The 71240-nt window shown below is 44.8% G+C and overlaps 3 protein-coding genes and 1 long non-coding RNA gene across 9 annotated transcripts; 1 reads left to right on the top strand and 3 right to left on the bottom strand.

Moving 5' to 3' along the window:
- Positions 1-6867: 6867 nt before the first annotated feature.
- On the bottom strand, positions 6868-11650 carry LOC309709723. 2 transcript variants are annotated; one of them, XR_014277586.1, is made up of 4 exons: positions 11596-11650; positions 10852-10935; positions 9961-10063; positions 6868-9019 (listed from the first exon to the last, which is right to left on the bottom strand). It is a non-coding gene; the product is annotated as an uncharacterized lncRNA (long non-coding RNA). The 2 variants fall into 2 exon arrangements; XR_014277587.1 differs by lacking the exon at positions 11596-11650 and having other exon boundaries at positions 10852-11135.
- A 10093-nt stretch (positions 11651-21743) lies between these two features.
- Positions 21744-28865, bottom strand: LOC309711905 (BTB/POZ domain-containing protein KCTD9-like). Of its 2 annotated transcripts, XM_082542449.1 has the most exons (12): positions 28683-28860; positions 28430-28551; positions 28077-28120; positions 26665-26758; positions 26235-26293; positions 26037-26165; positions 25896-25963; positions 25714-25809; positions 25296-25445; positions 24803-24908; positions 24567-24700; positions 21744-22872 (listed from the first exon to the last, which is right to left on the bottom strand). In XM_082542449.1, the coding sequence occupies exons 1-12, from the start codon at positions 28728-28730 to the stop codon at positions 22756-22758; spliced, it is 1167 nt and encodes a 388-aa protein (XP_082398575.1). In that variant the 5' UTR covers positions 28731-28860; the 3' UTR covers positions 21744-22755. The 2 variants fall into 2 exon arrangements, with proteins under 2 accessions (XP_082398575.1, XP_082398574.1); XM_082542448.1 differs by having other exon boundaries at positions 26037-26293; positions 28683-28865.
- A 3774-nt stretch (positions 28866-32639) lies between these two features.
- Positions 32640-37379, bottom strand: LOC309711908 (E3 ubiquitin-protein ligase MARCHF5-like). 4 transcript variants are annotated; one of them, XM_082542458.1, is made up of 7 exons: positions 37303-37379; positions 34918-34987; positions 34314-34513; positions 33998-34128; positions 33759-33930; positions 33180-33346; positions 32640-33067 (listed from the first exon to the last, which is right to left on the bottom strand). In XM_082542458.1, exons 2-7 carry the CDS (start codon positions 34953-34955, stop codon positions 32924-32926), a joined length of 852 nt encoding a protein of 283 aa, XP_082398584.1. In that variant the 5' UTR covers positions 34956-34987; positions 37303-37379; the 3' UTR covers positions 32640-32923. The 4 variants fall into 4 exon arrangements, with proteins under 4 accessions (XP_082398584.1, XP_082398581.1, XP_082398583.1 ...); XM_082542455.1 differs by having other exon boundaries at positions 37260-37354; XM_082542457.1 differs by lacking the exon at positions 37303-37379 and adding an exon at positions 35163-35898.
- A 449-nt stretch (positions 37380-37828) lies between these two features.
- On the top strand, positions 37829-44244 carry actr1b (actin related protein 1B). The gene is made up of 11 exons (XM_082542454.1): positions 37829-38042; positions 39648-39712; positions 39801-39876; positions 40582-40707; positions 40809-40933; positions 42206-42422; positions 42494-42586; positions 42668-42842; positions 42916-42977; positions 43279-43319; positions 43410-44244. Exons 1-11 carry the CDS (start codon positions 37995-37997, stop codon positions 43510-43512), a joined length of 1131 nt encoding a protein of 376 aa, XP_082398580.1. The 5' UTR covers positions 37829-37994; the 3' UTR covers positions 43513-44244.
- The last annotated feature ends 26996 nt before the right edge of the window (positions 44245-71240 follow it).

Below are 71240 nucleotides of genomic sequence, written 5' to 3'. Positions count from 1 at the left end.
CCCTCTCTTTCGTTCATTCTTTCTCCCTGTCCTATCCCCCAGTCATGTCTGTCCCGTTTGTAGCAACTGAAAATAAAATAAATTCATAATTATAATAAAGGTCAATCAAATGGACCAATATGGCAAGGCCATGATGATCCACTTGGTAAAATAAATCCGCTTGGCATCTTTCTTGGCCTTAAGACAACAATTCTGATGGCTAAAGATCGAAACGGGACACACAAAAAAAAAAAAAAAAAAAAAAAAACAAACAAACAAAAAAAAAAATCAGCATGATAATATCTTAAGTAATCCAAAGTATTCAGAATACGTTACTCTCATTGAGTAATGTAACGGAATACGTTACAAAATACATTTTGGGGCATGTATTCTGTAATCTGTAGAGGAATACATTTTAAAAAGTAACCTTCCCAACACTGTGGATAGGAGCTTTACATTTTGTCCCCGCAAAGTCACTGCAAACTGACTGTCCCCATAACACTGATAAACACCTACACTACACACACTCACACAGATGGTTTCCATTGTGAATTCATTGGCAGATTGGTATAATGTGTGTTTGAGAGTGTCAGGCTGTGAACAATGACTCTGACTGTGTGTGTGTGTGTGTGTGTGTGGGGGGGGGGGGGGGGGGGGGGGGGGGGACAGAGGCAGTATTGTGAGTCCATCCAGTCACACAAAGTAAGGTCAGAGTTATTAGAGGAGTGGGCAGGATGGATGCTCCACTGTCATAAACATTTGGGAACAGCTCATAAATCAGAGTATTCACCATAACAATGCACTTACGTCTTTTTAGATAAAAAGCCGTTAAAAAAAAACTACTTTGTGAAAGTACTCCTGTTCTAGTGTGGCTATAAGCATTTTACCAGAAAGTCTCCAGCCCAAAGTTAAAGATAAAGACTTACATTACCATTAGCATATATTAAATATTTACATATTTTAAATGATCTATTCTTTCCTCTCTGAGGGCTGCAGGCCCTCTTGTTGTTTTTATCTTATAATGATGATGATGATAATAATAATAATAATAATAATAATAATAATAATAATAATAAACTTTATTTATAAAGCACACTTAAAAACCAAGGGTATGCCAAGGTGCTTAACAAGTAACAGAGAACAGAAGTTAGATAATAGTACTTGTTTGGTCCTATTTCTAAGTATGCAAGCAGGTAGCTGTCACTGATACATAGGAAAGCAACAGGTACAGAGCAAACAAGTTAAATGAGCATAAAAGTGCATAATATAAAATCATAAAAGAAATATTAACTAGAGGGAAAGGCAAGATTGAATAAGTGGGTTTTTAGTCATGATTTGAACAGTGCAATGGAATCAGATGCGCGGAGGTCGAGAAGAAGGGTATTCCACAGTACCGGGGCAGCCAGAGCAAACACATGGTCACCCCGGGACTTCAGCCGAGATCTGGGTTGGGTCAGAAGTAGTTGAGTGGCAGATCTAAGTGTTCTCGCAGGAGTATGTGATTTGAGAAGTTCACTAAGATAACTTGGCGCTAATTTATTAATAGTTTTGAATGTAAGGAGTTATATTTTAAATTGAATACTGTACTTTATGGGCAGCCAATGCAAGCTAGCTAGAACAGGAGTAATAGGGCAAAATTTCCTGGTACCAGTCAAGAGGCAGGCTGCTGCATTTTGGACTGTTTGCAGTCTAAGAAGAAGAGAAGAGGGAAGACTGTAGTACAAGGAGTTACAATAATCCAACCTGGAGGTCACAAAAGCGTGAATAAGCTTCTCCAGGTCCTCATGCGGAACATAATGCCTAGCCTTAGAGATAAGGCGCAGTTGGTGGAAGCTAGATCTCACTACAGCAGACACTTGCTTATTGAGTTTGAGCAAGCTATCCAGCAGTGCAATGCGCCGCAGCGCGCGTGCACAAAAAGGTCCAAACGCAGACTCAAGCGCTAGCAGAAAATGACACTTTATTATAACAACAAAAGGCAACCCGGGAAAACCAGAGGAGCAAAACGAGGAACTAAAAAACCCGGGGAAACAATGACGCGAGGAAGCTGGAATCGGGACTGTGGGAGGCTGCAACAGAAAAGGAAGAAGATTACTAGGGAGCCGGGAAGCTCCAGGATCTTGGACAGGAACGAAAGTTTCTCTTATCTTTGGTTCATTTGCAGGAGCCAGCACAGGTGCTGATATCAGGTGCTTTCCAGGTGCTTCAGCCACTGTTTGTAGTCCCACTCACTGATTCCTGTCCTTATATGTTAGAAACGGCATCTCCTCCACCTCTCAGTACTCTCCACAGACTGTATATAAAGGACGCACATGTGCTTCATGTGGGATGGACTTGACTGCAGACAGATTGGCTAACCGTGCATGCTTTTAGCTACAAACATAAGGCCTGGGGCCAGAATTGGCCTGCCAAAGAATTCAGTCTGACTCAATGTATGGCTTTCAAAAATGTGAAGGTGGCCAGAAATTTTGGTCTTTGAACTGTTTTTATAAGTTTTACAGCTTTTCTCCTGACAGTAACCTCAATCATGGTCAAATACACCAAAACAACAAAGTAATAGATGTAAATGTTTAAAATTACTGTAATTTTAAACAGTTACTGAGCTCAGACATCAGCTGACAAGCAGGATCATTTACTCACAGACTACACAGTCAAACCACAGGAGTCACCCCCTGCTGTTGTTGTGCGGTATTTTCTGTTGTGTTGCATTCAGGGCCCATGGAAACCATACAACCTTGCAGCTCCAGTCTGACTTATGGTTGTGTCTTTTTAGATCAACACAGAGACGTTTTGGACTTAAAGTTCACTTCAGAAGGATTTAGGTTAAACATGTGGACCAATGAAGAAGAGCATCTCTGACCAGAGCTTTACTGACCCACAACACAGCATGTGCTAGTCTCTCAGTGAAGGCACTGAAAGTGTGATATGGCCACTGTCCTGTCAGCTGAGACAGTATGGTCAGCACTGTACTGAGAGACAGATGTTTGATTTTTCCTGTCCTAACTGTATAACTTTGCTGTGCTCATTCAGAAAAATCCTCTGAATAACCACAAAAAGCTCTGAAAGTGCTAAAAGCTGCTGACCTTGGATCGAAGCCAGCAGTGAGAAAATTCCTGTATTTATAATAGAAGCCACACAGGAGACGAGGGAAGTTTTCTCTGGATGGTGTCCATGCATTAATGCCCTGCAGGGTTGAGGCATCCTGAGGAGGATGTGGGTTTGATTCCTGTAAAGTGTGGTCACGGGGCTCTCAGTGGTTTCTCTGCACCTGCTTTACAAACATAGGACGGACTTTGGACTTCACAGCACTGGTTAATGTCTGACTGCTGGTTAATAAAAAGCTCCGCAGTCACAATATGCAAGGTTCATATCCTCTCTCTGTGCATTACTCTCTTCTTGCCTGAGCCAACTTGTTTTCTCAGCATTACTTATGTTCTTTTACCTGAAGAATCTGGATAAACTGAGCTTTTAGCCCAACTTTAGTTTTAAAAAAAAAAAAAAAAAAAAAAAAAGTCTGCAGTGGAGCCCTAAAGAATAATGTGTAAATATGTCTCCTTTAAACTGAATCCGGTCATGTTTATGTATCCCAGCTGTGTTCCTTTCATGGATAACATCAATGAATTGCTCTGCCAGCCTCTCTGAGTCAGCAGTCAGTCCCGCAGCCTGGCCACTTGGATCCAGTCATTATTCTGGACTTTGCCTTGAGAGCCAGAGCAGCCCCAGGCCCAGCCCGGCACTAACTACCGAGCCTGTCAAACCACACAGTCAGACCCACCCAAACCCAGAGCCAAACCAGAGCACACCAGAGCCAGGACGCACCAGGCCAAGAGGAAAACGAAAAAGGCACCAAAGCACAGGATGAGCGTGCACTCTGCTGCAGGTCTGCAACACTTTTCTGAGCAGGAAAAAGTGTTTGTGGATGATCAGGAAAACTCTGCAACACCCTAGTTCATGATCCAAGAAACTAAACATTATGAAACAGTACGTTTCCACACTTACAGTAAAGCAGTCAGAGGTGGAAGCAAAGTACACTTACCTGATTACTGTACTTCAACTGCATATTCTGGTATTTACTCGAGTATTTATTTTAGTCCCACCATTAAACGCAAACATCTCAATGTCCTCTCTTCTCATTTTTCCAACCAGGCTCATTACTTTAGTTTTAAGACACCGAAGGGGAGTTTTTATTTTCCCCTCCAAACTGTCACAGTATGGCTGTGTGCAGGCAAAAGTAGGACCCAAACGCAAACTCAGAGACAAAAGGTAAACTCAAAAAACACAGCTTTATTGCTGGCGTGGAGTGGGACACGAAAAACAATACAAAATAAACTAAACTGGGAAAACTAAAGCCCAAGGAGCCACAGGGAAAAATCACACAGCTATGATGGAGACTACGACACTGACAAAGAGAAACACAGGGCTTAAATACACAGAGGGATAACGAGGGAATGAGACACAGAAGGAGGGCACAGCTGGGAGAAATCAGGACTGGACGAGACAGAGACGCAAAACTAGAAACACTCACATGAGGCATGGACCTTCAAAGTAAAACAGGAAGTATCACACAGAGACGCGAACTAGACACAGTGGAGACAGCAACTAAGAAACAGAGACAAACCATAAGGCAGAGGTCTAAGAACCAAAATACACAGAGGGAAATACTCAGCTTTGAACACAAGAGACTAGACTAGAGGGAGTAACAAAAGACCAACCATGAGAACATAATGCACAATGCAGGGTGACAGAAAACAAGAAACTCAAACATGCAAAGACACACCATAAACAGAACAGAGGGGGCACAGAGAGACATGAAGGGCAGGGGAGACTTAACATGGGTTGAAACACAAGGGGGAACTAATAAGCAAATCAACATAGGAGGCCTAATGAGCTAAACATACTATAAACATCAAAATGAACTAAAACTCAAAACACTGGGTCCTAAGACCCAGGATCGTGACAGAGCCCCCCCTTCAAGGGCGGATTCCAGACGCCCAAAACCAGGAAAAACAAAACAAAACCAAAACAACCCACCCAGGGCGGGCGGCGGGGGTCCAGGACGGAGGGCCAGAAACAAAGCCACAAAAACACAATGTCCATCAAAAACACAGGAGCGCAGGGAACAGTTCACAACTCCTCAGGGGGCCGACCCGGAGGGTGACGGTCCAGAAGTCCATAGTTCATTTGATCAAGGGGCCGTCCGTGCGGACGGCAACGGCGGCGACACGGAAACGGTTCAGGGGGCCGACCTCGACGGCGGTGACGTGGAAACAGGTCAGGGGGCCGGCCGTGCGGAAGGCGACGGCGGCGACTCAGGCGATGGCGATCAGGGGGCCGGCCGTGCGGAAGGCGACGGCGGCGACTCAGGCGATGGCGATCAGGGGGCCGGCCGTGCGGAAGGCGACGGCGGCGACTCAGGCGTACCGGCCGAGGCTTTGAGGGCACAGGACCAGGCGATGCTGAAGCACAGGCAGGCCCAGGCGTAACAGAAGCACAGGCAGAGGCTGGACCAGGCGATGACGAAGACTCGGATGCAGCCGGACCAGGCGACGACGAGGCGGTCGCAGGTGGCGGCTGGACAGGCTCCTCGGGCCCTCCAGCTAATGCGGCGTGAGGCTGAACGGGCCCCTCGGACCCTCCAGCGGAGACAGGAGGCTGAACGGGCCCCTCGGACCCTCCAGCGGAGACAGGAGGCTGAACGGGCCCCTCGGGCCCTCCAGCGGAGACAGGAGGCTGAACGGGCCCCTCGGACCCTCCAGCGGACGAGGCGTGAGGCTGGACGGGCTCCTCGGGCCCTCCAGCGGACGAGGCGTGAGGCTGGACGGGCCCCTCGGGCCCTCCAGCGGACGAGGCGTGAGGCTGGACGGGCTCCTCGGGCCCTCCAGCGGACGAGGCGTGAGGCTGGTGTGGTTCTCCGGAACCACCAGCTGACGTGGCATGACCAGTAGGTGCAGAGACCACCGGCTGAACAGAAGGCTGAGTGGGTGACGGAACAGATGACTGAGCTGAACAATGGGGAGCTGGCTGAGCTGCACAGTGGGCTAAGGGCTGAGCTAACGGAAGCACGGGAAAGTGTACTATGGACTGGGTGGCTAACAGCGCTAATGACTGAGCTAAAGACTGAAAGGCATGCAGTAGTGATGGTGGTGTGGATTGCAGACCGAATTCTCCTGAGCCCTTAGTAGAAACAGGGACGGGCGCAGGCACATGCCGGACACTAGCCACTCCCACCCGAGGAGTAGGTACGGGTGCGGAGACGGGCTGTATCCTGGCTGACCTCACCCTGGGGACCGGAACAGGCACCGGCAACGGCTGGGCAACTGCCCTTCCCACCCGAGGAGCTGGTACGGGTGCAGAAAGGGACAGAGCCTCAGCCGGCCTGGAAACCAGAGCGGGGACCAACTGGGCCTCAGCCTCCCCCACCCGAGGAACTGGTACGGGTGCAGAGGTACGCTGGGCCCGAGCTGCCCCGGGAGGAGAAACACGAGCAGGAAAAGGAGCAGGCTCAGAAAAAACAGTCTTAGAAACAGCAGGCTCAGGGTCGACAAAAACAGATCTATCAAAAATGAACCCGCCGCCCACTTCATGTTTTGCAGTCTTAGTATTAGCAGTCCTTGTTTTAATAGTTTTTGAAATCCTTGGGTTGACAGTTGTAGAGTGAGCTGACTTGGGGATGACTGAACCGGACCTGACAAAACCCGAACAGACGGAACCGGAACTGAGTGTGTTTGACCTGGTAGAGTGGTTCACAGTTTTCCCTTTAACAGCTTTTACAGCCTTTGGCGAGTGCTTATTGTCTGTGATTTCTCCCTGTTCAGAGGGGCAAAATGAAAAAACTTCTCCCAGTCTATGTCATCGTCCATCAGGGACACATCGACAGGATCAGGAGTGTGTCTATTGTTCTTAATGTCCAGAGAAGCGGAAGAAGGATAATCAGTGTTACTCACCACCGGGAGTTGCTTAACATGGTCCATCTTATTGCGGCGTGTGCGCCGCTTCCTACGGGGAGGGGAAGCGGGCGGAGAGAATAGCCGAGCCTCCGGCGTGCAGAACGGCGACACGGAGGCTGGAGCGTGGGCAATTGAAGGGACGCGGAGAATTCCCACCTGAAGCGGCCGCGGCTTGGGTGCAGGTGAAGCGGCAGGTGGGGGCTTTCGGCAGCTCCGGGGACCACCGAGAGCCAGCCGCGTTCCTCGGAAAATCCGCCCGTAGTCAGGAGTGCGCCACGGCCTCAATCGGAGCTCCTCCTCTAGCTCAGCAAAGGCAGCATCCTGACGCTCACGCAGCTGAGAGCGGTTTGCTGGGTCCATGTAATGGTCGTAGTCTTCTGTCACAGTACGGCTGTGTGCAGGCAAAAGTAGGACCCAAACGCAAACTCACAGAGACAAAAGGTAAACTCAAAAAACACAGCTTTATTGCTGGCGTGGAGTGGGACACGAAAAACAATACAAAATAAACTAAACTGGGAAAACTAAAGCCCAAGGAGCCACAGGGAAAAATCACACAGCTATGATGGAGACTACGACACTGACAAAGAGAAACACAGGGCTTAAATACACAGAGGGATAACGAGGGAATGAGACACAGAAGGAGGGCACAGCTGGGAGAAATCAGGACTGGACGAGACAGAGACGCAAAACTAGAAACACTCACATGAGGCATGGACCTTCAAAGTAAAACAGGAAGTATCACACAGAGACGCGAACTAGACACAGTGGAGACAGCAACTAAGAAACAGAGACAAACCATAAGGCAGAGGTCTAAGAACCAAAATACACAGAGGGAAATACTCAGCTTTGAACACAAGAGACTAGACTAGAGGGAGTAACAAAAGACCAACCATGAGAACATAATGCACAATGCAGGGTGACAGAAAACAAGAAACTCAAACATGCAAAGACACACCATAAACAGAACAGAGGGGGCACAGAGAGACATGAAGGGCAGGGGAGACTTAACATGGGTTGAAACACAAGGGGGAACTAATAAGCAAATCAACATAGGAGGCCTAATGAGCTAAACATACTATAAACATCAAAATGAACTAAAACTCAAAACACTGGGTCCTAAGACCCAGGATCGTGACACAAACATTGTAAGTGACTCGCAGGAGGAACAAAAACACAGAAGATGATCTTGTTGGAACATCCATCACTGCTTTTCATACTGAAGCAGTCAGCAGAGTATACAGAGTATTTTTAACACAGGTACATGCATGCATAGTCTGTACAGCACAACTGACCACAGTGATTTAGAGGACCTAAAAACAGGCAAACAAAACACAAAGATAATTTTTTATTAGATTTACAGCCTCAAAGTGACAAAGTAGACAGAGTGCACATCACAGGAAACAACACAAGGATAAAAGAGCTGAAGTAAAAAACTGCAAACATTAAACAGAAGATTTAGGTTCCATCCCCGTCTGCTCCCGTCTGCATGACATATATCCTCGGACAAGACCAAAACCAAGCTGCATCCAACAGAGTCTGAATGTGTGAAAGAGGCCAAAGTTGTGTAAAGTGCTTTGAGTGCTCAGAGTAGAAAAGCACTGTATAAGAACCAGTCCCTAAACTCAAAGCAGCTCAATGTTCAGTTTATTTATGCAATAAAAATAAAATCCTGAGAGCGCCCATAAAAATTAAAAACAAAAAACAAAAACAAACAGAAAACTGTAAACACCTTACAATGAATCTGATGCAGTTAAATTCATACTCATTTAGAGTGCGTTATACTGTTATAAAGAAAGGCTGCACACGTTTCCTGCCATGTGTTTGTGGATGCAGATGTTTGACCCTAAATATGCTCACAGGTGTTGTTGAATAAAAGGTTTCTTTAAGATCGTGGTGAGTTTAATGTACGTGGACTTGCGTTTGTGGCCTGGAAAATATTTCACCTGTGGCTATGATTTTGAGTCTCTGTCCTGCTGGAACACTCAAACTTCATGTCAGAGTTTTCCTGCTGTGGTGTTTCTGCTCATCTTGCACAGCTGGATGTTTCATAGTGTGCTGCATGTTTGGGGTTGTTCTTTCCAGGTCCTCTTCAGCTGCGGGAAGCCAACAAACCATGTTATGCAAATTAGAGCTGAAGTGACCTTGAAGGCTGAGACAGACCGTCTGAGCAGCTCAGAGGTCATTTCACAGCCAGTGTAACAATTAAGTTTAACATCCAGGCATCCATGAAATCCGAATTTATGAAATTTAATGCCGTTAGAAGTTAGCAGGGAGTTAGCTTGCTAGCTTCCATCTAAATATAACACACCATGTTCTGACTGAGGGATTTCCGAAACAAATTAAGACGTACAGCTCTATCACTCCCGACATAAGAGATAAGATAAGATAAGATAACTCTAATGAAGACAGGAAAGTAAACAGCAGTGATGTTCTTAGGGTTACTGAAGTTGGGCTAGCTGGTATATAATGATGTGCTACACGATCGCTAGTGACACAGCTATGTTAGTATAATATAAACACTCAAGCTGGAGGGTGAATGCTAACTTTTTTCCACTCAATAAAAGTTAACGTGAGGGTTCCCGAAGGTTCGGGACAAATGCAATCGCATGGCAGGATGCTGTAAACGGACCAAACTTCAGCCAGGAGAACAACTGAGATAATCTATCCACAATACGAGGTTAGTCATTAATATATTGCTGCATGGGCTGTGCTGTAGTTAAATCGTAAGGTTTTAAAAATGGCGCTTTAAAATGAATAGCGATAATAATAAAAACCGTGAGAGGCTGACAGTGATCACTGACTGGTTTAGGGGCTTGTTGAGATTAAATAGAACAAGATACAAAGCATTAAAACATAAATACACAACAGCCTTATTAAACGCAGGGTAGTTTGGGCCCAGAAGCAGAATTCATCACGTCATCACTTAAAAACCGGATATAAAAGGTTACGTTTAAAAAAAAATTAATGAAAAAGTGTTAATCAACAGATGAGCACAGAGAGTACATCTCGTCCTCAGGTTCAGGCTCAGGCTCACCTTCACCGGCACAGTTATGATCCAGGTTCTGTACCATCATCTCCATCCAGCAGACTATTCAGATATGCATAAACCCAGCAATAACAGAGATGTTGAAAATCATCTGAGGTGGAAACAAAAACATGGAGTTTCAGTAAAACCTTCTGTCAGGACACTGCAGCAGCTCTGTAATATCACCAGACTGAGCATCAGCCAGTGTGAGCCACACAATGCACACAGGTGTTGGGTGAAAACACACGTACATTAAAGGCAGGTCTAGTTTAGACTTGTGTAATGCATTTGCTTCAAGTTAAAGCCATGGTTTTCAAAATAAAAGCACTGTAGAGACATTTATGTGGAGGTCTGATTTGAAAAAAGAATTTGCCATTGTTTGTGTGTCAGTGTGTTAGTGTGTGTGTGTATGTGTGCTAGTGTGCTAGTGTGTGTGCTGAAACTCTGGACCTGCCTGCAGGTTTTCTGGAGTTCAGCAGAGTCAGAGTGTAATTTTGGCTGCTCTGTAATCACAGAGCTCCTGCAGGGCGGCGTGATAACGCACCATAATGCTGCCTCAGTGTCATCCTCCCTGTGTGGGCTCTCATCGCATGTAATTCACCTCTGAGTGTGTGTGAGTGTTTTTGTGTGTGGTTCTTTCAGCGCATGTCCTGAGGTCACATGGGCTGCAGACTTGTCCTCAGACTGATTAAAGGTTAGTTTAAAGAACAGATTCAGTCTCAAAAGTCTCCAGAGTGCAGGAAGGGAGGCGTCTGAGGAACTGCTACACCCAGGAGTACAAGTACATTCTAAGTACTGTAAGGACTGCAGTGTATTTTATCAAAGTATCAGACAGTACTTCAGGAAAGATTAAATTCAAAGTGAACAGCAGGTTTGTCTGTGGGTGTGCAGATGAAGTACCTCAGGTTTGTACTGCAGTACTCGCAGTAGTGAATGTAGCTGCTGTAGTTTCCCAGATCTTCAGAGTTGTTCCAGTTGTTCAGTCTGCAGAGAGGACAAGGTCTAACTATCCCTGACCCTCCGCTTTCACTGCAGTCAGCACAAAGTGTGTGAACCTCACGCACACTCAAACACAAAAACACAGACACACACACACACACACACACACACACACACACACACACACACACACACACACACACACACACACATAGATAGCCTCCTCCCTCCATAAAGAAAGTCAGACGCACCGCAGAGTCAGGAATGTGGAGTTTACATGGGCAGCTTTATTTGGCCTGAAGAAAATGTTCCAGAAGCCACATCCCCCACACACACACACACACACACACACACACACACACACACACACACACACACACACACACACACACACACACACACACACACACACACACACACAATAAAAGCTCCATCTGCTATTAACATTTAATAATTCAGTTCATCGGCACAGAGCAAAAAGTTTGTGGGAGGAACTCAGCTGAAAACTCAAGTCAGGTTTCATGAAAGACACAAAACAGAGAAAGCCAGCCAACAAACACAGAGGATAGAAAACAACCATAAAGAGGAAAAAAGCTCCAACCAGAAACAAAGAAAAGCCCACAAAAAAACAGCAGACAGACAAGGACACAAGCCTCCACCCACACTGAGGCATCACGGCAACCAAACTAAGGAGAAGGGTCCTACCTGAACACTTGCAGACAGTGACTGAAGCAGTAAAAAGCTTAGTGCCAAACCCTGCAGTTCCTCTAGTTCCCAGGAGAGGCAGCAGTGAGTTCACTCCCATAGACTCCCATGTTAAAACTAATAAACATATGTACAGCTTGATACACAAACTGTTCTGATCTTTATTGATAATTTTCCCCTTCCTTCATAACATTTTCAGAACTCACATTAACACTTAAAGTTTGATGGAGAGGTGGATGGTGACACAGGTCGATGTAGCTGCTAGCTAGCTTCACCTGAACTAGACCCCTGGGCCGTGTTTGCGCTGTTGGACATCATGTGACCAATAATATGGCTGCTGTGAGGTTACTCTACTAGCAGACCGTCCAAGAAGGCTCCACTTCAGTAGTGAGTGAAATTTGAGTTTGATTGGATGTTACATGTTATGTTAGCAGGAAGGTGTGTCTGTGTGATGCTCCCACACAGTCTAGGATGCTAGACATACAAAATCCATCCACACAAAGTAGTCACATCCAGTGAACGACATCATGATAGTTGTGTCCATCTTTTATATACAGTGCAGGAAAGCACCTGCTCTGCTGGGATTTGGAAAACAAATATGAATCCAGTGGATTATTTTGTCTGTATGACATCACCATATTAATAACAACATTTTCTCTCATTTCTGAGGAGTGTTGTGGATTCTCCACATAACTGAGGTGTCCACAGACTTCTGAAGGTGGAGTTTCCTCTCTCAGAACTTTTGGCAGCGGTAAACGAACATATGCTGCTTGATTTGGAGTGCTTTTGTGAAGTTGACATTCACTTTGTTTTGGTCTTAGAAACACATCTGATTTGTAGGCATGTACCAGCCAATGTGACCAAAGAGATTCAAAGAGACACAAAACAGTCAAAAATCCACAAAAATTACAACAAACGGGTTTAAAACAGACACCAAAGAAGCAAACCAGATGAAAACAGCAAAGAAGAAGGAGGTAAGAAGGAACACTCTGACATGTTGTTGTTCCACTGATGTCATGGTAACACACGTGGCACTGACTCACGTCATATTGAGCACATGTCTGCGTGGGCTGCTGTCATCTCACACACACACACACACACACACACACACACACACACACACACACACACACACAGTGATGTAAATCGGGGATGTAGATGACATCACTCAGAATAACAAGCTGGGGAACTTTGGTATTGATCATGTTTTGAAGGATCACACAGAAAGGAAGTGATGCGTGAGGGCAGGTGGCAGATGTGCAGCATCTGCAGACCCTGAGCGACACCTGCAGCGAGCAGCCGTGAATGTTGTCGGTCTTTAACCCCAGCCCTGCTGAAAGCTCAGTGAGCAGTCAGTCACGTGATAACCACAGCCTCATCCAGGTCACAAACAGGACGTTGTTGACGGTCATGTGGCAGGAAGTTTTCGGCTCTTCCTGATGAAGACGGTGGACCTACATAAACGGGTCAGGAGCACATCGCTGTGCTCACAGCATTCAAACTCAAACACTTCCACCCACGCCGAGCATTTTCTCCCCTCCTCAGAGCTGACCGTCCAAACAGAAACCAGCTCTGTCTCCATGAAAACACCCACAGCTTCCTCTGCTGCATCGCCACAGGAGCGCATGGATCCAGATCATGACATCAGTCCACAGCCTTTACACTGTGAGTCTCTCTGCACTAATGGCTCCACCCACTCCAACCTTCTGACCCGGAGCTCCATGGTTAATTCAAAAACGACTCAAACAGGAAGAGGAAGCACTGTGTTTGTTTGTAACCTGTGGTTTACACATGTGCATTGAAGTCTGATTGGACACAATGCTCTTGTCTCTTAACCACAAACCACCAATCAAGCTCCTCCACCACCAGCCTAATTTCCCCATCTAAACATTGTCCGATATGTTTGGACGAGAATGAGGAGATGCAGCAACGCTGAGAAACGCCTCCTTCACCACCACCACCACCACCACCATCATCATCATCATATTCTGGCTCCAGCGGGCTCACACTGCTTTCTGAGGACCTCCTGTTTACAGGAACAGACCACAGACAGAAACCAGATCCTGAAACAGGCATCAACAGGACGCTGCTGGGTCGGGTCAGGAGACCTTTTTTAATATCTTAGATTATCTTGCTCAGCTTTAAGCAGTGACTTTTTCTACATTACTCACTAAAAGTGACATTCACTCAGTGATCTTAAACATTTCCCCTGAGTTGAGTTTGTGAAGAAGTCTGAGATGAGAAGACGAGGTCTGACAGCAGTACAGGAGGCCATCCACACCCATTGTGAGCAACCGTCGCTGAGCAGAACTGGTGGCCTATGAAACCAGCCGTCAGCAGTCCTGAAACCCCATCCCATGCAGTTCAATCCTGACTTATGATCAGAGACCTGCGAATACATACGAGTAACAACGACAGGTGAAACAAACAATCGTGGCACGAGCATCTACCAGCAGTGCTGAAGTCTACCGCTGACTGACAGGCGAGGTGGTGGTAGATCCATCTGAGGATTACCTACTTAAACCCGAGCCTGGAGTGGTGACCAGCCTTTAGCTTCAAAGTCCACAGTTTGAATGGACTGAGTGATTGACTCATCAGCTGTTTTAAAACAGATCACACCGAACTAAAAGGTGAAGAAAGCAATTGAAACAACTCAAATTCTCAAGTGAATAAACCTCATCCAAGGAGGTCATCAATCACGCCAACCCTGCGTCTCTGAGGCCGGGATGGGAACAACTGGGAACAGATCAGAGGGAAGACGTGATGGTGTCTGCAGATTGTGCTGCTGTTTGAAAGACTTCCCGTTGAAGAACTTCAAGGATTTCAGTGTGGTTACTGTGGTTTTCTGTAGCAACAGTACACACCTGCATTTTTACAAACTCACAGCTGCACTCTTATTACTCAGGAACAATCGTCTTGATACATGCTTAATCATCCAGGTGACTTCTTGAGTTTCAGCTGACTGCAGGGTTCCAACCTTATAAACAGTACATTTGCATAATGACTGAAACTAGCACCACTGATGAACAATGAGGTCAGTTTCCATCTGTGAATCGGGGAAACCTGTGAAATCTGCGAAACCTTACAAAGTGAAATATGTAAAATTTGTAAGGTTGGGGAAACCTGCAGTCAGCTGAAACTCAAGAAGTCACTTGATTGACGATGGAACATTTCTCCCACTTAATATCCAGATGACCAGAAACTTTTTTGATGACTCAGGAAAAATAATGTCTACAAATACATCTCACCAGGTTTATTTGTGGAGTTCATTTCAGGTTTTCCCTAAAGAAAATTGGCCACAAAAATATTGTTTCCATAAACTTTTCATAATTTCTTTTTCTTCTTCTGAGGAAATTGAATTCACTGTTTTTTACGACCTGCTGAAACCTTAAAAATGAACCGCGATGCAACAAACTGCTGCTCAGCTCATAATCATGTTCATGCAGGACAACAAGAACACCACCAACCTGTGACTCTTTAAATCTTTTACTCACAGTAAATCATCACTCAGGGTGGTGATGCTGCCCTCTGCAGGCAAACCCAGGTTTTACATCCAGCAGCACTTTTAAAAATGTCCAGTAATCATACGTCATCAGTTTGTTTTAAAACATATTTACATTTCCCAGGATATTAAAGGAGTACAAAACTATAAAGAAGAATTTACTCAAAAAAAAAAAAACACATTTGATTTCATTCAAACGTCTTACAAACTCAGAAGGTATGACACACTGAGACACACTAAACTGGTTTAAAGTAACTCCCCTCCCTTCATACATGGAGCAAAACACTGAGTTTCACCTGCTGAGAATGACAGTTGCCCCAACATTTTAAGGGTGAACATGAAGTTTTGGCTCTTCCTGAGCGCTGCAGCTCAAACCTGTAATCACCTCTGTTACCATCACAGGCCTGACTCGTGTTATCTATACCCAAAGATGTCTTTCATCTCACTGATTCATTGTTTAATATAAGATACACAAATACAAATGTAAACAGCATGATAGAAAATCTTCATCACCTCATTGTGATGAGAGCGGATCTGCTTCACGGAAGCTTCAACAAGTTTTGGTGTTTTGAAAGTCTGAGAGTCATAGTGAGGTTGGAGGTGTTTCTCACAGTAGGAGGCCCCACAGACCCTGGTGGCTTTACGTTTCCTTCCACTGCAAACATCACAGGCCACATCTTCAGGTCCAGCAGCGTGGAGCTCAGGCTTTCTCAGCTCCTCCACTAAAGCTGCTAGTCCAAGCACCCCCACAGGCTAGCCAGTACCGGTCAACCATACAGCCTCCATTGGAACAAAACCAATAGGAAACCCTACTAACTCCTCCTGGGACCCCTCAAGAGATCAGTCGCTGCCTGCAAGAAGAAAAATCCTTCCAGAATGGAAGAGTTAATAACACAGAACAATCCATTTATATCAATAATATCAGTGATGATAATGTAATTAGTACATTTTTATAAATCCAGTCAGTGATTAAAATATTCTCAGAAAGGAAAATTACTTGTGTCCAATTCAATCTCATGCAAAATCAAGATACTACAGTTACATCTAATGAGTTAATGAATAGAGACCATGGTTCGATAACAGAGGCAACAGAGCTCAATTAGGAGATTCAACCAATCATTAATGCTAAAGGATTGTTTATTTTGCTAATTAATAGGTATTATTTTCTCACCAATGGCTAGAGTGGTGAGTATGTGTTTAGCTTTTTTGGTTGGATGACTGAGGTTTTCTCAGTAAACACAAATGAGGAGATAATGGGACTCTGCAGCCAAACATGGAGGTATGTGTTTGAGTAATTTCACAACAAAAATGCCAAACAGGCGAGCAGATCCATAGTGCAAGAAATATGTGTCTGTGGTGTTTTGAGAACACTGAGTGCAAATATCAGAATCAGAGAAGCCCATTTTATTCACCCTGTGATGTGTGATATGAGTTCTGTGGAAGATTTGAACTGAAAGGGTTGTAAATTTGTTTTTTGTGATTACAATTGTATGTTTACAAATCTGTGTCCAAAAATCTGATTCTGAGGACTGCTGAGAGTATATTTGGAGATGGGTAAACTGATACAGTGAAATTAATCTATTCAGTTTGGAGAGTTTCTTGTTTTTTGGATGAATGACTTTCCAAAGAGCTGCAAAAAAAGGAAGGACCAGCTGACTTTGTCAAAGGCTTTTTCTACAATCACACTTGTGTGGGCTGGTGAGGCACAAGGGAAAGGTTCAGCAGGTGGAGACCACAGACTGCTGCTCTCTCCTGGCTCGTTCTTCTTTTAGCAGATACGATGATTTTCTAAGTTTGTGCTTGTTGAGTCTCTACTAAAAACTTTGCTCCTTTGCCACCTGACAGCCAATTAAGTCCACAGGGAACGGTTCTGGCTCCGTTCCTCTTCACCATCTACACGGCAGACTTCTCCCACAACTCCACCAAGTGCTTCCTGCAGAAGTTCTCTGATGACTCAGCAATAGTCGGCCTCATCACTGATGGGGACGACAAGGACTACAGAGGACTGACTCACGACTTTGTGGACTGGTGCCAGCTGAACTACCTCCAGATCAATGCCAGTAAAACCAAGGAGCTGGTGGTAGACTTCCGCAGGCACAAACAAATTCAAATTTTTTATTTGTCACGTACACAGTCATACACAGTACGATATTCAGTGAAATGCTTAGACAACTGCTCGTGACTTAAAGAAAAAAAAGGAAAGGGCTATGAATAATGTTAAGGAAAATGTTTTAAAACACTTCTTCAGTAAAGACTCAGAGAAGAGAAACACACAGAACTTCTTGCTAGCAAGGGCAGTCTCCAGACAGAGAGACTCGCGCTAAGAAACTGCCCCTGTCTTTATTTTATACTTCAGTGTGTGTGTGTGTGTGTGTGTGTGTGTGTGTGTGTCCTGCTGATCAAACGGTCATGAAAGCACAAAAGGTACATCCTTGGTCACAAAGAGGGTAGTCTCCCCCACCCTAGATGGTTCACCCTAGATAACACGGTGAGGAAGTCCAGCAGTTAAAACACTTAGACTAGAACAGACGTAGCTACGTTAATCCTACCATAAAACAATAAAACAAGGTACGACCTCTCCCATGCTTCTAGGATGTGGGGGTGAACACCCTAGAATGTTACAGACCTCCTAGGATGAGACATTCTTTCAATATGCCACCAACTATATACTTCTACACACAAGTGATTACATGCAGTATTCTACCATATGCAAACTTCTATCACTAAAAGATTATACTGACTACTAAATACAATTTTCCCTTGACAAATAAGATAGGAAATAAATATTGAAAAATTAAAAAGTGTAAATTTAACTAGGAAGGAATAAAATATAAGAATAAAAAATATAAAATATAAAAAATGAAATAACTGTACAACACAATTTAGAATGAAGGGTAAATTTAACTGGGAAAGAATAAGATAAAATATATAAATTAAAGTTGAAAATAAAATAACTGTACAACAAAATACACAATATAGAACTATATATGAATGTATGAAGAAATATAAATAAATAAATAAATATATACACAATAACAGCAGCTGTACAAGTATTAACTGGAAATGAAGAATATAGTGACCAGTGTTGTGCAATCCACATTATGTCTTGTGCAGTGCAAATATGCTTAAAGTGATTTAAGTGATGAAGTGAAAACAATGTCCAGAATGTCCAGTGTGTGTGTGTAAGAACCATATGTGTGGGTCAGTACTGTGTGGTGGTGTGATTAAGAGACCGTATCGCCTGCGGGAAGAAGCTCCTCCTCAGTCTCTCTGTGTTGGTCTTCAGGCAGCGGAATCGCTTTCTGACCTCAACAGAGAGAACAGTCTGTTGTTGGGATGGCTGAGGTCCTTCACGATCTTCCTGGCCTTGGTCCAGCACCGCCTGCTGTAGATTGAGTGCAGGTCAGGGAGCTTGGAGCAGACGGTGCGCTCAGCTGACCGCACAACCCTCTGTAGAGCTCGTCTGTCCTGCATGGTGCTGTTCCCGAACCAGGTTAAGATGTTTCCCGCCAGGATGCTCTCTATGGTGCACGAGTAAAAGTTCCTGAGCACCTTGGAGGGCAGTTGGAAGTCTCTCAAGCGTCTGAGGTGGTAGAGACGCTGACGGGCCTTTTTCACCACGGTGTTGATGTGACAGGACCATGACAGGTCCTGCGTGATGTGAACTCCAAGGTATTTGAAGCTGTCCACTCTCTCCACTGGGCACTCGTTGATGACGGGGGTCTGGTAGTTCCTCTCCTGCTTAGTGTTGAAGTCCACTATCAGCTCCTTTGTCTTACTGATGTTTAGGAGGTTGTTCCTCTGGCACCAGTTCTCCAGATTCCTAATCTCCTTCAGGTAGGCCGTCTCGTTGTTATCAGAGATCAGGCCCACCACGACGGTGTCGTCAGCAAACTTGATGGTGGTGGTGGAGCTGGTAGTGGCCACACAGTCATATGTGTACAAAGAGTACAGCAGGGGGCTCAGAACACACCCCTGGGGGGCTCCAGTGCTGAGAGTGGTGGAGGCTGAGACATGTCCGCCCATCCTTACTGCCTGTGGTCTGCCAGTTAGGAAGTTGGAGATCCACTGACACATAGATGAGCTGAGTCCCAGATGCTCCAGCTTGGTGGTGAGTGTGGAGGGAATTATGGTGTTAAATGCAGAGCTGTAGTCTATGAAGAGCATTTTAACATAATTCCCCCTTCTAGTGTCCAAGTGAGTGAGTGATGTGTGGAGGAGATGAGAGATGGCATCGTCTGTGGAACGATTTGGACGGTAAGCGAACTGTAGTGGGTCCAGTGTGTCTGGTAGTGAAGAAATGATGAAGTCTCTGACCAGGCGTTCAAAGCACTTCATCACTACTGAGGTGAGGGCTACAGGGCGATAGTCATTGAGAGAAGCAGGGTGGGGTTTCTTCGGGACAGGAACAATGATGGACTCTTTGAAGCATGTGGGGATCACCGACTGAGATAAAGAGATGTTGAATATCTCAGTGAACACAGGAGCTAGCTGGTATGCGCAGTCTCTTAGAATACGACCTGGGATGCCGTCTGGTCCTGCTGCTTTCCTGGTGTTCACTCTCTTGAAGGCTCTCCTTACTTCATGCTCGGAGATGACGAGCACGTTTCCGGTGCTGGCAGTATCTTCCTGTCTGCAGCTGTTAGCGCCGCTAGTACTAGCATTGTTGGAGTCCTTAGCTGCAGCCTCGAAGCGAGCATAGAAAGTGTTCAGCTCGTCTGCCAGAGTCACGGCCGCGTTCGTCATACCGGTTGTTGGTGCTTTATAGTCCGTTATTGTCCTTAGTCCCCGCCACAGGCTCCTAGAGTCACTCTGTTGGAGTTGTGACTCTAGTTTCCTCCCGTAGCGCTGCTTCGCTTCTTTCACCGCCCTCCACAAACATCCTCCACTGCAACCACTGAACATCCGAGGTATGGACATCGAGGCTGTGGACAGCTACAGGTACCTTGGTGTTCATCTGAACAACAAACTGGACTGGACTCATAACTCAGATGCCCTCTACAGGAAAGGGCAGAGCAGGCTGTACCTGCTGTGGAGACTCAGGTTGTTTGGAGTGGAGGGCCCACTCCTGAAGACCTATGACTCTGTGGTGGCCTCAGCCATCTTCTATGGTGTGGTCTGCTGGGGCGGCAGCATCTCTGCTGGGGACAGGAAGAGACTGAACAGGCTGATCAGAAGGGCCAGCTCTGTTCTAGGATGCCCTCTGGACCCAGTGGAGGTGGTGAGTGACAGCTGGTGGTTAAGCTGTCATCCCTCTTGGACAACATCTCCCACCCCATGCAAGAGACTGTGACAGCACTGAGCAGCTCCTTCAGTGGGAGACTGTGGCACCCACGGTGTGGGACGGAGAGATTTCGCAGGTCTTTCCTCCCCACTGCTGTCAGACTCCACAACAAAGACTTTTGCAGCTGATCAACAAACCCACATATGTGCAATAGACTGCTATATGTGCAATTCTTCTGATGAAGTTGTATTTTTGTATTGTCCTACTCCGTTGTATATAGTATTTGTATTTCTATTTTATTCTATTGTATATATTATTCTATTCTATTGTATATAGTATTTTATTCTATTGTATATAGTATTTTATTCTATTGTATTTTATTGCATTCCAGTGTTTTCTAATTTCTGCTACATAACTTTGCACTTTTGCTGTAACAAAAAAATTCCCCACCTGTGGGACTAATAAAGGTCATCTTATCTTAAGTCCTTTCCCACTGGGTTCACCCAAAAACAGCTATACTAGTTTTGATTTAATTACAACATGCTGAGGTCGCCTGCTGACATCAGTTTTCATGGATCATTTGTGTTGATATCAATATGGAAATCTAGTGTTGTATATAAATCTTTGTGAAGTCATAATGTTGCACTGAAAAAAATGTTTTAAAGCAGGGATGTACCCCAAGGACTAACACATTGTTGTGAAGTTGAGAGATGACTCAGTATAAACTAAAGCGTTTACTTAATCGCTGATTACATGCTAACCTGTGTATTTTATTATCTGTACACATATGACAGGAGCACATTGGCTGAAATCTTTGGTTCCTATAAGCTGTAAAAACACAGATTTTTAAAAAAAGAAATAAGGCGTGCTGTTCAGCTCTCTCAGTGTCCTTTCATATGATATATTACTCAGTGTGGTTTCTTGGAACTTTTTTCAAGGTGAACTTTGAAACAATGGTCAAATGCTTAGCCAACCTAATGAAAAATGAAATCAGCTGCAGCTCTTACCATGTCTGCCATGTGAAAATAATTACTGCAGACACCAGACTGCTAGCAAACAGAGCAGATTACATCCTGCATCCATTCAGGGAGAAAATGAAGAGTCATTTAAATCGTGTGGGGTTTTTTGTACGTGTGAATCCTGAATGTGCTCATCGATGTCAGATGGCACACTGATGAGGCACGAGCATCAGACAGGTCTGAGATTTATCCTCCATGCTTTCAGACTCTGCCAACGGCATTAAGGTGCAAACTTTCTGAGAAAAACCTACTAACATCAAAGTTAAAGAAAAACCAAAGAAAATAAGAATAAACTGAAATAAGAAAACAGGAACCTGTAATCACTGATTTGGTTCATGCAGATAGAAACATCCAATTCGGACATTTCAGTTCTGGTCCAATAAACACACAGAGGGTGATAAACTTAAGAAACAACAGATTTATTAAACATAATGAAGAGCAGAGGAGACACCCTGCCTCACTCCTGACAGTCACTAAAATCTCAGAAACACTGACGTTTATGTTTTATTACAACAACACCTGTTTCTGCTTCTTATTAAAGGCTCATTCCAGTTTATTTCAGCCTGCTGCACCTCCCACGCCGAGGGGAAATCAGCCGCTCAGAGGTGACATGAGGAAGGTAAAGCTGGTCCCAGCACCACACTGAAGGGGGTGATCAGGATTGCCTTCTCATTCATCCTCATTTTTCTTCCATGAAACTCTTTGACATGAAATTCTGTTTGCATCTACATGATACAGGGAAATGCTCACTGATTTGAAGCAGGTATAATGAAAAATAAGACCAAGAGTAGATCCTTGAGGAACATCACAGAGCTCAGGAGCTGCACTGAGGCCTAGTTTGTGATGAAGGTTTTTTTTTTTATGAACTGTCAGTGATGCAAAGAATAGGTCCCCTTTAAAATATACTATATACAATCCTCAACCACAAACCTGCGTTACATTTACAAAAAATAAATAAAATTAAGAAATACTGCACGCATCAGAACTTCAGACGTGTCTGAAAATGCTGAAATAAAGCTGACGTTATGAGCAGCCACAACATTAAAGCCTCTGCAAAACACCGAACATCTCACTGGGATCCAACGGGTCCTGGTGTTCAGGTGGACGTTTCTGACACGGTCCACTCGCCCAAGCATCACAGTAAGCCAAGCATGGCACGCCCCTGGTGGCAGCAGTTTCCCACAACAACATCAAACTGCTCAGCAGCAGCTAAGAGAACAAAGAGCCTAAACTGGGTTTATGGAGGTTAAAGCAGAACGAAGAGGAGCCACCGCCTGTGAAGAAGCTTCAGAGTAGGAACAGCAGGTTTTAATTTTGTGGCTCACCCACTTTTTTGGGTCGAGAGCAGAAAAAAAAAGTTTGGCATTTAATGGTTGGTGTGGCACTGTGAGTGTACATGGTTATGGAAAACGGGTTCACCGCACGCTCTGAGACATGTGTAGAGGCGTAAGCATCTCCTCAAAGATGGCACCCTTCACGTTGGAGCCCCGCAGGTTCGCCTCCTGAAGGTCGCAGCCGGACAGGTCGCAGTTCTGCAGGAACAAGAGAGAAAATGAACCTGAAAGCATCACGGACAGCCCGTGCATTTCTGGAGCTCATTGAAGTTTTTATGCATTTGTGTCTCCTCCACCTCCTGAAGATTTCTTAAGTTGAATAAATGGAGCCAATTAAATTATATTAGTCATGCTTCTCTCCAGGTACTCCGGCTTCCTCCCACAGTCCAACGGTGTGCAGTTAGTGGGGTTAGGTTAACTGTAGAGCTGGGCGATAGAACGATGATATGTATTGCAAAATAACTTTTTCTCGATAGAAAAATTAAACTATTGCGATAGACCTCACCGCTCGTCCTCTTAACAAAAAAAAAAAAAAAAAAAAAAAAGGAAGAACAGCCAATCCAAATAAACTAGCGCAGAGCCAAACCAATCACAGCCGCAGCGTCACATCAGGTGACTTGTTATGTACAGCACAAGTGCCAAGCCGCACATGTGTATTTATTTGGGAAGCAGCCAGCCGCCGTGCCGCCCGGGTAACTGAGGAAATGATTGTGCCGACTAGAGAAAAATCAACCGAGAGCGTGACCGAAGGTTACCGAAGAGAAAACATGATGGTTCCAAGGCCGGAGAGATTGTCGAACGGAAGAGCCATAGAAGTTCCATAGTGTGAAGGTATTTCGGCTATTTCAAGTCTGACAAAAAAAACCAGTAGCGTGCACTGTAAATTGTGCCAAAAGCAAGTCTGGAAATACAATAAACCGGTGCATGCTCAATCTCTGACTGGAAGCGCTAATTCGTCATTCGGCTTTTGTCAGACTAAAGTAACTGTTAAAACTGTTTGAAAAGCTCAGCTATACAACAAGGAGAGATTGAGAATTTCCTTTTAGTTCTCAGTTTATTTGATATTGACAAAAGTTAGTCAGTTTTGTCTGTTCTTCTGTAAAACAAACTAAGATTTATTTTTAGAATTAATATTTTGTTTCTAAGTGGAATTGACAATTTAGTCTGTTTCGTTTGTTCTATTTTGAAACTTAAACGCTTTAGCAGCTGCCTTTTGTGTAGTTTGCAATATTTGCCTTTATTTATCTGAAAAAGTCTCATGTTCCTTAAGTACATCTACCCTGTTGAACTTATTATGGGAAATAAATATTTAAATCAAAACAATACTCGTGAGCAACGGTACATTTAAATCTTACAAATATAGTTATTTGGCTGATATCGTGATAGATATCGTTATCGCCTGAAATGAAAAAAACATATCGTGATATGAAAAAACCTTATATCGCCCAGCTCTATTTAACTGGTGATTATAAATTGCCCATAGATGTGAATGGTTGTCTGTCTCTGTGTTAGACTGGCAACCTGTCCAGGGCATACCCCGCCTCTCTCTCCAAGACAGCTGGGATAGGCTGCCCCCCGTAACCCTCAGTGGGATCATTAGAAGAGAATGGAAGTGATCATGTCTGACTGAAGCTGCGTCATCAGCTTTTTAATGTTACAGGTCAGATTAAATCACATCTTTAGCATTTGGACCGAGCACGAGTCCATGGCTCAGTCAGTCTTCCCGCACAGAAAATACATCTGATTCAGCGTGGCACAGGCACTTGCACAGTGTGATGTGTTTAGGAAGCGAGACATTTATCAAGCTCATCAATGTGAACAGGACACACAGGTCAGATCTGTTTTGAACTCCAGCCTCACGTGTGAGTGTGCGTGTGCATGTCTGTACGGACCTCGAGGTCAGTCCCAGCCAGAGTCGCCCCCCGCAGGTTACAGTTCTTCAATTTGGCATTCTTTAGCGTGGCGACTCTCAGGTTGATGCCCGTCATCTGACTTCCCTCCATGTCCACACCCTTCAGGTTGGCCCCTGACCCAACACACACACAAAAATATAAATCTCTCTCTCTCTCTCCACGACAACCAGTGTCTGTGCGTTTATCTATAGATGGTTTGTGATTGGCTGCTTCACCCTCCAGGTTGGCCTTGACTCCTGCAGGATCCTCAAAGTTGCAGCCTCGCAACGATGCTCCTTCAGCGTTGGTGCACAGCATCTTCACGCCCTGCAGGTTGGCGCCCTGCACACACACACACACACACACACACACACACACACACACACACACACACACACACACACACACACACACACACACACACACACACACACACACACACGATTCTGACAGAGGAATCAAAGCCAGATACAGCAGACACCTGTCCCACCTGCCGATCTGAACCCAGAAGAGTGATCAGAAACAAGTGTCAAAGTGCTGCAGGTCATTCAGACTGTGACAGATGATCACCCAGGTGCTCAGACACCAGGTTGAATCATCAGATTGTGAAAATTAAACTGATCTGGGTTCAGTTTCTAACAGAGCTGTGGAGATCTCCTGGGCTGTTGAAACTTTGAGGGCTCAGAGTTATTGTACACGACAATTAGGTGATGGTGGGCGGCGACTCACGTCAAGGCAGGCCGCGGACAGGTCGGCTCGCTCCAGGTTGGCCCCGCTCAGGTTAGCGTGGGTCAGGTTGGCTCCTCTCAGGTTGGCCATCTTAAAGTTAATGTAACGCAAATCCAGACGAGAAAGGTCGGCACCGGTGAAGTTCAGACCCTGAAACAAAACCCACAGAGCGCCCACTGTTACTCAAGTTACCTGTGGTGTCTTCAAATGCCTGACCAAGCCAAGATAATCTGAGCACAGGTGATCACGCCCCCTCACCTGTCAGGTAGCTGCTGTGGGTAACCAGCAGGTAGGGAGTGTTAACTCGACCAAACACAGAATGGCCGATTCACAGAGGAACTGTTTGGTTCCCAGGGGTTAATCTCAGCTAATGCTGTTGTTACCATGACAACCAGGTACACAGACACACAGTGCTCACCTGACAGCGCAGCTCGGACTTTGTGGTCGTGGCCAACAGGAACCTGATGAACTCTTTCCGGGTCAAAGGTGAGTGATCGTCAGGAGGCTGAGAGGACTGAACACAAAATACCAATCACAGCAGAGTACGCGCACGCGCACACACGCACGCACGCACGCACGCACGCACGCACGCACACCCACCTTTATAAGGGCCTCCAGCTGTTCGGCAAGCTGCTCGATCCCAAAGAAGCGGGCTTCCTCCAGCACACCTGCACAGGTAAGAACACTGTTAGCAGGCTGTGTCTATGGGCTGAACGGGCGCTGTGAATTTATGTGGCGTACCGAGGGGGTTGATCCCCTCGTTGATGATGAGCTGTCCGTGCCGCAGGTAGTTCAGGATGGGCTCGAAGTAGTCCGGGCTGCGGTCGATCAGGTATGCGCCCTGGCGGTCACGCTTGTTCGCCCACACGTCTGAAACGTGCGCATGATTAAAGCACGCTGCACATGCACCACTTCCTGCTGAAGTGAAGCTGTGCTCACCTTTCTCTCTGAACATGTGGGCCAGCATACTCTCCGGCTCCTTACTGACTAACGTGCTCCTGAGCAAGCAAACACACACAAGATACAGATTAACAATGACCTTTAACCCTCCACGTCAGGGAGGTTCAGCTTCACAGAAACAAAATCATGAAATTTGTAATAAAGCTCAGGACAAGCTGATCAGCAGCCTCTGATCACCATCAGCAGCCTTCAGGTGAGTGACAGAATAATCTGGATATTCTGCATCGCTGTGGAACAACAGCGGCCCCAGCATGTCACTCTGCACATTACAGCACCTCCAACTCCACTTTTAAAGATTTTGACTTTGACAGCTGAGCGTCATTAAAGACTGATTATTAAGGTCATCACGAAAACAAAAACAGCCGATTTAAATCAGTGTAAAACCTGCCGTGACGACGGTTATGCTTACCGCGTCGTCGTAAAGCAGCGTCCACCGACGTTGAGAGTCAGCCAATCAGTGTGAGTCTGATCCTTATCAGGGCCTCTGGGGTCATCCTGAGGATCTGGACAGGTGAGCGCACAAGTAGCATTAGTGCAATAAACATGAGTCCAATCAGCTCTTTTACCAGCAGACACCAACAGGAAGTCTGCACAAAAGGTGGGTGGGGCTTATGTGTCAGATTAGGGACATCATTTGGATGTCAGAGTAGAAAAGAAAAAAAAAAAACAACAAACAAACAAAAAAAAAAACCCCAAAACAAAACAAATCAAATCAAATCAAATCACTTTTATTGTCACATCACATGTGCAGGCACACTGGCACAGCACATGCGAGTGAAATTCTTGTGTGCGAGCCCCACAAGCAACAGAGATGTGCAAACACAACAACACAAACGAGCAAAATACAAGAATGGCCAACCTGAAACTAATAAATATATGTACAATATATAATAGTGTATGCATTTCTGGATGTGTATACTAAATATTTTCCTACGTGTGTGTGTGTGTGTGTGTGTGTGTGTGTGTGTGTGTGTGTGTGTATACACATTTTTACAAATTAAATAGTAAAAAAAAAAAATTAAAAATTAAAAAAAAAAAAATATATATATATATATATATATATATATATATATATATATATATATATATATATATATATATATATATATATATATATATATATATATATATATATATATATATTTATTATAATAATAATAATAATAATAATAATAATAATAATAATAATAATAAAATATATAAAATATACAGAGTTGAATATGTGCAAAACAAGTGGCATTTATATACAGTATGGAGTGCATAATGTTGAAGTTCCAGTAGTGAAGCTGAGGTGTCTATGACGTGTTCAGCAGTCTGATGGCCTGGTGGAAGAAGCTGTCTCTCAGTCTGCTGGTACGGGACCGGATGCTGCAGAACCTCCTTCCTGATGGAAGCAGTCTGAACAGTTTATGGCTGGGGTGACTGGAGTCCTTGATGATCCTCCCCGCTTTCCTCAGGCAGCGCTTCCTGTAGATGTCTTGGAGGGAGGGAAGCTCACCTCCAATTATCCGTTCAGAGCACCGCACTACTCGCTGGAGAGCTTTGCAGTTGTAGGCGGTGCTGTTGCCATACCAGGTGGTGATGCATCCAGTGAGGATGCTCTCAATGGCACAGTGATAGAAGGTCCTGAGGATGCGGGGGCTCATGCCGAATCTTTTCAGTCTCCTGAGAAAGAAGAGGCGCTGCTGCGCCTTCTTCACTGTTTTGTTTGTGTGTACAAGTTCAGAGCATGTGCAGGAACTTCTGCACACTCTGAGCTCAGAGTCAAAAACACCCCAGCAGCACACCTCTGACCCCTGGGCTGCAGGTCATCACACTCACCTTCAAATGAGTCTCCCTCAGAAACGTAGAGCACATCATCGTCTCTGCACACACAAACATAGGAAACAGTGATGGTCGGGCTGTCTCAAAACAAACAAACAAACACACAAAAAAGGCAGGCATATACTTGCATATTAAATAAACATAGAAAAATAAGGTATAAATAAACAAAAGTGTGGAATCATTAAAATGATCTAAAATTAAAAAGGGATTATATCTATGTGCCCGGTTTTTATTGTCACTTGCGTCACTTTTTGCCCTCCACAGGAACATTTCACCGCTCACAGGTGGAAACACCTTGAACGCCTCTGCAGTTCCGTGGATTCACTGTTACACCTGCACAGGCCCCTCACCTAATCAGCGCGATGTCGTCGATGAGACCGCCGTTCCCGTTGTACACATTGGAGGCTCGAATGCCCAGCTTGGAGCCGGCCACACACAGCAGGTCCTCCAGCGATCCGTACACGGCCACCACCTGCGCGCTCGCGGACAAAACGCACCGTTACCGCTTCCGCCCGCCGAGAGATCCGGGGGCGTGCTGGAGCGGGAACAGGCCATTTTTGTCCCCGCCAGCACACAGACTCCCGCCTCACGGTTATAGCTTACCTTCCCGTTCGTGCACGTGCCGTTAACGAACAGCGTGACTCTCCTCATAGCGAACAGCTTCAGTCGAACCGGCCGCTCCCGCCCGGGAAAGGAGCTCCTTCGGCCACAGCAACAAGCGCTCTCCCTTTCCTCTTCCACAATCCGCTCAGACACCCAGCGAGCCAATCAGCGGGCCAGACTGGAGACCGACAGCCAATCAGTGAACAGGGGGCGGGGCCCGTGAGTTTCCGTAAAGAAACTCACGGATTGAGGGACAATTAAAGTATATTTTATCTTAAAGATTTAAAAAAAAAAAAAAAAAAAAAAGTATCCAACTAACAAATTAAAAGTAACAGAATTTATATTTAGAATCAATATTTAGAATCAAATAGAAAAAAGTGAAGCAAATAACTGAACACGAAAAATAAAACAAAGTTAGAAATGTATCAAATGATTAAAATAAAAGCAATGCAGACCTACACAATTTAAAAGTGAAAGCAGAAGCAACACCCCTCAGACACTTCGCTGATACTGGTTTGAACTTCTAAGTTTAATTCTTCAGCATGCTGCTGGAAACTGGTTGACTTTGACATTACATCATTATGACATAGTCATACAGCTGCTGCATGTGTCAGCTGCCTCCATGCCAACAGTAAAAATGTGACTGGAGGCCACCTGAGTGCAGCTTACTCCCCATCATGTTTGAGATCTGGGCCCTGTTTCAGGAAGCCGGTTTAGAAAACTCAGAATGAAAAACGATACGCAGGGTTGAGTAACCCCGAACTGTCCAACTCGGAATATTCGGTTTCAGAAAGGCTGATAACAATTAGTTCAGTCAACGCGGAGTTGCTTTAACCCCAAGTGAAGCGCGCGGACGAGGATACATAAAGCCCTGATACGCGGAGCACAGATTAAGCGAGTCACCATGGAGACGGAGGGAAAGAAGGCGCGGTCAATGTATTTTACAGCGCTTGAGGCCGAAATTCTGATGGCAGCATATGCCGATAACATGCAAATTCCGCGGAAAAAAGTAACACAGCCACAGCTGCAAAAGAAAGGGAGCATGCATGGCAAAACATAGCCGACAGAGTCAATGCGTGAGTGTTAATATAAACATTGATCTAGGGATTTCCACCCATTTAACACGTTATTTTATCATATGTTATTTTATTTGTTATTTTATACATTTTATTTTGTGATGTGATGTGAGCGCAGGTGCAACCCAACAGGCCCCAAACGTGCCTGGCAGCAAGTAAAAATGAAATATAAAAATATAGTCCAAACAGGTGAGGTGTAATTGTATTATGAGCCATAGTGCTTGGTCTGTTTGTCCGATGTAAATCAATTGCAGTTAGAGGCTACATTAATTTTCTTTCTGTAAGCACTTATTGAAATTATCTGAGCACATTACAAGTACATATTTGCTTACTCTGTATGCTCAAATGTGGCCCGTTATAGCCAACAGAAAAAAAGCGGAGGCCCGAAAAACAGGTGGGGGTCCTCCACCACCACCACCACTCACAGAGGCTGAGCAGTTGGCCCTCAGCCAAAACAGTGGGCGCCCTGTGGCCGAAGGCATCTCTGCGGGGACATCCTCTGAGTCAATAACCCCGCAAGACACAAGTGCCTACATAAGGGGTAAATTCAAAATAATACATGATGTGCATACATCCTTTCTTCACAGTCACCTTTGCAGTGCTACTCATTCATTTGATAAACTCTTTACCATAATGAATTATTTTGTAGTGAAGTTATTTTCCGACTGATTTTGCCTTCCCTCAGTCTTGGTTGTCTTTGAGAGCATAATGACAATGAAGTGTAAGGTGATTGGTATATTTGTTAATTGCCATTTGGTCCCTTGTAAGTTATAAGTGACCTGTATAAACCTCATATAATCTGTGGAGTATTACTCACAACTGCATGTTGGTCTGGCTCAACAGGAGGCTGCACCAGATGCAGTACACCACCACCATCAACTGATAGAATATGAGGTTTACAGTAGAACAGCAATGTTGTCTATTTCTTTACTACAGGAAAATAATGAAGAAACATTGACAGCTGTTACAGAGGAGGAAGCAACAGAGACACTTTATGAGGTTTACATCTTTTAATACTTTGTGTACAGGAAACACAGGCGACCAATAAAGCCAGTTGAACAAAAAATCTGTTTATTCTTCTTTCAAAATGTTGAGATGATGGGTCAAAAGAAATGATTGTGACATATGGTGTCTCTGACTGCGCTTCCATCTTGTATGTCCGTGCGAGGGTCAGGATGTTCATGGTTTGGATCACTGCTGATGTTTGGTTCAGAAGGACAGTGTTCTCCTCTAATTGTGGCAATGTTGTGAAGAATCACACATGCCACAATAATGTCACATGCCCTTTCTGGGGTGACCCTGAGTCTTTGCAGGCACTGGAACCGGGCCTTAAGCATTCCGATAGTCATTTCAATTCTGGCTCTTGTCCTGCAATTAGCCAGATTATATCGCTGCTGTGGGCCCGGTTCAGGGTCAGGGTAAGGGGTAAGCAAATAGGGTAAACATGGATACCCCCTATCACCAAGCAAGTAGCCAGTGAACTCTCCTAAGACAGAAGGATACACTTCAGTTCAAATGTCCCTGAAGCAATTGGTCTTTATATATTTTAAAGTATTCTCAACTCACCATGTCCAAATTTTGTGCTCAGTGTACATTCACAGAATATTTGTGAGTCATGGACAGAGCCTGGCCACTTGGCTTCCACATTTGTGATAATGTTGGCAGCATCATATATGATCTTCACAGTGCAGAGAACGCAAATTAGCATCCATTACTATAATGAAATAATTTGTTAGTTTGAAATGCTACAGGGAACTATGTACCTGCACATTAATGCTGTGGAAAGACTTCCTGTTCACATAGTCTCCTTCATTTACTGAAGGAGCAATGATTGGAATGTGAGTGCCATCTGTACAGCCAATCACGCCTGGGAACCCTGAAAATAAATGTACAATTTAAGTAGTAGTCCAAGTATCACCACATCATAAATTAAGTTTTGGTCATCCTGATACCTGCAATTTTGTGGCATCCCTCTTTGATAAATCTTGTGGGTCTATGACCGGGGAACACCACAAACGAGTACAGGAGACGTTTCAGTGCAACTGTAACATTCCTGACTGCCCGACAGACGGTAGCCTTGGAAACGTGCTCAGCGTCACCAATATTATACAGAAAGCTCCCGTTTGCAAGAAACCGAAGTGCAATACAAATAATATGCAATGAACTGAGAGCATGTCCGCGATGTGTCACATGCGTAATATATGGCCTGAGGATGTTATCCAAATAACTTAGAGATTGTGCTGAGAAACGGTAACGTTCGCACAGAAAATCATCAGGAAATGATAAAATGTCCAAACGCGCTCTGATCACTCTCTCCCGGCGGTGAGCTCTGCGGAGAATTTGGGCTTCACGATCTACTGGCTCTTCAAGGAAGGAGCACGCCATGTCTGACACTTCCTACTGTCAGGTTTCCGACAAAGGGGCGGAGACAGTCAGGGTTAGTTGTAGTAAACCTGCTAGGGGGCAGGTTAGCTTCACGGAGTGTGTCGTCATAGTGACTCACTGAGGCTTCATCTGAACTCGCTTTGTGAAACCGAAAACCCAGAGTTTTCGTTAACTCAGGGTATACTTAGTCAGTTTTTCCACTAAACCGGCTTCCTGAAACAGGGCCCTGAGCTCAGTGAAATCAGAAGATGGGTCACTGAGGCCATAGAGGGATGGCGTTGTCAGCCACAACCCTCAGGTAGGCTGCGAGCCCCCTCCCCCCCCGAACACAGTGCTTTCAAGTGTCACGTTAAAGTTTTGAAAGGGTCAATTTGAAGCACACAAGCTCTTTAGAGTTGCATGTGATGTAATATTACTGAGTGGAGGTTTTCATTATACCTGTATAAATAATAATAAATCAAAGGCTGTGAATAAAGATGACAGACATCCCTGATTTAAAGAAAAAGCTTTATTAAAAATAATCCATATGGAGCTGCTGACAGACTGCAATCAGAGCAATCAGCTAGTTAAAATACACCAGAAACACCATAGTCCAGTTACAGTCTAGTTCTGACCCACTGGGTTCCATAACGGTGTGAGCAGTTCAGCTTGAGGTCGTATTGCAGATCATTTGACCAGTGTGAGGCAAGACGCAGTATCAGTGTTCACACTGTCTGGTAAAGACAGTTTAAACTCCTCCAGGATTTAGTTAAAAACAATTCTGCACCATCATCTCCGCCTCTAATTGCCGCTGCCATCCCTGTGGCGCTCTGCTCTCTGAACGTCACCATAGTTGAGGATGCGCCTGCCGGCATGCATGATGAACAGCTGCTTTGTGAAGTACACCTTCAGCACACCTTTGAGCAGCACGTAAGCACTGCCACCCTGTGGAGCAGACACCAGTAAACCAGTTAGTACCACCGGCTTCTTAGCCAACCAATAATCTCAAAGCGTGTTACAGAGCACATTCTCCAATCAGAGGTCAGAGTACATTCACCAGCAAAGCGCGCTGCAGGTGAGAGGTCACAGACGGGAACAGTAGCTGCCCAGTTAGAACAGCAATGGAGGGAAACATGAGTGCGCCACAAAGCATCCTGGAGGTCAGGAACTGACGCTTCCCTCTGGGCTCATCCACGGGAATGGGGGGCAGGTACTGCTGATTATCTGTGGGGAGGGGCAGACTCACCTTTAAACAACAAGCTCTGACAGAGCAATTCCTCATGATAGCGAGCAGAGTCAAACAGTAACACTGACGTTGCAGCGACAGATGTCTAAACTAGGACAAGAACATCAGCACAGCACTCCCCTCTGACTGCCTGCAGTACTGCACATGCCATTTACAGCAAACCTTGACGGACTTTACAAGGTCATTTGTCCCGTGGCAGCAAATATGGCACAACTTAGAATTCAGTTTTATTTATAACCAGTGAATAACAAGGAAATTTTATACCATAAAGAATATAAATTCATGAGTTAATCAGCACACCTGAAAGAATATAAAAGGTCTTAAAACATTTAACTTTAAGTGAAACTGCTCATGCATCTGCACTGCGACATATTCCGGGTGTGCATGTACCTGACGGCAGCTTTGGTTCGTAGCAGCATTTCTGCCACAGCTTCAAGACGCAGTCATTCCAGCGGACGGTCTTCCCAAGAATGAGCAGTACAGGGATGGCGGGCAGGCCGGAGAGCAGGAGCACAGGCCTTGCTCCCCGTATAGCCATCATACCATTTGCCCGTCCCATAACCTGTAGAACACGAGGTGTTGAGGACTCTGCCAATGTGATGCCCTTACAAGACGTTCCCTCTGTGTACCTGCACGACAGTCACAGCGCCGTAGCTCAGAGCTGTCCAGTACGCCGTCCCAACCAGCAACCCAAGGGTCCCATATGGACCGATGGCTGTCAACGTTCTGTCCACCACTCGCAGAAAGTCCACCAGTGGGCCTGAGGAGACACAACCCAGGATCAACGTTAACCCACTACGCATTCTCCACTGACAGGACACACCACCCTTCCTACACCTGTTAAACACCATGTGTTCAGTTTCTCCCTTTGCCTGAAGGGGTAGTAGAGAGCTCCACCACACCTCTGAGGACCTATGATATGACCCTGAATAAGTTGACACTCACCCATCTGTGGGAAGATGACAGAGTACGCCACCTCACACAGCTGACATCTGATTGGCTGCTGGCTCACTCTCAGTCTAGTGTCCAGCCAGTACTGCAAGCAGGTCAGGTGCACCCACTTAGTGCTTCCTCTGCACCTGCAGGGACTCAGCCACTCAGCACCGGGGTCATCCTGCTCTGTGGCAAAACACACCCAGCAGTGCCTGAAATGAGACATGAATGAACCTCAGCTTCAAGTTCGCTCATGAAACAGTTAAAAGGTGTTAAAACACACAAGGCCTCACTGCAGCTGCACGACTTGTACACAAGACGGCACTATAGCCCCTAAATTACCCAGAGTCACCACACATGAAAGAGTTCAGCCTGAAAATGAGCCGAGCAGCAGAACAAAAATAAAATTAGAAAAAGTTAAAATTTTACAAAAATGTCTTCATAACAATTCTCAAGGAAAACAAAATGTATTAAAATTTAGAATTACAATCAGCATCTTAATTGCAACAACTGAAAGAAAGTTACTGGAACATCTGCATACACAAAAAAGTGAAAGAGTTATTTTAACTTCTTTCAGCTTTGTGGAATTAAAGTTCATTCTGAGGATAAATCTTACTTCTCAGATGGCTGCAGAGCCATGATGTTACCAGGCATAGTCTGAACCACAGCAGGCTGCTCCACTCAGTCTGGAGTTAAAGGTGACATCGTTAAACAGATAAGGGAAATTAAAAAAAAAAAGTTTAAAGAAAAAGCTGCGACTGTCAAAAGATTTAAACTTAGGCATCATTTTAATGACGCAGGAGAGAAACAGACAATGCTACAGAAATACTCAAGAAAACTGCTAACATGCATTTAACCTACATCTTAATTGTAATCGGTTGGAGTAAACTTCTTTAAACTGCAAGGGGGGAGGCAATAACACAAACCTTTAACACTTCCAAAGAAACCATCAGAGAAGCAGCACAGAGTGAAAACACGCTCTAATCAAAAACTGATGATCAGGCAAACTCCAAAAACACGGCAGTGTCAGGGCGTGACACGTTTGCAAATAATCAGAGTTCAAAACCCACACCTGCGTCTAAAAACAGACCACCATGTCCATCCATCTATATTAAACGTGCCAGCGTGAGGTGGTAGCGAGTACATTAGAAAATGAAATACAATGAAACTTAAAAAAAAAAAAAAAAAAAAGTACCGACACGGAGAATGCGTTTTGTTTATTTGGACACGGAGAAAGTACGTTCAAATTAAATGTCTGACGTTTAAAAAAGTGACAGCGGGTGAGATAAAAGCGCAAAGCCCCTTAGCCTCGGACTGCGGCTAAGCTAATGGCAGGATGTGGGTCAACGAGTGCCCAGATTTCTGACAGGGATCCGAACCACCAACCCCGAGGTCCGTCAGAACCTCACACCTATGCTCAATCACATCTCCACTGTCTGTGAGCACTCATCCAGCCAGCAGCATCACGCCTCCTCCTCCCCACTCTCCAAAACTCGTTTGAAAGCCGTTTACAGAATTCAACCTTCACTTTGTAAAAAGAGCTCTGGCGGGAAGTTACGACTATATCACACCGGAAGCAGCCTTCACACTTTTGTTTCATTAAACCTGTACTCTCTAGGAACATAAACACACTTAAGAGTTTTTATTAGTGATGGCCCGCTTGAAGCTGACGCTCCGGAGCGTGTGTCGAAAAAAACAACACACTGGTTCAGAAGCACTGTGTCGAGGCTTACTTCGTTTGGCAAAAGTCACGTGACCAGTGACGTCCGAAGCTTCATTACGCACGTAACTGCTTCGGTACCTGATTCAAACGGATATAAGGAAGTGAATCATCCACGGGATTCGTGGAGTGTGTTGATGGTGACAGATAGCGACGAGGTGATCATTCCACTGACAGATATGGAGCCAGCGAGGAAGAGAGGACGTTCTGGCGTGTGGGAATATTTTGAGTTGATTTTGCTCAATTCATTTTATCTGCCGAAGTGAAAAACTTGAAATGTCCAAAATCATGTTTTCATAATGTAAATATCATTACAGCATATGACTTTAGGAACACTTCCATGTGAATTAAAGCTAATGAAGACTACAAAAATGTATTTGACACTATACGTACATTACATTGCTACACAGTTTAGAAAATCATTTTGTTTATTGTTTTTAGGTGATAGTCTGCAGGACCCAGGAATACCTGCATATCTACCAGCTTGCAGTGTGGTTCCTGCACTCCACAGCCTCTATTTCTAAGAAAAGAAACAGACTCAGCCAGCGCACAGTAACACTAATCCTCTTTTTAAATGTAAATAACAAAAGGGCTACCTGACATAGAGCATGTTTTTACTTTGCAAGTTCTTGATTAGGGGTGGGTTTTGATTATCGCTTTTCTGATTACAATCCATGCTAAATTGAATAAAGTGATATTGATTCATTAAAATCCCGTGTCGATTTGTAAATTAACGTTATTATGCCTGAAATGCCAGCATCTCAGGTTAAACCTCACAACATGTCGTCAAACACCATGCAGCTAAAACAGTAACAGTAAGAAAGGCCACACCATAGTGCATGTTTAAATAGGGAAAGTTTATTGATCAAAATGTATTACGCAGATACGCATTACATTTTTTTCAGCCCCCAATCGAGAAAACAAAACCAATTACATGTTCAAAGCAACGGAACGGTGGCCCAATATCAGAGAGAACTCCACTCTTGAGTGAGCAGTGATAATTGAGCAGTCCGTTTTATTTTGCAGATTCAAGCTGCTCTTCAAAATTTTCACCACCAGATGTCACCGGAGAGGACTGTGTTGAAAAGCTTCGAGTAATGAACCGTTTTTCAATACAAGCTTCAGTGCTTCGGAAAGCTTCATTTGGCCATCACTAGTTTTTATAATTTAGCTAACAGCACACTAGCTACTAACCTACATATCGCGCTGGCACAATACAGCACTTCTACAAAGCTTACCTGTTAAAACAGCGCGTGCCACTGCCGTAAACCCTCCACTCACCTGAGAAATGCATACCGCTCGAGCCCAGTGTCAGCTGTGTTTTTATCATTCCCCAGGCCCCGTGGACCCGCCCACTTTGGCTTTTTTCTAGCTTTCTGATTGGCTGGATCCCGTGACACTGGTAATGCCTTGAGGGTACCCGGAAAACGTATTTAAAGCTGCATTTGTCGACTTTTAGTGCAACTACTGGACTTTTTTTTTTTATTACGAGCAACATGAAGTGTTTATCTTTTATGTTGTCACTTTCGGTGAATATATTGTCATCCTTTTTACCGACTAATAAAAATGTAGATTAAATAAAATAATTTTTAGCTGATATTATCGTTAGAAAACACTGCTAAAAACCTCTGTGTAGTAAAGCGCTTTAATTGCATTATTTGTTAAATGTGATAGTTAACTGTGATCTGCCAGCAGACCAGCAGAAACGCTGCCACTCGTTGACAGCGTATAGACATGCTGATTGGCTCTCCGTGATGCCAGTCAGGATCTCTGGAGCTTGATTGGCTGTCTGCACCGTGAGCCCGCCTCGGTGCTGTGGTTGTTGTGGACGGGGCGGCAGCAGCGGCAGAGGAGCGTCGACAGGCGTAGAGCGGAGCTGCTAACCGGCGCTGATTTTTACATGATTAAAACACTAAACGGGCACGAAGACTCACGTGGATCGATAGAAACACACCTGAAGCGCACGTGCGGTCATGGAGTCCTATGACATTTTAGCTAACCAACCGGTGGTGATTGATAATGTAAGTATGATGATGTCATTCATCCACACCCAGCCCGAGGCCGCGGGCTAACCGTTAGCCTGCCGCTATTGTGTCGGAGCTAATAGGTCGGTGCTCACCTTTCCTGGAGGTGCAGCGGGGTTCCTCTTTCCTCTATGTTCCCTCTATGACGCTGCCAGCTCGCCTCCTCTGGCCGGCTCACTTCTGCAGCTGTTAGCCGCTAGCCGGATCCGCTGCTAGCTCCGGGCAGCAGCAGGTTAGTGGAGCCGGATCCGGGGCGTGTTAGCTGTCCGTAGTGCTGTAGCGGCATCAGCTCACTCCTCCACCCGGCTCTGCTGCTAAATAACCAGCAGACAGGTTGCGGGAGTCACCCCGAAGCCCCACATGTAGTACAGCAGACGGCTGCTAGCATGTTAGCATGGCCGTGACACTGTCAATAACCGAGAGGAGCTTCATCATCACATAGAGCTAACCTTAATTCCGTCAATGAAAGTTAAAACCTGACTATATTTTTTTTATTTCTCAGTGACGTGCCCTGTGACGTGCAGCTCTCAGCTGGAGCTGTGTCTGATTTAAACGTAATGAATCCAGTGTATGTTCCACTCATGCCTCTTCACCCGCTCAGGCCATCAGTCTGAGCAAAGATGTTTCAGCTCCTGTCTCTATTGTTTTCTCATTGGATGATCTCAAGAAGCCAGCTGTCTACAAAGACTGCCTGACCTGTGAGCAGGAGTCTCAGTTTAGTGTGTTTCAGTGTGTTTAGTGTGTTTCAGGTTCAGAGACTGAAGGTTTCTCATCTTGGGCTGATTCTGTGAATTTAGGGAGGACCCCCTCCTGGGGTCATGAAAGGAGGAGCCTCACAGACCTGCAGGTTGTACAAAGAGAGCAAGTTTACAGTCACTTACTCAGACTCACTCGAAATTGGCATATTTTGTCTACAAGAAGCGGAAAGGTGGCAACCAGGAAGGCAATGCTTTGGCAGCTGTTGTATTTCAAACCAAAACCAAAGGTGGGGTGCCTAAACTCCACCGGGTGTGAGATTAATGGTGGGACGAGCTCCACCCCAAGGCTTCCACCTGCAGGGATTATTTGCGATCTAAAAGTTAAAATAAGGTTTCATGTGCATGTGTGGGTGTGAGAGTGCGCTGATGAAGAGTTCAGAAACACAAATCAATAGGTCAAAGATCAAGCCTCAAACAGTAATCACAGTGAAGCTGATAGTTGGTGCGTCTAATGAACAGTTTTCAGTTCAGTTTATTTCAGCGTTGGTACGTTTCACAGATTTTACTTGGTTGTCTTTACTCAGGTTTTACTTCACTGAGAAGGTTTTGGTATCGAGCTTTAGACCGCTGAGCTTCTCTGAGTTCTTTGTGAGACATGGTTTCAGATCTTTGGGATAATTAAGCTGCCGCTGTCGGGGTTTGGCGTCTGGCACTCCTTCCTGTTCGCTCACTCACAGCAGGAACTGAAGCTTTGTGCAGCAGAAACAACTTTTTTTTACTCGGAGGACAAAGTGTCTGTTGAAGCAGAGGAGCTGGGACTGCTTCCAGCCTCGGGCGGCATCTCATGACCTCTCAGCTTCTTTAACCCTGTGATGCTCAAACGTCATCTTTCTTTTCCTTGCAGGGGTCGGGGGTCATCAAGGCCGGCTTTGCGGGAGACCAGATCCCCAAGTACTGCTTCCCCAACTAGTAAGTTAACGGAGACTCCATGATCTCTGTTGCTGTTTAACCAAGCCTGCAGCTCACTCTCTCAGTGCTCTGTGTGTTTCATGTGCAGCGTCGGGCGTCCGAAGCATGTGCGCGTGATGGCGGGAGCCCTGGAGGGAGACCTCTTCATCGGGCCCAAGGCCGAGGTACTGCTGCTCCTCCTCACTGCCGATTAAACTACATCCCTGCTGACACTCACTGCCCTCTTATGATGCTGTTATTATTATTATTATTATCATTATCATTATCATCATCATCATTGTAATTATTATTATCATAATTATCATTTTTATTATCATTATTGTTGATGTTGTTGTTATTGTGTGGAGCTTCGATGGGCCACACCTTCATCACAAACGCTCCTTTAAAGTCGACTCTTTATTGTTCCTGCTGAGGTCGGTGCAGAGGCAATCAAACCTGAGCTTGCAGACCTTGGTGAGGCAGTGTCATCTTTACCGAAAGGCGTTTAATGTGTGAGAGCACGTAAATGTCATGTATTTAGTAACCTTATGATGGCGATTGAAGGTGATGAAGGATGTGATGTGTGGCCATGCTTGAGCTGCTCATCTCTAGCAGCTTCAGGAGGTCCAGCAGCTCTGCTCTCACTGGAGGAGGAACAGGAAGTTATTGCCCTGCAGGATCAATAAAGTTTCTTGTTTTGTATACAGGGTTTGTTTGTTTTTTTGGTTGTGTGTTTATTTTTTGTTTTGTTTTTTGTTTTGTTTTTTCCAGATAATTGTCACATGACCTTCTCACAGCATCTGCAGCTCTCTTTTTTCCATCAGATCAAAGCATGTGACTGTATCACATTTTCAGGGAATAATAAACTCTCCCCCTCCTCCTCCCGTCAGGAGCACAGGGGCCTGCTGTCGGTGCGGTACCCGATGGAGCATGGCATCGTGACCGACTGGAATGACATGGAGCGGATCTGGCAGTACGTTTACTCCAAGGAGCAGCTGCAGACATTCTCCGAGGAGGTGAGCTCCTCTCCGGCTCTCTCACTTCCACACACGAGCTTGTCGCGACACCGCTAACCCTGTGTTTTTTTTTTTTTTTTTTTTTTTTTAACCTTTCCCAGCATCCTGTGCTGCTCACAGAGGCTCCTCTGAACCCGAGCAAGAACAGGGAGAAGGCGGCTGAAGTGTTCTTCGAGACTTTCAACGTGCCGGCACTCTTCATCTCCATGCAGGCCGTGCTCAGTCTGTAAGAACTCACTTCCTGTTTGTGTCCTCCTGTTGCTGACTCAGCATTGAGCTGAGGGCTGCGTGAACCTCAGCCTCATGTTTGCTCAAGAAACAGTTAAAGGTGTTAAACACACATGAGGGCTCACTGAAGACTCTCTGCAGTTGCATGGCTCCCACACAAGGTGGCAGTATAGGCCCTAAATTACCCTGAGTCACTGCAAGCTCTCTCTCACTCAAACACACACACACACACACACACACACACACACACACACACACACACACACACACAGGGTTCTGTTCTGATTGTAGGTGTGTGTTCCTCATTTAAGGGGAGGACCCTGACCGCCATCTGTGACGGCTCACTGAGTCTTTGTGTGCTTTGAACCAATCAGATGTGACTTTGGGTCACATTATGATCTGAGCCCCTCTGTGATGGAAGGCCTTCACACACTGGGCAAGTAAAATCAGCATGAGTGTTTCTGTTCTTAAAGCAGCTGTCGAACTTCACAGAATGAATGTGTGACACTCAGAAGCTTGGAACATGCTCGATGTTTCAGAGTTTTGACCAAACGGATCGCTGCATTTGGCAACAAGTACGCTTGTAGCTCAAAGTGTACACTGGTACTGAATCTATGCTACATCAAAACCGTAAATAATCCATTTTGACGTTACAACTAGCTGCTGCTGCTGCCTCCTCAGGTGTTGTCTCAACTCTGCCAAGGAGCTCAAACTGCCCACTGTCATGAAACATGGCCAAAGCTTCGACCCTGGATCACAACAGGAAATCCTCCTGCTGCTGCCTGCATATAAACCAGAATCTGGTTCTTCCCTTTCTTGTTCAGAAATGCCAGTACCAGCTCATCATTGCTTCATGTCCACTCCGTTTTTTTTTTTGTTTGTTTGATTTTTTTCACGGTGCGCATTGTGAGATCAAATTTTCATCAAATTTTCGTCAAAAATGTTCAGATCTGAAAAACGTGCCAACCCCGGAACAGAGTCTGTGCAGGATGCAGACGGTCGATTATTAAACACGTGAAGCCTGAATTTAACATGTTGCTGGGCTGAGAAACGTCCTGATGTTAACATGACTGGATCTGATGGGGTTTTGATGGTTATCCTGTTGTGTCTGTGTGTTGATGACATTTTAATTGTCTCTCTAAGTTAGAGAAAAGTGCGTGTGATGCATGTTGCGTCGTCTGCGCGTCTGTTCACCAGACAGAATCAGAGCAGGCTAGAAGGCGTTTGCTGAGTCTCTATCATAACCGTGATGGCCTCTGTTTTCCTACAGGTACGCCACAGGCCGCACCACCGGCGTAGTGCTGGACTCGGGCGACGGCGTGACCCACGTGGTGCCCATATACGAAGGCTTCGCCATCCCACACTCTATCATGCGTGTGGACATCGCTGGGAGAGATGTGTCGCGGTACCTGCGACTGCTGCTGCGTAAGGAAGGATACAACTTCAACACGTCGGCCGAGTTTGAGGTCGTTCGCACCATTAAAGAGGTGAGGCGGTGGCGGCGCTGAAATGTGAGTCAGGTGTTATGAGCGTTTCTAATATTCTCATGTCCCTGCAGAGAGCCTGCTACCTCTCCCTGAACCCTCAGAAGGACGAGACCTTAGAGACCGAGAAGGCTCAGTACGTCCTCCCTGACGGAAGCACTTTAAATGTAAGTCCTGTTCCTACTGATTGGTCGTTCCTGTGTAGCGTTCCTCCCCATTCCCCTGACATGTGATCTCGCCGTTTTCAGATCGGCCCCGCCAGGTTCCGCGCCCCGGAGCTGCTGTTCAGACCCGACCTGATCGGAGACGAGAGCTCAGGCATCCACGAAGTCCTGGCCTACGCCATCCAGAAGTCCGACATGGACCTGCGGCGCACGCTCTTCTCCACCATCGTACTGTGTGGCGGCTCCACGCTCATCAAAGGTCAGTGCATGCACTGCAGTCCGTAAAACTTCCTGTTCGCAGCGGCGAGTAACACGGTACTGTCCTCACTCAGGCTTCGGCGAACGGTTACTGACTGAAGTGAAGAAGCTCGCACCCAAAGACGTAAAGATCAAGGTAAGCTCTGACTGGGACACACCCACAGTAACCTCTGACCTCCTTCTCCTGCTCACTGAAGTACTCGCAGCACAGGGGCATCCCGAGCCTGTTTCTCATGAAAATGCTCGGGAGGAGGAGGAGAGCAGAGATGAATACATTTAAAAGAAATATATTTATGTATTCACAAAGAAAATAAAATGCTTTGTAAACCGTGAAGAAGTCTTGGAGAGGAGGACTTGGTGAGGAGATGTCATTTAGGAGGTGTGAGTGAGGAGGTCTCAGCAGGAGGTGTCAGTGACCTCTGGTTTCTCTTTGGCAGATCTCGGCCCCCCAGGAGAGGCTGTACTCCACGTGGATTGGGTAAGTCTTTGATTCACTCGTGTGTCACTGTGTGTCTTTGTGGCTATCCCCTCTGATTGGTCCTTCCTCTGACCTCACTTCTTGATGCAGTGGCTCCATCTTAGCGTCGTTGGACACCTTTAAGAAGATGTGGGTGTCGAAGCGGGAATATGAAGAAGACAGAGCACGTGCCATCCACAGGAAGACCTTCTAGGCCAATAGCCCCTCAGAACTGTCCTCATTGCTCCCCCCCCACCATCAAACGCTAGAGGCTCCCTGACATCAGTGGGTCCCTCCTCCCCCTCCTCCTACCTACATCCACCTGCTTCTAACCCACCGTTGACCCTCCTGCTCCTCAACCTGCACACACACACCTTTATGTGTGCTCGTCTCCATATTTACCTCCTCTGACCCCCTCCCCTCCATGTTCTTCCTGCTGTCAGGTGGTGGTGACCGCACGCTCTGAACGTGACACGCACACCCACACACGCACCCACACACACATGCACACACACTCGCACACAAACACACACTTGCATGTGCACACACAGACGTGTGCGCACACACACACAGGGCTGTGGGGCGTGCTGGAGGTTGCGGGTGGAGCTGTGGATGCTCTGAGCTCCACACTGAAGCCTGTGAGGCATGATGACATCATAAACCTGAATGTTTTGTTTGCTGATGTTCAGATTTGATTTCATGTCTGTTTGTAGCTTCTCTGACATGAAGCTCTGTGCTATTAAACTGTATTATAGATCTGATCTGCACATGTATTCTGTCAGCACGGTTCATTTATCGTCGCCGCTCATGATCTTCTTTACCAATGAAATGTTTTTTAGGTGAACATGGCATCACGAGTTTGTGTGGAGGAAAATGTTCAGCAATGTCTTTATGTCGGCTTTTTGTCCGAGCTGACAGATTAAAACAAAATTTGGGAAAAGCTTCACTCAGTTTTCTTTTTCTTTGCTTTAGAATTTATTTTATCATGAAATATTTAATTACAAAGTCGTCATCATGGTAATTTATTATAAATTAATTTTTCATGAAATATTTCATCATAAAATTATCGTAAATTAATTTACCTCCAAGTAATCTATTAATTCATCAAATTCATTATCATAGTCATTTGTCTATGTGTAATCTATGATAACACAATCACAAAGGGTTTAATCATAAATTAAATCAAAAAATAAAGTCATTATAGTAATTAAAGTAAATTAAAGTAAGCCACGATCAGGTCTTCATTAAGTGATTTATTACAAAGTAATTCATCATGAATAATTATTAATAATAATAAATAAATGTAAAAGATTTTAAATCAAAGTAGTTCATCATAAAGTATGTTGATCGGTTTTTATTACCGCTAATCATTTTAAAGCTCAGTTTTTAAAACCTTACGATGTAACTACAGCTCAGTCCATGCAGCAGTATATTAACCCTTTAAGACCTACCATAGAACCAAGTCCGCCAGAGCTTATATTATATTTTTACATGCTGTAGTGCAATTTTGGGAGTATTTCAAGTTGCTATATATCAATACAACCATTATAGCCCAATTTTTAATAATATGTATGCATTAAGTGCATAGTAATTAAATAAATTGCAACAAAGTGCAATAAACTACAAAAAGTTTGAAAACCATTTTTGTTTTTTTAACATATATTTCTAGTTGAAGGAATTTAAGAGGCTTATCCCGCAAAACTGTAAATACAAAAAAGTTGCATAAAATAGTTTCCCACCACAGGAAATTTATTTTGAATGTCTTCATAGTTTCATTTTTGAAATACACCAATTTTTATATACTGCAGGAAAAACGAAAATAAATATTATAATGCAGATTTGCAAAAAAACAGCATATGCATCAAATAAACAATTTCCAACAGTGCAATTTGAGTTCTAAGTGTCCCAGAAACTATTCAGAAAAGCATAAAGTCAAACATAACTTTTAAAAATACCAGTATAGGCTCATAAGGTAAAAAACTACATTTCCGCGAAAATGACGTCACTTCCGGTTTCATATGCAAAAAAAATTATTGCGCTAGCTTACATGGTTCCGGTTCTACAGGGATTTAAAAATAGTTATGCAAAACGGAGCGTCCCCGCTTCGACCGGTTTTAAAGGGTTAATGACTAACCTCGTATTGTGGATGGATTATCTCAGTTGTTCTCCTGACTGAAGTTTAGTCCGTTTACAGCATCCTGCCATGCTATTGCATTTGTCCCTAACCATCGTGAATCCTCTTGTTAACTTTTATCAAGTGGAAAAAAGCTAGCGTTCATCCTCCGACTTCACTGTGTTTATGTTATGCTAACATAGGTGTGTCGCTAGCGATCATGTAGCACATCATTATATACCAGCTAGCCCAACTTCAGTAACCCTAAGAACGTCACTGCTGTTTAGTTTCCTCTCTTCATTTATGTTGGAAGTGATAGCAGAGCTGTACGTTTTAATTTTTTTGAAATCCCTCAGCCAGAACATGCTATATTATTTAATCTGGAGACTTCCCACGTACCACTAGAGGGAGCCCAAGTACCACCAGTGGTACACGTACCCCAGTTTGCGAACCACTGCTTTTCAGAAAGCTAATTTCCGGTGCTTGTATCTGCAATCTTGTTCTTTCTGTCACTACCCAAAGCTTGTGACTATAGATGAGGGTAGTGACGTAGGCCAATCGGTAAATTAAGAATTTCGCTTTCACGCATGGCTCTCTTCACCACAACGGACCGGTACAACATCCGCAATACTGCAGCCGGAGCACCAATGCATCAATCCCGCCCCCTTCTCCACTTACTCGTGCACAAGACCCCCGAGATACTCCTCTATTTGGGGCAGAACTCGTCCCTGACCCAGAGAGGGCACCTCAACGCACGCCTTGGGTGCGTTGAGGTGAGCCAGACTATGTCTATCCTGTATCTCTCAACTTCAAACACTAACTCAGGCTACCGGAGAGGTGACATTCCATTGGTTGTCTCGGTAACTGGGGATTGGTCCGCAGGGCCTCCACCCATGGCTGCTGCCCAGCCCACGTTGCACCCAACTCCTACGACGCCTCCTTCAGGTGATGGGCCTACAGGAAGGTGGACCCATGTCCCTTTTTTGAGCTGTGCCCAGCTAGGCTCAATGGATTAAGGCCCAGCCACCAGACTATCGTCCTCGGGCACCTTCCCTGGCCCTGGCTTCAGGGTGGGGTGAATGGTTCCCTTGGTCTTCTGTTCATGGGGTTTTTTGAATTGCTCTTTGTCTGGTCCCTCTCCCAGGACCAATTTGCAATGGGAGACCTTACCAGGGCACAAAAAGCCCCTGACAACATAGCCCCTGGGACTCCAGGGACACACAAACCCATTCACCATGATAAGGTACCGATTGATAATCCATCATAAAGTCTTAATTCTTTTTTCATAAAGTATTTCATCTTAAAGTAACTTTGACTGTACCCATGCACAGCCAGCTGGTCATGTCATGTTATACAGTGATACAGTCAGTGTTGGGAAGGTTACTTTTAAAATGTATTCCATTACAGATTACAGAATACATCAGAGGTGGGACCAAGTCATTGTTTTGCAAGTCTCAAGTAAGTCTCAAGTCTTTATCCTCAAGTCAAGTCTCAAGTAATGTCAGGCAAGTCAGAGTCGAGTCTCAAGTCACTGGTGTAAAAGTCCGAGTAAAGTCACAAGTCTGAAATTTTGAATTTCAAGTCCTTTCGAGTCTTTAAAAAAAAAAAAACGAAAAAATAATGTTGCAGTTATGCTAAATGTAAATATTAGACCATGTAATTTTTAAATCTGTGTTTTTCTCAACACATGACAAAATAGTGAACTTAGAAAATATACACAAATTGTGAAATTGCACCTCTTTAAAATGCAGCTCAATTAAACCTAGCTCCAAGAATAATTTTCACCGACAGTTCTGAGATAAGCTGCATGTTGTTCTTGGATGCGGTTGTAGGACCGGCTTTAAAATCGCATGACAAAGATATCATACATATTAAAAAAAACTGCATCACCAACGTAGCCTGGACAACATTTGCTAGTTAGATGAAGTCAGCTATCTCATCGTAGCATATTTATATGCATATTTATAATCATACGGTTCTTGGAGTGAGTGCATACACTCATGAAGTTTAGTAACTTCAGGTCACTGCAACAAGCCCAGGTACAGTTTACCGACGGATGGGTGCAGGACCTTGAAACGCACCGTGTAGAACGAAAGACCATCGTACATATCATAAGTTTACCAGTCTCACAAATTGTCTTCATAAATACACATTCGTTAACCGTTTATTAATAGGACCTTTGAGCTCAATGGTAATTAATTAGTAGTGGAAATAATTTCTGGTTCGCATTACAGAAATGTAGCAGTGACAATAATACTGTATGCTGTAATCGTACTGGGCAATTAGTGATACAAAACAACTGTTTTACCCTGTGAATAAAAGTATATGTTTTTGTCAATGTACCATAATAACAGAGGCGAAACGCAATATTGTGTCAGGACAATTCACTATTTATGCACAATAAACAAAGGAGCATAGCGCGACAATTTCTGTTCAGCGCCAGACTTGCTTGTAACCTATATCACCAATTATGTTATGAAAATGACGCATTAACTACTACAGAAGACTGACCTTCGTGTAAATGCTTGGAGCAGACTAACCTGTGAGCTGGAGTGTTCTGGGACGTTATATTTGGTCTTTGAATGGCTGCAATCCAGGCCATCCGTCGCGTCTTTGTTACTTCGGAAACATGGCTCGAACAATTTCTCTTCAGCGATGTAATCCGATAACAACCGATCTCTTTACCCGTCGGCTTCCCGTGGCTGTCATGTGACCGGCTATTGCAGTTAATAATACAACAGCTTCTTGACATTTTTGTGTTTCTTTTTATCGCTGTGTGACTGATTTTAATTGAAAGCCTGCGTGCGCTAGTACCTCTTGCCACGAGTTCCCAGAATCCTTTGCGGTTTAACCCCTGAATTACGTCACATTTTCAATCTCTATATAATATGCATGTTAAATTTTATATTTGGGGTGAAATATCAAGTCTTTTCAAGTAAACCGGTTCAAGTCCAATTCAAGTCCCAAGTCATTGGTGTAAAAGTCCAAGTCAAGTCACAAGTCTTAGAACATTTTTTCAAGTCAAGTCTAAAGTCATAAAATTAATGACTCGAGTCTGACTCGAGTCCAAGTCATGTGACTCCAGTCCACACCTCTGGAATACATGCCCCAAAATGTATTCTGTAACGTATTCCGTTACGTTACTCAATGAGAGTAACGTATTCTGAATACTTTCGATTACTTAATATATTATCATGCTGTTTACAACGAATGTACTATTGCTGTGATTTATTACTGTTACTGAAAGTCCGCGGCTCCGAACCGTAGTAAAGGGACCTCTGACTAATACCGTGGGTTCCGTGTTGGGCTCGTAGCCGAAAAATAGCTTTACTTTGTTGTGTGGGTCAACTTTGCTTGCGAGAGACAGAGAGAGGCGTTGAAAGGTTCCAACGGAACTTATTGTTTTTGTAGGAAAACATGAACACGGTGTACAGTCGAGTCTTAATAGCTTACTTACAGCTGGGCTCATCAGGCACTCTTCTTGGCTGCAGTGGTTATTATTATATTTACATGTTTCCAGCTCCCGTTTCTGCTCGATGACATCTCGTACTTTTCCTTTTTCTCCCTCTCTTGCTCACAGACACATAACAAGTATGGCAGTCCATTCTCCCTGCAGCACGGACTACACTGCCCATGATGCTACATTCTTTAGAGCTATGCTTGTAGCATTCTGCCTATTAGCTTAGCACAACAACAACAAAAAGGCGCTCTCTCACCCAGGAAACACGCAGAGAGCAAGCGTCACCCTGTAACCATGGCAACCGTAACGCTGCCGCCTGGAACAACAGAACATAGCTGTCAAACAAAACCCAAACAGTCCTGACCCGCGACAATATGAAACAGGGAAGTACCGCCGTGTAATCCATTTATTTCAACAAAGTAACTGTATTCTAAATACCATCTTTTTAAACAGTAACTGCACCGGAATACAGTTACTCATATCTTGTATTTTAAATACGTAACGGCGGTACATGTATTCCGTTACTCCCCAACACTGGATACAGTCGACCATCAGAGTGAAGTGAATCACGATTGTGATGTTTACAGAACTTTTATTTTGAAAGGTCGAATGTAAGGCGGAAGGAAGGGATTAAAAAAAGGGAAACAACGAAAAACGGTAGATTAATAAGTTAACGCTGCAGACTGTGTTGCCGCTGCAAGCCTGAGAATTAAAGAATGGAACTGAGAAATACTGAAGGTGTCATCATTAATGTTTGAGGCATGCAAACATTACATTGGCGACGAGGATGGGATGATAGTGCAAAGATCAAGATGAAGGTGATCGCAGATGCAACTCGTCGCGCCAGACCACACACACTAAGTCTGGGTGACACAGTGCTGCATCGCCAACCCAAGCACAACAAATTATCCACACCATACAATGCAAAACCCTACAAAGTGACTAAGGTTAAGGGTTCTGAAATTACAGCTACAAGGGATGGACACTCAATTGTCAGGAATGCCTCATTCTTCAAGAAAATCAGACATGGACTTGAAGATGCCCCACCTGGACGGCATGTCGACCCCGCCTTAACAGACAAGCCCAGATACCCAGTCAGATCAAACAGGCGCGCACCTATGCATCTGTCTGATTACATCAGATCTAAGACTTGAATATCTGAGTGACCAGTTAAAGGTTATGCTGCGTGTAACATGTTTGTTGTTCCTGAATCTAACACTGTAACCAGTATTATAGTGTTGAATGTTGATAGTGTTTAGTCAGAGATCTGTGCAAATACAGTGCTGTTTAAGTGATGTTTAGGTGTGGAGAAACTCAAGTAATAAGAACGTTCAGTAATTTTATTAGGTGTCGTAGTCATAGGTTCAGATTAATAATTCACCTCACTGAGCACCTAAGTTTGTTAAAGAAAAAAAAAGGAGGTGATTGTGATGTTTACAGAACTTTTATTTTGAAAGGTCGAATATAAGGAGGAAGGAAGGGATAAAAAAAAGTGAAACAACGAAAAACGGTAGATTAACAAGTTAGCGCTGCAGACTGTGTTGCCGCTGCAAGCCTGAGAATTAAAGAATGGAACTGAGAAATACTGAAGGTGTCATCATTAATGTTTGAGGCATGCAAACATTACAACGATGTCAGCAGCTGATGACCTTCTCTGTTCCCCTCAGGGAATGAAAATCAAACATTCAGTTTTTTCTTAAGGTCTGAAAGGATGAAGGGTCATCTCAGGAACTGGTACTTACTTACAATGTTTGAATTTAGCCTGACTCTGTTAAGTTGTAATTCCAAATGTCCATCTTGGAACTTTCTGACCTGTGCATTAAAAATACATTATGCATTGCATATGCATTTAAAATAAAGCCAGAGGAGTACACAAGAGAAGACAGGAATACAGAGAAGTATACAGGTGAACAGAGGAGAACACAGGAGTACACAGGAGAACTGAGGTGTACACATGGGGTACAGAGGAGAACTTAGGAGTACAGAGGTCCTGCCCCTCGTTTATCTGTTGCCTGTGCACTGTCAGGGTGTAACGGTGCAAACATATGCAAACTTCTTCGCCATACTCCCCCCTCAATGCTTCAACGTTGGCATTGTTGTCCAGGTCAAAGGTCACTTTTCACTTTCATATCAGGGTTTGGTCAATGTGCAGGGAAGGTATTGAGACTTTTACCCTGAATTTCATGTTTTCTTTAAATAAAACATGTCTGTTAGAGTTGAGTAAACAACCCCTGACTCACTTAAAGGACCCACCTCAGGGTTGGTCCTTAAGATGAGCCACAGAAATTTGTCCATGAATGGAAAACTCTAGATTTGATTTTGGCCGGTTTGGGGAAAGGCTGTCACTGCTCCACAGACCCGTTCTCTCCTGGAAGGTCCTGTGTAGTTGGGATCAGTGCTTTAAGTGGCCCAAAAGAGGTGCCGGTACTCTATTTTTTTTCCGCCTCCCCTGAGGTAACAACAACTATTGAATGGGTTTTATATACAACAGTCAACAGACAACCTTATACAAAATAATAAATCATTTTATTAGTTTGTGGATTTGCTTGAGCTAGAAAGAGCTACTGAACATAAATAAAATGTGCAAAAAGGTATTGAAATTTCTTTTTAACAAAATGCACATAAAATAAATTATAAACTAATTTGTATTTTGCTCTCTCTTGAGTCCCTGCTGGTATCAGCAGCAGCACTTGTAAAGTGTACCTGCAGAGCTTGGTAGTTCTCCCATACTACTTTCACTGTTCTCTCACTTGAAGCAACCCAACGCACTGATAAAACACGGCCTATCACAAGGAGACGTTGTCCAACATTGTGAGCACTCTCGGTTAACTCCCTTTGGTTTTTTGGTGATGCATGGTAGAGGGAGTAAAGCTGATCTAAGAATATTTTAAAGTGGTTGATTCCTCCTACCTCCTTCAAAACATCACAAACTGCCAGTTCCAGTCTGTGATTGGAACAATGCCAGACAAACAGGTAAGGGAATTTGGAACAAAGCTGCGCAGCAACTCCTGCTTTCCTCCCAAGCATCACTGAGGCTCCATCACAAGCAAATGCCAACAAATGTTCCTGTAGGTAGTGAGGGTCAAAGCCATTATTATGAAGACATCCTAACAGTGCTTCAGTGATGTCCTTTGCTGTGGTCCCCTGCAGCTCAATCAGTTCAAAAAATATTGTGTCTGGATTTTCACTGGAAATAGCTGACCGCAGGCACACGACAAGCACAGACTTTTCACTTATTGTAGTGGATTCATCAATGAGCACACACAATTTTCTTTCATTCATCACTATGTCATTGACTACCTTCTTTTTCATTTCAGCTGCAATGTGATCCAGTATATTTGCACATGAGTTATTAGAGTGCAAAACTCTGCCCATCTTGACACCATTTAAGACTTGCAACTGGACATCTATTGGCATGTCTGTAAAGGGACGCCCATGCTTGCCAATCTTATAAGCTGTTCTAAACACATTGCAAGTTGAAGCGTAGTCAGCCTTTCTCATATCTTCAATGTGTTTTTGCATTGTATTTTGTGTTGCCTTCTCTTTTATTTCAACTGCTTTCTTGTGATAAATTGAGTCTCTGTGCTCTTTTATTTTCTTTCGTAGTGAGTTTTGTTGTGCAGCCTTGTCCCTTCCAAAAGACGAGATTAAGCACCCACTCCACTCCTGCGACACTCTCTGCCCTTGCTGCATGTCCACGCGAGCACAAACTTGACTACACACACTACAACCCAACTTTTGATTTCTGCTGATCAGCCACTTGTAATTTGTGGAGAAATACCTGACTTGTGCTTGGGACCAACATTCTGGCCACTCGTGCTCGCTAACGCGGCTGTTGTCATCGGTAGAAATGGTGTCATTCTCGTCCTCGTGGTCGCAAAAAGTGCCGTCGTCCGCGGCACTAGTGCAGCTTTCATTAGCTTGCGCCTGACCTGCAGCGATATCATTCTGGCTTGGTGGGGTGTCAGCCAGCGAGTCCTCTGATTCTGACCTTGTTCTTTTACTACTCAGAGTCTGAAGCCAGGAGAGCATATTAAGTGTTCATTGTTTTTGTATTTTAACCGAGCAGCTGTTTGCGCGTTTTACACACCCTCTCCGGACCACGTTGAGTTGTTGACATGACAACGGCAAAAGCGACGCATGCGCTTTTCACTTGTAAAACACATTGGTGTATGGGTAATGTAGTCTCTGCTCTCGGTGGGACGAATTAGGAAGCGTGCTTGTGAAGGGCGCTCTGAAAAGCGGCAGCGCAGCCAAACGATTATAACAGATGTGCAAATGAGAGTACCGGTACGCTAAAAGCACGTTCTGGGCGCATGGAGAGGTGGCGGTACTCTCAAGAGCTATATTTAGAAGTGGCGGTACTGAGTACCGGCGCGCACCGGCCCACTTAAAGCACTGGTTGGGATTCATTGAACTATCAGCCATCCACCTGAGCCAGAGCTGCTGTTACTGACTGTATTAAGAGACTCGGAGCAGCACGGATATACATCAGTGAGGACTGATGTTTATTTGTTTCCTTCATACAGAGTGCAGTAAAGAGCAAAAAACGGTGTCAGCCCACCTGCTCCCAAGTGTGTCACAATTTCGGAAGCTTTGAGAACTTGTAACAGAAGTTGTGGGTCTTCATTTTCTGTCTTCGGATTCGCCCGGGATGTTCGGATCTGAGCTGAGTGCATCTGTGACAGGAACCAATCAGACATCTGCTGATGCTGATGGAGAATCTGAAGCACTTAAGCTGAAACATGACCAGCAGGTGTCAGTGTGACATCACTGCACCTTCTCTCCATCAGTCTGGTGATATTTGTTCAGGTGTGTTTTACCTCAGGTCGGAGCTGTAAAAGTCTCGATTGACCACAAATAGAAAATAAGCAGGTCTGTGTCTCTCAAACTTCTGACTGCCTTTTTTGTTTGACACTGAGGAGAAGTAATCCAGGATCAACGTAAGGCGGAAGGTCCGACTTGTGATAGGGCTCCCACACCCAGCCTGAACACAGTCCGGCCTGTAGTACATGTGTCTGACCTGGATTCATGTTCTTATATGTAATAAAATTTAAAATAAAAAAACAGTGAATATGAGTAACATTTAGGCTAGTAAAATATTTTACAGCATTACGATTATATCCCCATAAAAGGTGAGAATATGTGAAAGAAATGATCTGCTGAGTGAAGCAGAGTGAAGATGAGTGTGAAAACTGTAACAATAATAACCCCTGGTGCGACTGATTATTGGCAATAAACAATAAAAGTATCAGTATTATGTCTCAGCTAACACGAGGAGCTTCATGTTTTGCCTCGTGTATCTGGTGGAGGTGAGTGCATGAATTATGGATGAGGTGATCATATCTGCCTTCCTCGTATGGAGCAGAGACAAGGCAGCAGGAAGTCAGCAGGTGATGGAGCGAGCAGTGCAATCAGCCTCCTGTGTCTGTGAGATATTTACAGCCTGCCCTGAAGACACTGCTCTGCTCAGCACCACGCGTCAGACCCCCACAGAGTCTCCTCAGGATGTTTCTTGATGGAGGACAAACACGCTCCACCTGTCAGTCAAAGAGGCCATGCCCCTAATGATGCAAACAGGTGAGTTCTAAAAACCTCCCTCGTTCAGGTGTTACGAAGCGGGGGCATTATCTGTCCTTCTCCATGTTTTGCTCACTTTGTGGGCTGGATCAGTGAAAGTCGCATTTCTGTCCGTGATCACCTGCCGCATCAAATCTGTGAAACAGGCTGAAAACAGGCTGAAAACGGAAGATGCCACACCTATGCTTTCATACAGGTGACCCCACCCACTGACTGTCAGCAGTACCTGCAGCTCCGTTTGCTCAGTATGTGCATAACCACACATGCGCATGAACACTTGTTTTCATATCTTAGTGAGGACATCTAATTGACATAAAGCTTTTCCTTAGCCGCTTACCCGAACCACAGCCATCAAAACACCTAACCCTAACCCTTAAAACCACATTTTGAACCTCAAAAATACCTTCAAACTTGTAGGGATGGGAGCTTTGTCCCCATAAGTGACGGTTGGTCCCCACAAGTATAGTAACATTCCAATTTTTGGTCCCCACAAAGATGTGTAAACATGATGCAAACACACACACTCACACAGACACACACACACACTTAAGCTGATCTGAAATCACTGTGGATGCTCTGGGTTACCGTAGCAACAGCTTTCCCTCCTGAGATGTCTTTGATGCGGTTATGATCTGAGCTGCCTCGCAGCGGCTAATGAGGCTGTGGGTAAAGTTTGAGCATGTGCACAGCGGGGGGCGAGAAGGTGAGATGAAGTTGGGAAGTGTGGGCTGAGTGTCGGGAACAGCCTCATCTTTTCATCTCCCTCTGTTCTCTCCTCTGCTTCTCACTTTGGAGAAAAGAGCAGTGAGCTCACAGAGCACTAATGAGCTAATGTGACAGAGACATGTTTGACTGGCTAAAGTAGCACGAATAACAGCGGTCAGTTCACCACATGGGCAGAAAGAGCCAGAGTGGTACTTCAATCCCACCAGCATTGTTTGATTCATACGTTAGACATTTAGGTTTGAACTGTTTAGGAGAGGATAAAGTGGCGGCTCTGATCTGCTAACTTCCTGCTTTGTTCCCTGTGTAAAAAGACCAGGCACATACAGAGGTATCCAGGCAGTCAGTGAGACAAAGAACCACTTGAGAGGCAGAAGGGAGACCAAAAAGCTGCATGGAAAGTCACATGAGGATCAAGAAACAAAAAAACCCAACACGTTTCTGTCCTTACCTGCGTCCTCTTCCCTTAATACTGATCTGTGTATTTATTTATTTTCGTTTTACAGCCTTGCTGTAAAACAGTAAGGCCTTGCTTTTTGTATTTACAGTGTGTTTTTTTGTGTATTTATAGTCCCGTCTAGTTTTTGGAGTTCTCACAGCTTGATGAAGCAACAGAGTGTCCTGCTTTTATTCAGTCTGATGCCTTCGTGCAGTGATAAAAGCCACAGAAGTATAATCTCAGAGATATTTTATCATTAAATGCACTTTTCCTTCAACATTTTGCATTTCTTTGAAACTTCTCATTTCTGATTTCCTTTACACATTTTGAGGCTGTGTCCATCACTGAGTACAGTTACACAGCCAGTCCTTATTTCCTCCTTACTAACAGTAGAGCAGAGGTCTGCGTTACTCTTTTTCCTGATCTTTTCTTTTCTCTGCTTCCTGTGAGTCTCACTGATCCAAACGTGAAGCACCCGTTTCAAAGAATCTCCAGTTGCCTCATTTTTCTCCACACAACAAGACGTCATCAGAGACAAAAGCTGCTGTGAATATGTCATTATATTCAGGAAATAATTAATTAAATGGCTGAAAAGCTGCAGCTACAGATGTACCACACAAAGCCACATTTCTTTGTTTGCCTGACGTAACTGAAGCTAATTAAAAGTACAGTTGGTTCTGTAAAGGAACGTCAGAACGAGACGTCAGGAGAACAATTGGACTGAACCTGCAGCTTTTATTTCAGCTAATGGAGGTCTATTACAGTTCACGCCCCTTTCTTTCAGTCTTTTCTTTTGTGAGAAAGAACAAAAGGATGTTCTGTTCTCTGTATGTGGTTCCGATCATAAAGCATAATCTTTTTTTTTTTTTAATCATGCTTTTATGTAAACGTTAAAGCTTCAGACTGCCGTGACTAGTTTGGGTAACTTCAGGGGTAATTCTGAGTTTTATGAATTACGATGCTTATTGCCAAGGTATATCGTCGTGGTAACTGATGCTGCAAACCTTACCAGCTCCAGAACAGGTTATGATGATTAGAAATCATCAGAATTCTTGAAAGATCTTTCCTCAATTTCTCAGAGATGTGCTGAAAGGGCCTTAATAAGTGTTTGTATAAGTGTGTTTGTATCTTGTTCTATTTAATCTGAACAGGCCCCTAAAAAAGTCAGTGATCACTGTCGGCTTCTCTCGGTTTTTATTATCACTATTCATTTTAAAGCTCAGTTTTTAAAACCTCACAATGTAACTACAGCCCAGCCCATGCAGCAGTATATTAATTGTATATATATATGGAGAGAGTGAGAGAGAGAGAGAGAGAGAGAGAGAGAGAGAGAGAGAGAGAGAGAGAGACTGATAGATAGATATTTTTTCGTATTCCTGCACAGTTGCTTTTGAGTTCCCTCGGAGCTGCCGTCCTTTCTTCATACTAATCCTGCCAGCTGGTCAATGATGTGTTTATTAAACTGTCTGTTTGGGTCAACAGGATCTATCCACCGTCCATGAAACCACTGCAGTTACACAAACTCCCATCATCCTCTTCTCTCTGAGTCATGGTTATCTCTCTCAGACAAGCTTTTACCTTCGGAGAGCCCTGACATTATTAGTGATGGACCTTTTCAAACCGTCCTTGACATTATCACAAATGGCCCGTTGCTTGCCCGCTTTTTGTATTTTTGATGTCAGAGTTTCAGTTTGCTGGCAGTCTGCGGGGATCAAGCTCAAGGAAAAAGCAAAGCTTTGTTGCCATGACTGCGGGTGGGGCGTGAAAGAAACTGTGAGTTATTCATCAGTGTAGAACCACGCCACGCCGATCAGTATGAGGCGGAAAACAATGATTGGTGATGGCATTTTCTGTAATGGTGATGACATTCTGTTTGTGTGAGCATGGGTGTCACTGCAGGTGGCTGTCAAAGACTGCAGAGGTGTGTGACGGAGGACATACCTACCTCATGTTTTCATGTGCTCAGAGATTCTCATGTTTTTGTTCCCAGAAAAAACTTTGTGTGAGCAGAAGAGTTCACACTTATTCATAAATAATAGATCAAAATTAGCCCAAGCTTATTCTGAGCCATGGATGAATCATAGAAAGTTTGGTGCTTGTCCTGTTTTTACTTTTGATTTCATGTTTAGGTCATCTTTGCCCTTTCTGAAAATTAACCCTCTCTCTTCATTTCCTCCTGAAGTCTCCTTTTCTGTCTTCTCGTGTTGACTTCTCTGAAAAGCTTGTCTCCTTTTGATCCGGCCCTTGTGCTGCTAACCAAGGGTCAAGTTTATTCATATAGCACCAGGTCACATCAGCAGTCACTTCCAAACAAATTATATTGTGAGGTAAAGTCCCTAAAATAATACATACAGAGAAAAACTCAACAATCACATGACCCCCTATGAGCCAGCACTTTAGCGACAGTGGGAAAGAAAAAAATCTCTTTTAAAAGGAAGAAAACTCCAGCAGAGCCAGGCTCAGGGAGGGGCGGGGCCATCTGCTGAGGGGCGGAAGACAGGACAAAGAGACACTGTGGAAGAGAGCCAGAGATTAATAACAAGTATGATTCAATGCAGAGAGATCTATTAACACATAGTGAGTGAGAAAGGTGACTGAAGAAGAAATACCCAATGCATCATGGGAATCCCCCAGCAGCCTAGACCTATTGCAACATAACTACGGGAGAATTCAGGGTCACCTGATCCAGTCCTAACTAAACAGACTGGCGACCTGTCCAGGGTGTACCCCGCCTTTCGCCCTATGACAGCTGGGATAGGCTCCAGCGCCCCCCGCGACCCTGAAAAGGATAAGCGGAAGCGAATGGATGGATGGATGGATGGACTGATCCAGTCCTAACTAAACGGTTTAGCAAAAAAGAAACTTTGAAGCCTAATCTTAAAAGTAGAGATAGTGTCTGTCTCCTGAATCCAAACTGGAAGCTGGTTCCACAGAAGAGGGGCCTGAAAACTGAAGGCTCTCCCTCCCATTCTACTTTTAAATACTCTAGGAACAACAAGTAGGCCTGCAGAGCGAGAGCGAAGTGCTCTAAATCAAATCAAATCAAATCACTTTTTATTGTCACATCACATGTGCAGGCACACTGGCACAGCACGTGTGCTAATAGGGTGATATGGTACAAAAGGTCATTAGGTTAAGATGGGGCCTGATTATTCATGACCTTGTATGTGAGGAGCAGGATTTTTTAAATTTAATTCTGGATTTAACAGGAAGCCAATGAATCTGCCAATGGTCTGACATGGGATGTGGCTGTACTGTGGAATATGTGAATGGCTTACTTGTGACAATGGTGAGCAGCACTGCAGGGGGAGCCAGACAAGGTCTGGGGTATCGACAAGTCGAGGGAGGAGCGTGCTTCCAAGTGGGGCAGTGATACGGAACAGGAGGGCAGGCAGGTGAGTGTGATCTTCTTTTTGCACAGGTAGAAAGCAGCTGATGTCCTCACTGGCGAGCAGCTGGGAGAAGCGAGTGGAGTAACGATGGAGGTAACCAGGTGAGCACGGTGAGAGAGTGTGGAAGATGAGCCAGGAAGTCTGTTACTGCAAACATAGCACAAAGTTACTATGAAAATAACTCAGGGAAAACACAAGGGATTCAGAGCTGATTTACTGCCGTTGTAAGGCAGACGATCTGGTGAAAGAGTGGAAGTGCATGCTGCTTAATACTTAATTTCTCTTTGCTACTTGGGCTGATTGGGACCGGATAATGTAATTTTGCTCTACCAGGGCCTGATATCCACATATCTAGACATTCATTTTAAATTTCAATAGAACAGTGGCAGTATAACGTAGAGCAAAATGTAGAGCAAAATTTAGTATTGTGGTCTAGACAACCCAAAATATGATGTCCCCATATGTGGATGCCAGGTCCTATGAGGTTAAGTCATTTTTTGCTAATTTTTAGTTTTGTTTGTTGTCTGTTTGGGAGCTGAAACAGTCTCTAAGGGGGTGGGGTTTTAGGGGGATAACAGGAGGCGAAAGGCTGCAGAGAGGGGTGTAAGGCTGCAACTCAGAAAAGCCAACTATGAGGTCGAAGGGTGACAGGGTGAATGAGACTCAGGAGGTTTTCACACCTATAGATGGTTTACTCTGGTCCAAATCAGCTCATGAGTTTGTAAACTTGTGTGCGAGAGTGTGTGTGTGTTTGTGTGTGAGTGCTACGATCTCTGCTCAGTCACACTGGGACTTAGCTGCTGTGTTAATAAAGTTTTTTTGAAGAGGAAGACCAAAGCTCAGTGACGGAGAGACGGGTGTCATGGTTGTGGGTTTTTGGATTCATGTTTACGACACTTTCTGTTTAAAGTGTTTCCTGTTTGGCCTCACTGCTCCTCCACTGCTTTCATTGTGTGGTGGTGGTCGGCTGAGTTTTTGATTCCTGCTGTGATCTCTAGATTATTCTTGGATAATCTGAGCCTCTGCTTTCTGTTTCTGAGATGAGTTATCTTTCGAAACTCCTGTTTGTCCTCATGTTGGTCAGCTCTGCTTCCTGTTTCCTGTTTCCCGTTGTCTCTCTTTCTTCATCTCTATCAGAAGGCTGATGAATGGGTTTCTGGCCTCAATATTGGGGACAGAGAAGCAAGGTCAGGTCAAGAAGCAGAATGTGCTGAATGATTAGCTGCTGAAGGTCAGAGTGAGGGCTGATGAATGAAGAGGTTAAAGCATGAAATAATGGTTATGGATTCTTGGCTGGCCGGCTGGGGTCAGACCGGGCGAGGCGTCACGTCAGTTATCAGGATGAATCATCGCTGCCTGTTTAGGAACACAAACATGTGCTCCATCAACATCAGCCTGAGTAATAGACAGCACTCTTAGCATCAGCTGATATGCGGCTGTCATAGCAACCCAGGAGGAGATGGTGAGGACCCAGGACCCGCGATGGAGTGCAGGCTGACCTGCTTCATCTCTGACTATTAATCACTGCTGTTTTGAGTGTTTATCCATCACAATGAAATTTACTTGAGAGTCCAATTCGGCTGTGAACCATTAGGTATCATTCTGAGGGTGGACGGTGACCTGCGACACTGACCACTCTGGAGTCAGACGGGATTGGTCCGCCCCTCCGAAAACGCTTTAGGTCCTGTTTATTGGTTGAAGTTTGAGGTTTTCTGATTGGGACTAGATAGACAGATAGATAGATTGACTAGCTCGGCCCACGTCCTCATTTTAGGTTTGACAACATTTTAGTAGGTAAAGGTGAATGCTTTGACATGAGTTGAGCTGCGGTTTGGGGAAGGCCTCAAAGGGGACTGGCGACGGCTCCCGGGCCTGGCAAATCCCCATGTACTAAATAGGAGTGAAGAAGTTAAAGAATTGAGAACAAGGAGGGAGGGAGGGTGGGACATGTAAACGAAAATGAACAGTTTGCAGAATTGGGGGGGAACCTATATAGATGACAACCAGAAAGAGCGTGTTTGGAGGCGTGGTCCCGCTCCTGAAATTCCGATACATAATCTCCAAATAATTTATTTCGAACTTGTAAATATAAGTGAAAAAACAAGAGAAAAGAAAAACTTAAAAACATCAAGTTTCATGAATATCTCTATGTCTACACAATCTTCATATTCAAAAAGGAGTAGGATGAAGTTTACACTTTTTCTGTTCCTACTGAACTTCTCAACCTGTCTCTAAGGGAGAGGCCAGCCACCCTTCAGAAGATGCTCATTTTTGCCGCTTGTATCCGTGATCTCATTCTTTCAGTCACTACCCACAGCTCGTGAACATAGGTGAGGGTAGATTAATAGGTACGTAGATTAACCGGTAAATTGAGAGCTTCGCTGTTACACTCAGCTCTCTTTTCTCCACGACAGACCCATACAGCATCCGCATCACTGCAGCCGCAGCACCAATCCTTCTGTCGATCTCTTGCTCCCTTCTCCCGTCACTCATGAATTAGACCCCAAGACACTTAAAATCCTTCACTTGGGGCAGGAACTCGTCTCTGACCCAGAGTGGGCACTCTACCCTTTTCCGGCTGAGGACCATGGCCTCAGATTTGGAGGTCCTGATTCTCATTCCCACTGCTTCACACTCGGCTGTGAACCGTTCCACTGCGAGCTGGAGGCCATCACATGATGAGCCAACAGAACCACATCATCCGCGAAAAGCAGAGATGAGATTCTGAGACCACCTGGGTCAAAGCCTTCGGCCACATGGCAACGCCTAGAAATTCTGTCCATAAAAATTATGAACAGAATCAGTGACAAAGGACAGCCCTGGTGGAGCCCATTGCCCACCAGGAACGAGTCCTACTTTTTGTTCACGATGCGGACCAAGCTCTTGCAAAGGTTGTATAAGGATTGAATGGCCTGTAGCAATGGGCCAAACACCTCATACTCCCGAAGCACCTCCCACAGGACACTCTGAGGGACACGGTCGAATGCCTTCGCCAGATCCACAAAACACATGTAGACTGGCTGGGCAAACTCCCATGCACCCTCAAGTATCCTTGAGAGGATGAAGGGGAGGTGGAGCAAATATGAACAACCTACAAATACTGCCTGCTACCACAGATGGACAGAGAGTTAAATTAGCTCTCTTAAACAAAAGATCTGTATCAAATAAAACTCATGTTCTTCGGGACTTTTTTGGTACTCAAGCTGGATGTCATGTTCCTAACTGAGACATGGCTGCACGCTGGTGAAGTGGCACCCTTGCTGGAACTTTGCCCCTCCAATGCCAGCTTCTTCAGCTCCCCCAGGTTGTCTGGGAGGGGAGGCGGGGTAGCCTCTATCATCAAAGACTGTTTTAAATGCAAACAGATACAAAGTCCTGGTGGGTTTTTTTTTTTTTTACCTCATTTGAGTCCCAACTCCTGACTTTAAGCTGTCCCGTCGTTCTAATTATAGTCATCTATCGTCCACCTAAATATAATGACTTGTTTATTTCGGAATTTTCAGACTTCTTGACATGTTTTATCGCTCACTATGAAAGAATTCTTATAGTGGGAGACTTTAATATTCATCTGTGTTGTGAGGATAAACCCCTGGTCAAAGATTTCTTAAATGTAATTGATTCCTTAAGCTTCACACAATTTCTCTCTGGGCCAACACATAAGGACCACACCCTAGACCTTGTCTTGGGCTACGGGCTGAATGTATCAATGACTGAAAATTGTGTTTTACCTATCTTAGACCACTCAGCAATTTTATTTGATATTTTAATCCCTAAATCTCCAGCTTCTGAGAGGGGAAGATTGCCCCTCAGATCATCTCGTTATATTAGCCCTGAAGCATTGCTTGGAGTTAAATTACATCTACCTGATGTGTCGGACCCTATTTTTACCCAGGAGTTATGTGTGGACACCTTGACTGCGAATCTTAATAATACACTTCTTGAACTACTGGACTCTGTTGCTCCCGTAAAGAAGTTAAAATGTCAAAAAAGGAACCCTATGCCTTGGCTAAATGAGGAGCTCTTGAACTTGAGAAGAAATTGTAGAAAAGCAGAGTGTCACTGGAGATCTTCCAGACTAGAAGTATTTCTCCAGGCTTGGAAGGACTCATTGTCTTCTCTTCAATCAGCGATGTCGAAAGCGAAAGCAAATTATTTCTCAAATCTCATCATGAGTCATAAACATAACTCAAAACTCCTTTTCAACACAGTGTCGCAACTTACAGAGAGTAAGTCAACGCTCTGCTGTTCTAATTTGATAGCTCATGACTTTCTTATGTTTTTCAGAGACAAGGCTGAAACACTTAGAAATCAGGTAACTCCCTCCTCTGTCACGGTTTGTGGAGACAGACCGATGGCGCAACAGTCCAGGATCTAACAACTCAGGGGGACGACCACGGAAAAAGTGGTGGCGGCTGAGGAGGTCCGGAGGGCAGCCACGTGGAAAACTGCGGCGATTCCGGCAACAACTTTCAGGAGGCCTGCCATGGGCACGGCGGTTGCTAAAGAGGTCAGGGGGCCGCCCACGCCGGCGAAGACGTCCAGCCAGTGGCCCGGAAAGTGGCCGGCGAAGGCCCAGTTGCGGACGTAGCTTGGCAGGCGCTGGTGGTGGCACTGCAGCGGCATGACCAGGCGAGGCAGGACCAGGCGACGCAGAAGCTGAGGCCGCGGCTGGACCAGGCGAAGCAGAAGCTGAGGCCGCGGCTGGACCAGGCGACCGTGAGGCAGCCGCAGGTGGTGGCTGGACGGGCTCCTTGGGCCCTCCAGCTGACGTGGCAAGAGGCTGGCTGCGTTCACATGACATCTTACAGTTATCAGTCCAGAAGCAAACAGGTGTTAGATGTCCATAGGCAGAGACCAGCTCATTCACTTCAAGACTCATGTTGGCTGTCATAATAGGCTCTAAAACAGAAAGCCCTGTTTCTACATTCCTCCTTTCAGCCTCAATCAATGACATATCATTATGGCCCAGATAAGCTGGGTCAGCCACAGGGAAAACAAGGATTACAATATTACCCACAAAAACATGACTTAAACCTTCATGGATAAGCTCCTGGGCAAACATGAAATATTCAGGTATGGATCTGGTCCATGAGAACTGACCAGCATGATAGCGGTAAGTGGTACATTGACTTGGAACCACGCTTGAGGTGGACTGTAACTCAAGGGTGTTATGTAGAGTGTATGGTGAAATGGGTACGGATAATGCTGTGCTAGCACCCATAGCTGAGACAGGTGACATTTCAGGCTGTGTGCTGGTGGTAACATTATCCTTGGAACTCAAAACCTTGTCTAATGTGCTCACAGAAACACAGGAGAATTGTGTCAAGTTAACTCCGTGAGGGGACACCACATGTTCATTAACAGTAGAATTGTATCCCCTGGTCTCAGCCTCAATCTTCTGATTGGAGGTGGCAGTGCTGGAGGTAAACAGTCCAAAAACACCCTGCTCACGATTGTGAGGAAAACAGAATTCAGGTTGGGACATCTCACAGTTCATGTTACCCTGATCTGAATCCATGTTGTCATCTTTCAGTTCCAACGTGAGTTCATGATCAGCATTCTCAGTTTTAAGTTCATTGAAAATAGGAGCAGCAGGCAAAACATGATCACACATCATCTCACACTCAGTCCTTTTATACCTTACGTCATGACCCTCCTCTAAAAAATCCTTACTTGCTATGAAAGCACAGGGACCTACTTTAAGTAGCTCGTTGGTGAGCAGAGCAGGAAGGGAGGCGTTAGCCACAGGTAACTCAGTCTTTGATGGGACCCCAGGCACATTAAAGGACACAGGAGAAAACGCCTCCCCCCTCCCCCCACACAATCAGCATTTAGGTCTGTGGAGGTCTCTTTCAATCTAAGTGTAGCGTCAGAGGTCCCTGCAAGATTACTAGGTTTGTCCATGGTTGTTTTTGGGAAAAAATCTCTAGGCTGTGGCTCGGTTAGCACTGCATTACTCAGCCTACAGTTAGCACTGAAACAGTATTTTCATTTTCGCTATAAGAAAAACACAAAACGGTCGGCTCAGAGGCTGGACAGTCAAACTCCTGTTCGGGTGGCGGTGACAAGAACACAGGCAGAAACTCTCCAGTGCTGGAATTTACCGTCTGTGTGGGTCTTACTCCTTGTTCGTGGAAGCCAGACAAAACAACCACACCATTCACAGTACTAGAGTCAGCCATCTTGACACTATGTGTCTCTTTTAACTTTGACCCTTGAATCTGTAATTCTGCATCTAGTTCATCTTCTAAGGTTTCAATGGAGGCTGGTGATGAAAGACTGCATTCACTCACCTCCGGTCGTCGCGCAGCGCGACGGGGACGCGAACGCCGTTTCTTCTTGATTGTAGTTTCCGATGAACCAGACAGCGGTGCCTCATGAGTGCCAGGCGGCGTCGCAGAGGCTGGGGAACTGGGTGCTGATGGAGCGTTAGGTGAGAGTTCCTGGACGCTCAGGGGACCCCTGAGAGCCAGGCGAGTTCCCCGGAAGATCTCTTCATAGTTAGGAGCGACCCACGGCTTCAACTGGAGCTCTTCCTCCAGTTGAGCGCATGCAGCGCGCTGCCGCTCCTTGAGGTTGAAATTCATGACCTCCACAGCATCCTCGTGTTGCTCAGTGGAGGGCGAGCAATGAGCGACGGCGACGTGAACGCCGCTTCCTTTTTGAAGTGGTCGTGGACGAAACTTGAATTTCTATGGCGACCGGCTCCTCGTCTTCCGACCACATCCGTCCCAGATACGAAGCGGGAGACGGGTAGGTCAGTCGAGGCGGCGAGGGTGAACGACTGAGCTGTGATAGCGAACTGGAAACCGGTGAGCTGAGGGGTGGCGCCGGCGCAGAAGAGTGTGGCGCCGTGGTGAACTTCAGCGTGCCGACTCACACGCTCACAGCAGGCGGAGGGGAGGCTGCGCGGCCGCGGGGCTGTGGTGATGCAGCCCACACACCGGGCCGCGCAGCCTCCCGTGGACGGGGTTGGAGGATGGTGCGGAGGTGCGGAGGTAGCCCCCTCTGATCTTGCTCCGAGATCAGAGGGGGTAGCGCTTCCCATAACCAGGGAAAAACCTTGACGCTTACCCGCAACGAGTGAAGTAACTCCTCCCTCTCCTCCTCTCTAGAGCTTTGCCTCCACTGGCAGCATAACGACTCCACTGCCTGGATTACGTCTCTACTATGTGTCACTGGGTCCGACATGGTTCGCGTTGTACTGTCACGGTTTGTGGAGACAGACCGTGCGGAGATGTGTGTGGTGGACCCAGGTGCGAACACAAGTGAGGATACGGGAGTGAACTTAAACAAAAGCGAGCCTTTTATTGTGGCTGATGATCATGAAAGAAACAAACAAGAATGAGGGCAGCACAAGAGCAGTAACTAAACAGGAACCTAAACTGGGAACAAACTATGGTAAGGCTATGGCTGGGGATACAAAAGACTGGGCATGGAACCACGGAGGGTGGGAACACAGACGACGCAACACAGACTAAATACACATGAAGGATGATTAGGGGAAGTGGCCACACATGGGAGCACAGCTGACACACATGAACCTAATGACGGGACAGGAGAAGTGAAACTGAATACACTGACATTGAATACAGACTTTCAAAGTAAAACAGAAAACATGGAGATTAGACATGACATGAACTTGAAAAACAAAGAAAACTTGGACATGAAACATGGCAGAATGTAACTAGATAAACCAAAATGAAACTAGACTAAAAAGAATAACAAAACACCAAGAAACTCAGAATACTGGGTCACATGACCCAGGGCCATGACATCCTCAAGCTGTTCATTAGACTACTCGGCTGCTTTGCCTGTTGGTGTTGATAAACTGTTCTCTGACTTCAAGGTTATTTCTCTGTCTGGATTAACTAAGGTTGTAAAAGCAGCTCGATGTACAACCTGTTCTTTGGATCCTCTACCAGCCTGGGCTATAAAGGAACTGTGGTCAGCATTAGGACCCTACATTCTGTTTCTTTTAAATACTTCATTGACAACTGGAGTCTTCCCTGAATGTTTTAAATCAGCTGTGGTAGTGCCTATCTTGAAAAAGCCTGGACTGGATGTTGACATGGTCGCAAACTATAGACCCATCTCACATCTGTCTTTTTTATCTAAAGTCTTTGAAAAAGTGGTTTTTAAGCAGCTCACTGAGCATTTGTCAACAAGCAATCTGTTCGAACCATTTCAGTCTGCTTTTAGACCAAATCACCCCACAGAAACAGCTTTAGTAAAAGTGGTACATGTAAATGATCTGCTGGTAAATGCAGGCAATGATCGCACTTCAGTTTTATTACTGCTGGATCTAAGTGCTGCGTTTGACACTGTGGATCACTGCATTTTATTAGATAGGCTTGAACATTTTATTGGAATTACAGGAAATGTTTTATCATGGCTGAGATCTTACCTGTCTGGGAGGTCTCAGACTGATAGTTTTAAAAATGATCTCTCCGAGACTTGTGCAGTGAGGCATGGGGTCCCTCAGGGCTCTGTACTTGGACCATTGCTGTTTTCTATGTACCTGCTGCCTCTTCTTCTACGTTCTTTTAATGTAACCTTTCATTGTTACGCTGATGACCTGCAGCTTTATGTTCCTTTAACCATTGAAAATTGTGCTGAAGTCTTTAAACTAGAATCTTGTCTATCTGCAATTAAGGGCTGGTTATCAGATAATTTCTTGCTCCTAAATATTGATTTCAGCACTTGTCCCAAAATTTCATCTTGAAAATTGATGACAGTGTCATAAATTGCAGGAACAAGGTAAAAAACTTGGGCGTGTGGTTCGACATGGTGCTCTCCTTTGAATCTCATGTAAAAGAGATAACAAAGACCGCCTTTTATCATTTGAGGAACATAGCCAGAATCAGACAAGGTTTGTCAAGCGACACTGCAGAGGTTCTTGTCCATGCATTTGTGTCCTCACGTATTGATTATTGTAACGCTCTTCTTTCTGGGCTACCAAAGAAAGGTTTTAGAGGTCTACAGATGGTGCAAAATGCAGCTGCTCGCATTTTAACAAGAACTGGGAAATTTGAGCACATTAGCCCTGTACTGAACTCTCTTCATTGGCTACCTTGTCAGGTTCGAGCAGATTTTAAGGTCCTGCTGCTCATCTACAAGGCTTTAAACGGATTGGCACCTTCATACCTCTCCGACCTTTTACATCTTTACGTTCCATCCCGTGCTCTTCGATCTCAGGACTCTGGCCTTCTAAAGGTTCCTAGAGCCAGAAAAAAGACAATTGGAGAGCGTGCTTTTTCTTTTCGTGCCCCGTTTCTGTGGAACACCCTCCCTCAAGATATTAGGCAGGCATGCTCTGTGGAGGTTTTTAAAACTAAGCTGAAGACACATTTGTTCACCCCATCTTACATGTCTTAATTCTATGGCTTTTAGTTTTTAAATTTTTATTATTTTTAACTTGTATTGTGTCTTTTACCTGTATTGCTATGTATCGCTTTTATTTTATTTATCTCTTTAGTTGTACAGCACTTTGTTTGTAAACTTTATAAATAAAGTTATTATTACAGGGAATGCAGAATTATTAGGCAAGTTGTATTTTTGAGGAATAATTTTATTATTGAACAACAACCATGTTCTCAATGAACCCAAAAAACTCATTAATATCAAAGCTGAATGTTTTTGGAAGTAGTTTTTAGTTTGTTTTTAGTTTGAGCTATTTTAGGGGGATATCTGTGTGTGCAGGTGACTATTACTGTGCATAATTATTAGGCAACTTAACAAAAACCAAATATATACCCATTTCAATTATTTATTTTTACCAGTGAAACCAATATAACATCTCCACATTCACAAATATACATTTCTGACTTTCAAAAACAAAACAAAAACAAATCAGCGACCAATATAGCCACCTTTCTTTGCAAGGACACTCAAAAGCCTGCCATCCATGGATTCTGTCAGTGTTTTGATCTGTTCACCATCAACATTGCGTGCAGCAGCAACCACAGCCTCCCAGACACTGTTCAGAGAGGTGTACTGTTTTCCCTCCTTGTAAATCTCACATTTGATGATGGCCCACAGGTTCTCAATGGGGTTCAGATCAGGTGAACAAGGAGGCCATGTCATTAGTTTTTCTTCTTTTATACCCTTTCTTGCCAGCCACGCTGTGGAGTACTTGGACGCGTGTGATGGAGCATTGTCCTGCATGAAAATCATGTTTTTCTTGAAGGATGCAGACTTCTTCCTGTACCACTGCTTGAAGAAGGTGTCTTCCAGAAACTGGCAGTAGGACTGGGAGTTGAGCTTGACTCCATCCTCAACCCGAAAAGGCCCCACAAGCTCATCTTTGATGATACCAGCCCAAACCAGTACTACACCTCCACCTTGCTGGCGTCTGAGTCGGACTGGAGCTCTCTGCCCTTTACCAATCCAGCCACGGGCCCATCCATCTGGCCCATCAAGACTCACTCTCATTTCATCAGTCCATAAAACCTTAGAAAAACCAGTCTTGAGATATTTCTTGGCCCAGTCTTGACGTTTCAGCTTGTGTGTCTTGTTCAGTGGTGGTCGTCTTTCAGCCTTTCTTACCTTGGCCATGTCTCTGAGTATTGCACACCTTGTGCTTTTGGGCACTCCAGTGATGTTGCAGCTCTGAAATATGGCCAAACTGGTGTCAAGTGGCATCTTGGCAGCTGCACGCTTGACTTTTCTCAGTTCATGGGCAGTTATTTTGCGCCTTGGTTTTTCCACACGCTTCTTGCGACCCTGTTGACTATTTTGAATGAAACGCTTGATTGTTCGATGATCACGCTTCAGAAGCTTTGCAATTTTGAGACTGCTGCATCCCTCTGCAAGATATCTCACTATTTTTGACTTTTCTGAGCCTGTCAAGTCCTTCTTTTGACCCATTTTGCCAAAGGAAAGGACGTTGCCTAATAATTATGCACACCTGATATAGGGTGTTGATGTCATTAGACCACACCCCTTCTCATTACAGAGATGCACATCACCTAATATGCTTAATTGGTAGTAGGCTTTCGAGCCTATACAGCTTGGAGTAAGACAACATGCATGAAGAGGATGATGTGGACAAAATACTCATTTGCCTAATAATTCTGCACTCCCTGTATTATTATTATTATTATTATCTCCATGCAACATTGTAGAAGTGTGTCAACCAGGACAGCCCTACAACATCCAGAGCCTTCAGGAACTCACGGTAGACCTCATACACCCCAGGGGCTCTGCCACCAAGAAATTATTTAATTGCCTCAGTGACCTCCCCCCCACGGAGAGTGGGAGGTCATCCCTCTTGTCCCCAGACTCTGCTTCCTCCACGGAAGATGTGCTAGTGGGATTAAGGAGGTCCTTGAAGTATTCCTTCCACCGCCTGACAATTTTCTTAGTCAAAGTCAGCAGCGCTCCACCTGCACTGTACACAGTGCAGGTGGAGCACCGCTTTCACCTCCTGAGTTGCCTGACGGTTTGCCAGAATCTCTTCGAGGTAGTCCAAAAGTCTTTTTCCATGGCCTTTCCGAACTCCTCCCACACCTGAGTTTTTGCTTCAGCTACTGCCTGCGCCATGTTTCGCTTGGCCCGTTGATACCTATTAGCTGACTCTGAGGTCCCACAGGCTAACCAAGCCCGATAGGACTCCTTCAGCCTGGTGGCTCCCTTCACCTCTGATTTTCACCATTTGGCTCAGGGGTTACCACCACGTCAGGCACCAACCACCTTGTGGCCACAGCTCAGTGCAGCGTTTTTGGCAATGGAGTAGCTGAACATTTGAACTCAAAGTCCCTAGTCTCCCTTGGAATGCTGTTGAAGCTCTGCCGGAGGTGTTCACTGAAGATCTCACAGACTTGGGCCTCTGCCAGGCGTTCCCAGTGCACCCTTAGTATACATTTAGGCACGCCAGGTCTTTCCAGCGTCCTCTCCTGCCACTGATCAAACTCACCACCAGGTGGTGATCAGTTGACAGCTCAGTCCCTCTCTTTACCTGAACATCCAGAACATATCCTTAGGTCTCATGATACAATTACAAAATTGATAATCGACCTGCGGCCTAGAGCATCCTGGTGCCATGTGCACTTATGGACACTCTTATGTTCGAACATGGTGTTTGTTATGTCCAAACTGTGGTTTGCAGAGAAGTCCAACAATAAAACACTGCTTGGGTTCAGATCTGGGAGGCTATTCCTCCCAGTAACGCCCCTCCAGGTCTCACTGTCATTGCATTGAAGTCTCCCAGTAGCACAACAGAGTCCCCAGGTGG

This window comes from Aulonocara stuartgranti (assembly GCF_965226115.1).
Source record: "Aulonocara stuartgranti genome assembly, chromosome: 7".
NCBI lineage: Eukaryota > Metazoa > Chordata > Actinopteri > Cichliformes > Cichlidae > Aulonocara > Aulonocara stuartgranti.
The sequence above is the reverse complement of the archived record's forward strand: the minus strand, read 5'-3'. Positions and strand labels throughout refer to the sequence as shown.

Bases quoted from the DNA above. Each gene is read 5' to 3' on its own strand.
- LOC309711908 (XM_082542458.1), bottom strand. From the start codon at position 34,955: ATGCCTGGTAACATCATGGCTCTGCAGCCATCTGAGAA. The intron at 33,931-33,997 runs GTACACAGAGGG...CGTGTTCTACAG, and splicing joins GCGCTGTGACTGTCGTGCAG to GTTATGGGACGGGCAAATGG. The intron at 33,347-33,758 runs GTACATGCACAC...CCCTCCCCACAG, and splicing joins CGAACCAAAGCTGCCGTCAG to ATAATCAGCAGTACCTGCCC.
- LOC309711905 (XM_082542448.1), bottom strand. From the start codon at position 28,730: ATGAGGAGAGTCACGCTGTTCGTTAACGGCACGTGCACGAACGGGAAG. The intron at 28,121-28,429 runs GTGAGGGGCCTG...TTGTGTGTGCAG, and splicing joins GACGACATCGCGCTGATTAG to AGACGATGATGTGCTCTACG. The intron at 24,909-25,295 runs GTGAGTCGCCGC...GTGTGTGTGCAG, and splicing joins TGTCCGCGGCCTGCCTTGAC to GGCGCCAACCTGCAGGGCGT.
- actr1b (XM_082542454.1), top strand. From the start codon at position 37,995: ATGGAGTCCTATGACATTTTAGCTAACCAACCGGTGGTGATTGATAAT. The intron at 40,934-42,205 runs GTAAGAACTCAC...GTTTTCCTACAG, and splicing joins ATGCAGGCCGTGCTCAGTCT to GTACGCCACAGGCCGCACCA. The intron at 42,423-42,493 runs GTGAGGCGGTGG...ATGTCCCTGCAG, and splicing joins TCGTTCGCACCATTAAAGAG to AGAGCCTGCTACCTCTCCCT.